Here is a 70,000-nt window from a genome sequence, read left to right as displayed (position 1 = left end):
GTGGTGAGTGTCTCTGCCCCCCGTGAAGGACAAGGATGTGGTGAGTGTCTCTGCCCCCTGTGAAGGACAAGGATGTGGTGAGTGTCTCTGCCCCCTGTGAAGGACAAGGATGTGGTGAGTGTCTCTGCCCCCTGTGAAGGACAAGGATGTGGTGAGTGTCTCTGCCCCCTGTGAAGGGCAAGGATGTGGTGAGTGTCTCTGCCCCCTGTGAAGGGCAAGGATGTGGTGAGTGTCTCTGACCCCCGTGAAGGACAAGGATGTGGTGAGTGCCTCTGCCCCCTGTGAAGGACAAGGATGTGGTGAGTGTCTCTGACCCCTGTGAAGGACAAGGATGTGGTGAGTGTTACTGCCCCCAGTGAAGGACAAGGATGTGGTGAGTGTTACTGCCCCCAGTGAAGGACAAGGATGTGGTGAGTGTTACTGCCCCCAGTGAAGGACAAGGATGTGGTGAGTGTCTCTGCGCCTTCATCAGTGATTGGTCAACATTAGGGATTCTTCCATAAAATCTTTGTTGTCATTCGACAAGAGACGATTCGTTTTCATGCACATTTTTTCATTGAGAAATACTGCGCCAAACATCTTAGTTAGGTGTAACATTTCTTGAGTTTAGTTATCTTAGATTGATTCTGAATATTTTATGGAACTGAACACTGGCTACGGTGTCTCCAAATGGACAAACAAGACGATTGCTGACTCCTTTACACCTATCAGATACACAGCCTTTCCCTCACTGGGCCTAACTGCTATGGCCATTTTAAGCTGTCAATTGAAAACGTGACTTTATAAACTCTTAGGCCTATGCCATGTGCTAAACTCTCAACTAGATGATGAAATGCCATAGAAACAGCAAGTTTACACATATTAGTATTGAGAGAAATGGCAGACTGCTGACTACATCTAGCTATCTGTTATAAAGACAGATGGGATACACTAGCCAGTCTCTTTCTAGAGACAACCTCTCCCACTCTCCACCCTCCCCCACTCTCTACCTCTCCCACTCTCCACCCTCCCCCACTCTCTCCCACTCTCCACCCTCTCCCACTCTCTCCCACTCCCACTCTCTCCCACTCCCACTCTCCACCCTCTCCCACTCTCTACCACTCCACCCTCTCCCACTCTCTACCTCTCCCACTCTCTACCACTCCACCCTCTCCCACTCTCTACCTCTCCCACTCTCTACCTCTCCCACTCTCCACCTCTCTACCCTCTCCCACTCTCTACCTCTCCCACTCTCTACCTCTCCCACTCTCCACCTCTCTACCCTCTCCCACTCAATTTCAATTTCAATTCAATTCAATTCAAGGGCTTTATTGGCATGGGGAAACATGTGTTAACATTGCCAAAGCAAGTGAGGTAGACAACATACAAAGTGAATATATAAAGTGAAAAACAACAAAAATTAACAGTAAACATTACACATACAACAGTTTCAAAACAGTAAAGACATTACAAATGTCATATTATATATATATATATATATATATATATATACACAATGTACAAATAATTAAAGGACACAAGATAAAATAAATAAGCATAAATATGGGTTGTATTTACAATGGTGTTTGTTCTTCACTGGTTGCCCTTTTCTCGTGGCAACAGGTCACAAATCTTGCTGCTGTGATGGCACACTGTGGAATTTCACCCAGTAGGTATGGGAGTTTTTCAAAATTGGATATGTTTTCGAATTCTTTGTGGATCTGTGTGATCTGGGGGAAATATGTCTCTCTAATATGGTCATACATTGGGCAGGAGGTTAGGAAGTGCAGCTCAGTTTCCACCTCATTTTGTGGGCAGTGAGCACATAGCCTGTCTTCTCTTGAGAGCCATGTCTGCCTACGGCGGCCTTTCTCAATAGCAAGGCTATGCTCACTGAGTCTGTACATAGTCAAAGCTTTCCTTAATTTTATGTCAGTCACAGTGGTCAGGTATTCTGCCGCTGTGTACTCTCTGTGTAGGGCCAAATAGCATTCTAGTTTGCTCTGTTTTTTTGTTAATTCTTTCCAATGTGTTAAGTAATTATCTTTTTGTTTTCTCATGATTTGGTTGGGTCTAATTGTGCTGTTGTCCTGGGGCTCTGTAGGGTGTGTTTGTGTTTGTGAACAGAGCCCCAGGACCAGTTTGCTTAGGGGACTCTTCTCCAGGTTCATCTCTCTGTTTGTGATGGCTTTGTTATGGAAGGTTTGTGAATCGCTTCCTGTTAGGTGGTTGTAGAATTTAATGGCTCTTTTCTGGTTTTTGATAATTAGTGGGTATCGGCCTAATTCTGCTCTGCATGCATTATTTGGTGTTTTACGTTGTACACGGAGGATATTTTTGCAGAATTCTGCGTGCAGAGTCTCAATTTGGTGTTTGTCCCATTTTGTGAAGTCTTGGTTGGTGAGCGGACCCCAGACCTCACAACCATAAAGGGCAATGGGCTCTATGACTGATTCAAGTATTTTTAGCCAAATCCTAATTGGTATGTTGAAATTTATGTTTCTTTTGATGGCATAGAATGCCCTTCTTGCCTTGTCTCTCAGATCGTTCACACCTTTGTGGAAGTTACCTGTGGCGCTGATGTTTAGGCCAAGGTATGTATAGTTTTTTGTGTGCTCTAGGGCAACAGTGTCGAGATGGAATTTGTATTTGTGGTCCTGGTGACTCGACCTTTTTGGAACACCATTATTTTGGTCTTACTGAGATTTACTGTCAGGGCCCAGGTCTGACAGAATCTGTGCATAAGATCTAGGTGCTGCTGTAGGCCCTCCTTGGTTGGTGACAGAAGCACCAGATCATCAGCAAACAGCAGACATTTGACTTCGGATTCTAGCAGGGGAGGCCGGGTGCTGCAGACTTTTCTAGTGACCGCGCCAGTTCGTTGATATATATGTTGAAGAGGGTGGGGCTTAAGCTGCATCCCTGTCTAACCCCACGACCCTGTGTGAAGAAATGTGTGTGTTTTTGCCAATTTTAACCGCACACTTGTTGTTTGTGTACATGGATTTTATAATGTCATATGTTTTACCCCCAACACCACTTTCCATCAGTTTGTATAGCAGACCCTCATGCCAAATTGAGTCGAAGGCTTTTTGAAATCAACAAAGCATGAGAAGACTTTGCCTTTGTTTTGGTTTGTTTGGTTGTCAATTAAGGTGTGCAGGGTGAATACATGGTCTGTTGTACGGTAATTTGGTAAAAAGCCAATTTGACATTTGCTCAGTACATTGTTTTCATTGAGGAAATGTACGAGTCTGCTGTTAATAATAATGCAGAGGATTTTCCCAAGGTTACTGTTGACACATATTCCACGGTAGTTATTGGGGTCAAATTTGTCTCCACTTTTGTGGATTGGGGTGATCAGTCCTTGGTTCCAAATATTGGGGAAGATGCCAGAGCTAAGTATGATGTTAAAGAGTTTTAGTATAGCCAGTTGGAATTTGTTGTCTGTATATTTGATCATTTCATTGAGGATACCATCGACACCACAGGCCTTTTTGGGTTGGAGGTTTTTATTTTGTCCTGTAACTCATTCAATGTAATTGGAGAATCCAGTGGGTTCTGGTAGTCTTTAATAGTTGATTCTAAGATCTGTAGTTGATCATGTATATGTTTTTGCTCTTTGTTCTTTGTTATAGAACCAAAAGATTGGAGAAGTGGTTTACCCATACATCTCCATTTTGGATAGATAATTCTTCGTGTTGTTGTTTGTTTAGTGTTTTCCAATTTTCCCAGAAGTGGTTAGAGTCTATGGATTCTTCAATTGCATTGAGCTGATTTCTGACATGCTGTTCCTTCTTTTCCGTAGTGTGTTTCTGTATTGTTTTAGTGATTCACCATAGTGAAGGCGTAGACTCAGGTTTTCCGGGTCTCTATGTTTTTGGTTGGACAGGTTTCTCAATTTCTTTCTTAGATTTTTGCATTCCTCATCAAACCATTTGTCATTATTGTTAATTTTCTTCGGTTTTCTATTTGAGATTTTTAGATTTGATAGGGAAGCTGAGAGGTCAAATATACTGTTAAGATTTTCTACTGCCAAGTTTACACCTTCACTATTACAGTGGAACGTTTTACCCAGGAAATTGTCTAAAAGGGATTGAATTTGTTGTTGCCTAATTGTTTTTTGGTAGGTTTCCAAACTGCATTCCTTCCACCTATAGCATTTCTTAATGTTACTCAGTTCCTTTGGCTTTGATGCCTCGTGGTTGAGTATTGCTCTGTTTAAGTAGACTGTGATTTTGCTGTGGTCTGATAGGGGTGTTAGTGGACTGACTGTGAACGCTCTGAGAGATTCTGGGTTGAGGTCAGTGATAAAGTAGTCTACAGTACTACTGCCAAGAGATGAGCTATAGGTGTATCTACCATAGGAGTCCCCTCGAAGCCTACCGTTGACTATGTACATACCCAGCGTGCGACAGAGCTGCAGGAGTTGTGACCCGTTTTTGTTGGTTATGTTGTCATAGTTGTGCCTAGGGGGCATATGTGGGAGGGGATGCTGTCACCTCCAGGCAGATGTTTGTCCCCCTGTGTGCTGAGGGTGTCAGGTTCTTGTCCGGTTCTGGCATTTAGGTCGCCACAGACTAGTACATGTCCCTGGGCCTGGAAATGATTGATTTCGCCCTCCAGGATGGAGAAGCTGTCTTCATTAAAATATGGGGATTCTAGTGGGGGATATAGGTAGCACACAGGAGGACATTTTTCTCTGTTAGGATAATTTCCTTTTGAATTTCTAGCCAAATGTAGAATGTTCCTGTTTTGATTAATTTAATGGAGTGAGTTAGGTCTGCTCTATACCAAATTAGCATACCCCCTGAGTCCCTTCCCTGTTTCACACCTGGTAGTTTGGTGGATGGGACTACCAGCTCTCTGTAACCTAGAGGGCAACCAGTGGGTCCGTCTCCTCTATACCAGGTTTCTTGCAGGATGACAATGTCTGTGTTACCGATTTCTTTGGTGAAGTCCGGGTTTCTGCTCTTTAGGCCAAAGGCAGATGACCTCAGGCCTTGGATATTCCAGGATGATATAGTGAAGGCTTTTTGTTCCATAGAATGTCCAATGTTGTTGGTCGTGTGGTTTGGCCTCAGGCCAGTAAGTGTGAGCAGAGCCTGCTGAGCATCTGGTACATGCTATTGGCTTGGGCGAGTGTGAGAGTGGGGGTTGGGACTGTTTGCCCGCTCACTACCTGGGCGTATGTGTGGCTTCCATGTTGAGGCCCTCTTTGCGGGGGTGGGGTGCATGGGGTGGGCAGGAGTGGCATAGGTCTGATCTGAGGGGGCCTAAATGGGGTGTGGGCATGGTTGACGTGGGGGGGTGTTGATTGGTTGGGGTGGGGGTGTGGATGTGTCTGGGTGTACTGTGGTCTGGATGTAATTCCTCTTGGCGTGGGTCCTCTATGTGTAGGTCCAGGGGGGGGGGTCCTGCAGGTCTGGGAGGGTGTCTCGCTGGTCTGGGTGGAGAGTCTATTGATCTGTTGCTCCTGTGTGAAGTGTTGGGGATACGTTTGAGAGCGATGTCATTTAGGGTCCTGGCAAAGGTGGGCACTGCTGCCTTGTAGAGGTGGACCTGGTCATAGAGGCTGTTCAAGTCCAGGGTGGAGTGGTGGGCCAGGAAAACATTTGGTTTTGAGGCACAGTCACGGGAAATACTTGCGTTTACCCGCTGTATTGTGGCAGGGTGGAAGTCTTTTCGTGGTAGCAGGGTGGAGATAACCACTTGTGCGTTGGGGAAAGTAGAAGAAGCCTTTTCAATCACTCCCTTCAGTGCTGTTGCCACCCTTTCCTGCTGTGCTCTCAGGTCGTTTGTGCCTGTGTGTATTATTATGTGGCTGGGTGAACCTAGTTGGTCCTCAGACAGAAGGTCGAGGGCACGCTGGGTGTTTGGACACCAGAGTTTAGACACACTATGTTTGGGAAAAAGTTTTTTTTCTTCTATATATTTCCCATTTGAGTCCATAAGTAGTACAATCTGTGTCTTGTGTTTGTCCTCAGTGGGTGTGAGGGGGTTGTCAGAAGGGCTATCAGGGTGGCTGACAGGGGGGGTGCTCGGAGGGGGTGAGAGCCGCTGGGCTTGTGGTTCTTCATTTGTCTGTTCTGCTGTGGTGTCGACTCTATGGTCAGGGTCTGGTGTGGACTGTTCTGCTGTGGTGTCGAAACTTTTGTCATGTGCTGGGGTGGGCTGTTCTGCTGGCTTCTCTGTGGGGGTGGCCACCTCTCTAGTGGGTTGTTCTCTGTCACACGTCGTCCCCCTCAACCTCTCCTCCGTCCCCCTCACCCTCTCCTCCATCCCCCTCAACCTCTCCTCCACCAGCAGTCTGATCCTCTCCTCTAATGCTCTGTTCTTCTCCTGATTCTGCTCTTTCTCCTGTTGAAGTTGTCTCACCACAGTCCAGAGTGCAGATATGTCTCTGTCCACCTCCAGCTCTCCGGGTCTGGTTAAGGGGGTGTTGTTGTGCTGGACTGTTGTCTGGGTCTGTGCTGACTGAAGTGTAATCACCTGCTGTTCCAGCTCCACCTGTCTTACCTCCAGCTGGGTGAATTTGTCCTTCATTTCAATGAGGGAGTGGTAGTCCGTGCTGGGAGGTTGACTCTCCGCTGGGGGTTGCTCGTCTGTGGTGTTACATAATGAAGAGCTCTGGTTTGACCCGCTCGGGGTGGGGGTATCTTTATCAAGGGAGAGCTTCTCCTGTTGGGCTAATTCTTTGATTAGGTGAAAGTCCAGCTGAAACTGTTTGTGGTTACTTTGTACGATCACTGTTCCGGACTTATAGATATTTATATTACATGACTCAGAGTCCTCGTTATCAAGTATTCTGAGTTTCCACCCCTCGTTAATCCCCGCTCTCGTAACAGAGGGGTAGTGTGCTAATATAGCACTGTGCCATGCCAGGGGGTGGTTTGTGTGGAAGATAAGGTTGCTGATGTTCCCATTTTTGTAATAGTCAGCAAAAAGTGTCTCTTGATTTTCCATAAGGAGCTTCATTTTGTAATCTTTTCTTGACTTCTCATTCTTTACATGCACAGGGTACTGTATTTTAATTGCCTCTGAACAGCGGGAGGGAGCTTCTAAGGCCTCTCCATTTGGTTGGGGTAGACTGTGTGACTCTCCTGCCATTGTTGGGCTAATGGGCTTTGACACCTCTCACTTGACACGTCAGTGCTAGTTGAAGCTGTATCAAGCTTGGCAGAATTTATGTTAGAATTCAGTCCTTATAAAGTAATGTTGTGTATTTTTCTTCTTGGCTTTTGGAAATAAGATACAGTTTCAGACTAAACATTACTCACTCAGTTCCAGGTTGGATGGTGTTTTCAGGTTTCTGTTGTTTTCCAGAGAATTTGCTGTATAGAGTAAAAATCCTTGGTAGTTGTGAACCTTCCAGGTGATTCCGTAATTCCGTCCAAAATCAGGTTTTAAGTTTTGATTTGAAATAGGGGTTATGTTGTAGAGGGTAAAATCCAGTATGTGTTCCAGACAAAAAATCTAAGTTTATCTGACTCTTAATCTATCTTTTTTTAAAGAAAATGCTGAAAAATGCAGGAGCTGATCTGAACCTGACCTCTCTCTCTCTCTCTCTCTCTCTCTCTCTCTCTCTCCCCCTCTCTCCCCCTCCCACTCTCTACCTCTCCCACTCTCTACCTCTCCCACTCTCCACCTCTCTACCCTCTCCCACTCTCTCCCCCTCCCACTCTCTACCTCTCCCACTCTCTACCTCTCCCCCTCCCACTCTCTACCTCTCCCTCTCTCCACCTCTCTACCCTCTCCCACTCTCTCCCCCTCCCACTCTCTACCTCTCCCACTCTCCACCTCTCTACCCTCTCCCACTCTCTACCTCTCCCACTCTCTACCTCTCCCACTCTCTACCTCTCCCCCTCCCACTCTCTACCTCTCCCACTCTCCACCATTTCCCCCTCTCCCACTCTCCACCCTCTCCCACTCTCCTCTTCTCCCACTCTCAACCCTCTCCCCCTCTCCCACTCTCAACCCTCTCCACCCCTCTGTTATAAAGACAGACTGGATATACTAGCCAGGCTGTTTCCAGAGACACCCTCTCCCCCTCTCTGTCTGGTGGGTAGGAGATGGGTTGTCTGTCTGGTGGGTAGGCAATGGGTTGTCTGTCTGTGGGTAGGAGATGGGTTGTCTGTCTGGTGGGTAGGAGATGGGTTGTCTGTCCAGTGGGTAGGAGATGGGTTGTCTGTCTGGTGGGTAGGAGATGGGTTGTCTGTCCAGTGGGTAGGAGATGGGTTGTCTGTCCGGTGGGTAGGAGATGGGTTGTCTGTCCAGTGGGTAGGAGATGGGTTGTCTGTCTGGTGGGTAGGAGATGGGTTGTCTGTCTGGTGGGTAGGAGATTGGTTGTCTGTCCAGTGGGTAGGAGATGGGTTGTCTGTCCGGTGGGTAGGAGATGGGTTGTCTGTCCAGTGGGTAGGAGATGGGTTGTCTGTCTGGTGGGTAGGAGATGGGTTGTCTGTCTGGTGGGTAGGAGATTGGTTGTCTGTCTGGTGGGTAGAAGATCGGTTGTCCGTCTATGTGGAACCCAAAAGGGTTCTACCTGGAACCAAAACAAATTATACCTGGAACCATAAAGGGTGCTAATATCAGGACAGCCCAATAACCTTTTTTCTAAAAGTGTAGTATGTTCATGCAGTGACTCCTAAATTCCCTTTTACAAGTGTAATTACGAGGGAGATCACGTGATAATGATACGATATGTGATAAATGTGTGATTTTTACTAAGATAATTACTCCTGTCAATGTCGAAGTGCTCCCGGGGCAGTTTAAAGTGTATACTTCATTGTGTCTCCGGGAAGACTTTTGACGTTGTGTAATTTCAGACGTACGAGTTGAGGGTGACCATTGAAGACGGCTATCTGATCAGCGAGAAGACGTTCGGCCAGTTTGAGCTGATCCACAAAGAGCTGAAGAAACACTTCATAGAGTCTACTCTCCCACAGTGAGTCTGAGCTACTATACTGTTGAGTTACACCGTCTACTCGCTCCTTGACACACATAGGTGTGTCCCATTTCATGTGAATTACATTCATTCAAATTGAATTCCTATTTATTTATGCTCTTTTCATTATTGGGTTAGATTCCCCAAATGGTTCCAGATGTCGTTCACTCCAGGCAGAAAAATGTCCCTGCTGAATAAGTATCTGAAGGAACTGTTCGAAGGACCATGTAAAGGCGTACGTTCTAGTCCTCCTTCTCCCCTTCTTCTCCTCTTCTTCCTCCTCTTCTTCTTCGTCTTCGTCTTCTTATTCTAGTCACGGAAAAGACTGTCATTGTTTGATCTCGACAGTTCGAATCCCATGAACTGAACCCGTGGTCTAAAGCATATTTAATTGTGCCGTCTACAGAATGAGTATGTGTGCTGTTTGTTTCTGGATGGACCCAAGACCAGGACTCCCAACTCTGTGAAATCAGACAGAGGTAATGTCCTGTTTCTTTAAGCACCACTCCTTTACGAGCGGCAGGTAGTCTAGCATTGAGCCAGTAACCAGTAACCAAAAGGTTTCTGGTTCGAGTCCCGAGCCGTCTAGTTGAAAGATCCTCCGATGTGCCCTTGAGCAAGGCACTCAACCCTAATTGCTCCTATAAGTCGCTCAAGAGAAGAGCGTATGCTAAATGAGTCAAATGTAAAATGTTACACTTCTTTATGTTTGAAATCTACCAATTGATTACCTAAAATGAGGGGGCTGTGTGTTCAATGAGGACGTTTCTGGACAATATTTCTGTCCATTTAGGCTGGGAACCTTTTTGTCTCAAGAGCACCCCTAGAGGAAAATGTTACGTATCGTATCTTATCTGTTGTGTTGCAGACGGTGGACCCCAGATTCAACTCTACATTTCCTACAATGACCACAAGCTCTCTGTCCTGGTCAAACACCTCAAGAACATTGTGAGTCGTGTTCTTTACTTCTTCTTCCTCTTCATCTCCTTCTTTATCTTCTTCTTCATCTTCTTCTTCATCTTTCTTCATCTTCTTCTTTATCTTCTTCTCCTTCTTTATCTTCTTCTCCTTCTTTATCTTCATCTTCATCTTTATTTTCTTCTTCATCTTCTTCTTCATCTCCTTCTTTATCTTCTTCATCTTCTTCTTTATCTTCCTCTTCCTCTTCTTCTTCTCCTTTATCTTCTTCTCCTTCTTTATCTTCTTCTTCATCTTCTTCTTCTTCATCTTCTTCTTTATCTTCATCTTCTTCTTTATCTTCCTCTTTATGTTCTTCTTCTTCTTTATCTTCATCTTCTTCTTCATCTTATTCTTTATCTTCATCTTCTCCCTCTTTATCTTCTTCTCCTTCTTTATCTTCTTCTTTATCTTCTTCTTTATCTTCTTCTTCTCCTTCTTTATCTTCTTCTCCTTCTTCTTTTTTTATCTTCTTCTCCTTCTTCATCTTCTTCTTCTTCTGCTTCTTTATCTTCTTCTTCTTCTTTATCTTCTTCTCATTCTTTATCTTCTTCTTCTCCTTCTTTATCTTCTTCTCCTTCTTCTTTTCCTTCTTTATCTTCTTCTCCTTCTTTTCCTTCTTCATCTTCTTCTCCTTCTTTATCTTCTTCTTCTTCTTCTCCTTCTTTATCTTCTTCTTCTTCTCCCTCTTTATCTTCTTCTCCTTCTTTATCTTCTTCTTCTTTATCTTCTCCTTCTTTATCTTCTTTTCCTTTATCTTCTTCTTCTCCTTCTTTATCTTCTTCTCCTTCTTTATCTTCTTCTTCTCCTTCTTTATCTTCTTCTCCTTCTTTATCTTCTTCTCCTTCTTTATCTTCTTCTCCTTCTTTATCTTCTTCTTCTCCTTCTTTATCTTCTTCTCCTTCTTCATCTCCTTCTTCTTCTCCTTCTTTATCTTCTTCTCCTTCTTTATCTTCTTCTCCTTCTTTATCTTCTTCTCCTTCTTTATCTTCTTCTCCTTCTTTATCTTCTTCTCCTTCTTTATCTTCTTCTTCTGCTTTTTCTTCTTCTTCTTCTCCATCTTCTTCTTCTTCTCCTTCTTTATCTCCTTCTTCATCTTCTTCTCCTTCTTTATCTTCTTCTCCTTCTCTTCTTCTTTATCTTCTTCTTCCTTCTTTATCTTCTTCTTCTTCTTTATCTTCTTCTCCTTCTTTATCTTCTTCTCCTTTTTCTTCTTTCTTCTTTTCCATCTTCTTCTTCTCCTTCTTTATCTTCTTCTCCTTCTTTATCTTCTTCTTCTTCTTTATCTTCTTCTTCTTCTCCATCTTCTTCTTCTCCTTCTTTATCTTCTTCTTCTTCTCCTTCTTTATCTTCTTCTCCTTCTTTATCTTCTTCTCCTTCTCCTTCTTCTTTATCTTCTTCTCCTTCTTTATCTTCTTCTCCTTCTTTATCTTCTTCTCCTTCTTTATCTTCTTCTCCTTCTTTATCTTCTTCTTCTTCTCCTTCTTTATCTCCTTCTTCTTCTCCTTCTTTATCTTCTTCTCCTTCTTCTTTATCTTCTTCTCCTTCTTTATCTTCTTCTCCTTCTTTATCTTCTTCTCCTCCTTCTTTATCTCCTTCTTCTTCTCCTTCTTTATCTCTTCTTTTTTCCTCCTTCTTTATCTTCTTCTCCTTCTTCTTTATCTTCTTCTCCTTCTTTATCTTCTTCTCCTTCTTTATCTTCTTCTCATTCTTTATCTTCTTCTTCTTCTCCTTCTTTATCTCCTTCTTCTTCTCCTTCTTTATCTTCTTCTCCTTCTTTATCTTCTTCTCCTTCTTCTTTATCTTCTTCTCCTTCTTTATCTTCTTCTCCTTCTTTATCTTCTTCTTCTTCTCCTTCTTTATCTTCTTCTCCTTCTTTATCTTCTTCTTCTTCTTCTCCTTCTTTATCTCCTTCTTCTCCTTCTTTATCTTCTTCTCCTTCTTTATCTTCTTCTCCTTCTCCTTCTTCTTTATCTTTTCCTCCTTCTTTATCTTCTTCTCCTTCTTTATCTTCTTCTCATTCTTTATCTTCTTCTCCTTCTTTATCTTCTTCTCCTTCTTTATCTTCTTCTCCTTCTTTATCTTCTTCTCCTTCTTTATCTTCTTCTCCTTCTTTATCTTCTTCTCCTTCTTTATCTTCTTCTCCTTCTTCTTTATCTTTTCCTCCTTCTTTATCTTCTTCTCCTTCTTTATCTTCTTCTTCTTCTTCTTCTTCACCACTAACTGTTGTACTTGTCTCTCTGCTCCAATACATCAGAAGTTGGCCAATGGTTCGTGTCCAGATGCCTATGTGGTCACCAGGCTGAAGCCAGACCCCCTCCAAAGATCCAAGAGGAAGACCAAGGTGGTCCGTAACAACCACAATCCTACCTTCAATGAACTGGTACATTATTATTTATTTTACCTTTCTTTAACTAGGCAAATCAGTTAAGAACAAATTCTTATTTTTACCATGATGGCCTACCCCGGCTAAACCCGGACGATGCTGGACCAATTGTGCACTGCCCTATGGGACTCCCGATCACGGCCGGGGTTGTGATTACAGCCCGGGATCAAACCAGGGTCTGTAGAGTCTTGGACCGCAGTGCCACACATAAAGTTAGGTTTCCTTGTTGAGAAACTCAAAATGTATGTATGCCCGTAAGAAAAGGGGAGAAGGAATATTCAACTGTCACTTTAACAGTGTGAGCAGCACGTTATCTAAAATTATGCCTCAACATGGCTTCGATTATGAAACAGTCAAACATACTTTAGTCTGATGTTTTCAATAGCTAGAATTGCAGCCTCTGTTTTGAGTTATTTACAACAATAGGCCTGCTGTGGACTGTTCTCATTAAGCAATACAAGGCTTGTAGACTGGAAAGCCATGGGGCAGAGTATATGGGCTTCATCACATCAATCATGTAGACACTGTGGGAGTGTAGACACTGGGAGTGTAGACACTGGGAGTGGAGACACTGTGGGAGTGTAGACACTGGGAGTGTAGACACTGTGGGAGTGTAGACACTGGGAGTGTAGACACTGTGGGAGTATAGACACTGGGAGTGTAGACACTGTGGAAGTGTAGACACTGGGGGAGTGTAGACACTGGGGGAGTGTAGACACTGGGGGAGTGTAGACACTGGGAGTGTAGACAGGGTAGGATTGTAGACACTGTGGGAGTGTAGACACTGTGGTAGTATAGACACTGTGTGAGTGTAGACACTGGGAGTGTAGACACTGGGAGTGTAGACACTGGGGGAGTGTAGACACTGTGAGTGTAGACACTGGGGTAGTGTAGACACTGGGGGAGTGTAGACACTGGGGGAGTGTAGACACTGTGGGAGTGTAGACACTGGGAGTGTAGACACTGTGGGAGTGTATACACTGTGGGAGTGTAGACACTGTGGGAGTGTATACACTGGGAGTGTAGACACTGGGAGTGTAGACACTGGGGGAGTGTAGACACTGGGAGTGTAGACACTGGGAGTGTAGACACTGGGTGTGTAGACACTGTGGGAGTGTAGACACTGTGGGAGTGTAGACACTGTGGGAGTGTAGACACTGTGGGAGTGTAGACACTGTGGGAGTGTAGACACTGGGAGTGTAGACACTGGGAGTGTAGACACTGTGGGAGTATAGACACTGGGAGTGTAGACACTGGGAGTGTAGACACTGTGGGAGTGTAGACACTGGGAGTGTAGACACTGTGGGAGTGTAGACAGTGTGGGAGTATAGACACTGTGGGAGTGTAGACACTGGGAGTGTAGACACTGGGAGTGTAGACAGTGTAGGATTGTAGACACTGTGGGAGTGTAGACCCTGTGGGAGTGTAGACACTGGGAGTGTAGACACTGTGAGAGTGTAGACACTGGGAGTGTAGACACTGTGGGAGTGTAGACACTGTGGGAGTGTAGACACTGGGAGTGTAGACACTGGGAGTGTAGACACTGTGGGAGTGTAGACACTGTGGGAGTGTAGATACTGGGAGTGTAGACACTGGGAGTGTAGACACTGTGGGAGTGTAGACACTGGGATTGTAGACACTGGAAGTGTAGACACTGGGAGTGTAGACACTGGGAGTGTAGACACTGGGGGAGTGTAGACACTGGGGGAGTGTAGACACTGGGAGTGTAGACAGTGTAGGATTGTAGACACTGTGGGAGTGTAGACACTGTGGGAGTATAGACACTGTGGGAGTGTAGACACTTGGAGTGTAGACACTGGGGGAGTGTAGACACTGGGGGAGTGTAGACACTGTGGGAGTGTAGACACTGGGGGAGTGTAGACACTGTGGGAGTGTGGACAGTGTAGGAGTGTAGACACTGTGGGAGTGTAGACACTGGGAGTGTAGACACTGGGTGTGTAGACACTGTGGGAGTGTAGACACTGGGAGTGTAGACACTGTGGGAGTGTAGACACTGGGAGTGTAGACACTGTGGGAGTGTAGACACTGTGGGAGTGTAGACACTGGGTGTGTAGACACTGTGGGAGTGTAGACACTGGGTGTGTAGACACTGTGGGAGTGTAGACACTGTGGGAGTGTAGACACTGGGAGTGTAGACACTGGGAGTGTAGACACTGTGGGAGTGTAGACACTGGGAGTGTAGACAATGTAGGATTGTAGACACTGTGGGAGTATAGACACTGTGGGAGTGTAGACACTGGGAGTGTAGACAGTGTAGGATTGTAGACACTGTGGGAGTGTAGACACTGTGGGAGTGTAGACACTGGGAGTGTAGACACTGTGGGAGTGTAGACACTGTGGGAGTGTAGACACTGTGGGAGTGTAGACACTGGGAGTGTAGACAGTGTAGGATTGTAGACACTGTGGGAGTGTAGACACTGGGAGTGTAGACACTGTGGGAGTGTAGACACTGGGAGTGTAGACACTGGGAGTGTAGACACTGTGGGAGTGTAGACACTGGGAGTGTAGACACTGTGGGAGTGTAGACACTGTGGGAGTGTAGATACTGGGAGTGTAGACACTGGGAGTGTAGACACTGTGGGAGTGTAGACACTGGGAGTGTAGACACTGGGAGTGTAGACACTGGGAGTGTAGACACTGGGAGTGTAGACACTGTGGGAGTGTAGACACTGTGGGAGTGTAGACACTGGAAGTGTAGACACTGGGAGTGTAGACACTGTGGGAGTGTAGACACTGGGAGTGTAGACACTGGAAGTGTAGACACTGGGAGTGTAGACACTGTGGGAGTGTAGACACTGGGAGTGTAGACACTGGGAGTGTAGACACTGGGAGTGTAGACACTGGGGGAGTGTAGACACTGTGGTGCAGATGAAAGTAAGTCGTTTGTGGTTAGTATGGCCAGACATTCCCTGTGCTACATTTCTAATCTATCTCTGACCTTTTGCTAAAAGCAAAAAGACACATTTAAAATATTTAAAAGTAAAAATGAATAACAAAGTGTTGTTCTTCTCCGTCTGTCTGTAGATAGAGTACCGAGACATGTCGTCCGTGCAAGACCGCGAGTTAGAGGTGACCGTGAAGAGCAGGAAGGTCTTTGTGGCCTCAGCCAACGTCAGACTGGAACAGAACAACATGGACACAGATGAGTGGTTCCTGCTGGACAATCGGGTGCCTAGTGCCTTTTTATTGGGGCGCATCGCAGCGTAACTTTTTACAACGTTGCACAGTGGTTCCCTACTGATGCCTAGTGCGGAAACCCGAAGATGAGCGTTTCTCATTGGACAAAATCCAAGTAGCACTGTCTCTCCCTGTTTCCCTCAGTTTGAAAAACGTTTGGAGAAAAAAAAAAAAAAAGCGTCTTTCATTGGGCAAGAACAGGTAGCACCTCATTCCGTTTCAAAATGTTTTCTCCCAGCTGAACACCATTCTGGAGAGGTGATGTGATGCCAGCCTACCACCAATAGATGGCAGTGTTGTACAGGAACCTCCATGGAGCGTGGGGGATTTTTTTTATCCTAAGAACTTGTCTGTTCTATTGGCACTGATCTGGGATCTTTTTAACAATCCTCATCTAATCCAGAACTCTACCATGAGGGAAGTAAAAACTCAACCCTAGATCAGCATCTAAGAAGATTTCTACAACGGGTTGGTCAAGACAAGCATTGTGATTGGTTGAGGAATGTTCTAAGCCATACTAAGAAACCTGTTTAGCACAGGCACATCTACGATGCAAAAATGGGCATCTTGGTTTTCTGTTTAATCTGAAAAACCTTTCAGCATCCATTTCCGTTGAGGGATGAAATAGTAGCCTACGAATACAGTTATCAAAATAATTTTTTTATTGAATTGGTAACCCGTTGTAGAAAAGCAATTGCACACTCGAGGTTGTGCAAAACAACTTGTTTTAGCATGCCTTCTCATGTGCAACTACTTTACTGCGTCCTGCTCCTTCATATAGACGAGTCAACATCCTGCTCCTTCCTATAGACGAGTCAACATCCTGCTCTTTCATATAGACGAGTCAACATCCTGCTCTTTCATATAGACGAGTCAACACCCTGCTCCTTCATATAGATGAGTCAACATCCTGCTCCTTCATATAGACGAGTCAACACCCTGCTCCTTTATATAGACGAGTCAACATCCTGCTCCTTCATATAGATGAGTCAACATCCTGCTCCTTCATATAGACGAGTCAACACCCTGCTCCTTCATATAGACGAGTCAACACCCTGCTCCTTCATATAGACGAGTCAACATCCTGCTCCTTTATATAGACGAATCAACATCCTGCTCCTTCCTATAGACGAGTCAACATCCTGCTCCTTCCTATAGACGAGTCAACATCCTGCTCCTTCCTATAGACGAGTCAACATCCTGCTCCTTTATATAGACGAGTCAACACCCTAAACAAGCTACTAGTGTTTGGATTCGAAGAATGGAATGTTACAAGGAACTATGGCTAGAATCTATTCTCTACACTGCATCTTCCTTGTATTTTTCTATCTCAATGTGAACAAAATGAAGGAAATGTATGTTTTGAAAATGTGTAATTAATTGTATCCATTATTTAACTCATAATTGACTATTTGTTATGTGTGTAGATCATTTGTTGTAAAATGTCATATTGTTTATACTGTGACTCCTATCTCATGTCTTAATGGCCTGATTGTGTTAGTACAGTGATAGATGAGAGCGTGTGGCTGGCTCCCTCCCTCCCATCTCCAGCTCAGCCCTAGTCCCATCTCCAGTCCTAGTCCCATCCCCAGCTCAGCCCTAGTCCCATCTCCAACTCAGCCCTGGTCCCATCCCCAGCTCAGCCCTAGTCCCATCCCCAGCCCTAGTCCCATCCCCAGCTCAGCCCTAGTCCCATCCCCAGCTCAGCCCTAGTCCCATCTCCAGTTCAGCCCTAGTCCCATCTCCAGCTCAGCCCTAGTCCCATCCCCAGCTCAGCCCTAGTCCCATCCCCAGCTCAGCCCTAGTCCCATCCCCAGCTCAGCCCTAGTCCCATCTCCAGCTCAGCCCTAGTCCCATCCCCAGCTCAGCCCTAGTCCCATCCCCAGCTCAGCCCTAGTCCCATCCCCAGCTCAGCCCTAGTCCCATCCCCAGTCCTAGTCCCATCCCCAGCTCAGCCCTAGTCCCATCCCCAGCTCAGCCCTAGTCCCATCCCCAGCTCAGCCCTAGTCCCATCCCCAGCTCAGCCCTAGTCCCATCCCCAGCCCTAGTCCCATCCCCAGCTCAGCCCTAGTCCCATCCCCAGCCCTAGTCCCATCCCCAGCCCTAGTCCCATCCCCAGCTCAGCCCTAGTCCCATCCCCAGCTCAGCCCTAGTCCCATCCCCAGCCCTAGTCCCATCCCCAGTCCTAGTCCCATCCCCAGCTCAGCCCTAGTCCCATCCCCAGTCCTAGTCCCATCCCCAGCTCAGCCCTAGTCCCATCCCCAGTCCTAGTCCCATCCCCAGCCCTAGTCCCATCCCCAGCTCAGTCCTAGTCCCATCCCCAGTCCTAGTCCCATCCCCAGCTCAGTCCCTATTAATGTCATTAGTCTGAGTCATACGTAGGAATGTATTGATTAGATGCAGAGATGAGATGCAGGGATCCATTGAAGAGATTTACCAGGTGGAACAAAGTCATGTAATCAATCACCATTCTCCCAGGAGGCTGCGGACCTGGGCAACCTGCTCTGCACGACATTCATAAGGGCTGAGTCCCAAATGGGACCATATTCCCTATATAATGCACTACGTTTGACCAGGGCCACATGGGCCATTAGGGACTCATAGGGGGGAAGGGATGAGAATAGACTACATTGTATACTGTTTTGGTTTCAATAATATAAACCTCTTATGAAATGTTTTTTATATCACCCACTGCACAGGGCCTTTCTCAAGGCTTTTAAACCGTGGCAGCTGCTGCTAGCCCTTTCATATGCCTTGTTTTATCTGTTATTTTTATCTTAACTCTGAGACAGTCACATTGGTCTTAAGACAATCCATCCAGTCCCGGGGTGATTCTATTGTTAGAACTGTAGCACATTGGTTCCTTGTAAAGTATTGTAAGTCCTGAAAGTGTTGAATGTTTTTGTTACATGGTTTTCCATCATTGTAAGCGGTTGATTGTCATGTCTGTAATAGAGTATTCTACTTTATTCTCCATCCAGCCTTCCCTCCCTCCCTCCCATCCAGCCTTCCCTCCCTCCCTCCCTCCCATCCAGCCTTCCCTCCCTCCCTCCCTCCCATCCAGCCTTCCTCCCTCCCTCCCTCCCATCCAGCCTTCCCTCCCTCCCTCCCACCCATCCAGCTTCCCTCCCTCCCTCCCATCCAGCCTTCCCTCCCTCCCACCCATCCAGCCTTCCTCCCTCCCTCCCATCCAGCCTTCCCTCCCTCCCACCCATCCAGCTTTCCCTCCCTCCCTCCCATCCAGCCTTCCCCCTCCCACCCATCCAGCCTTCCCTCCCTCCCTCCCTCCCATCCAGCCTTCCCTCCCTCCCACCCATCCAGCCTTCCTCCCTCCCACCCATCCAGCTTTCCCTCCCTCCCTCCCATCCAGCCTTCCCTCCCTCCCACCCATCCAGCCTTCCCTCCCTCCCACCCATCCAGCCTTCCCTCCCTCCCTCCCATCCAGCCTTCCCTCCCTCCCATCCAGCCTTCCCTCCCTCCCATCCAGCCTTCCCTCCTCCCATCCAGCTTTCCCTCCCTCCCTCCCTCCCATCCAGCCTTCCTCCCTCCCATCCAGCTTTCCCTCCCTCCTCCCTCCCATCCAGCCTTCCTCCCTCCCATCCAGCTTTCCCTCCCTCCCAGCCTTAGTCAGTCCCATCCCCAGCCTTAGTCAGTCCCTGTCCCAGCCCCAGCCTTAGTCAGTCCCTGTCCCATCCCCAGCCTTAGTCAGTCCCTGTCCCACCCCAGCCTTAGTCAGTCCCTGTCCCAGCCCCAGCCTTAGTCAGTCCCTGTCTCATCCCCAGCCTTAGTCAGTCCCTGTCCATCCCCAGCCTTAGTCAGTCCCTGTCCCATCCCCAGCCTTAGTCAGTCCTGTCCCACCCCAGCCTTAGTCAGTCCCATCCCCAGCCTTAGTCAGTCCCTGTCCCATCCCCAGCCTTAGTCAGTCCCATCCCCAGCCTTAGTCAGTCCCATCCCCAGCCTTAGTCAGTCCCATCCCCAGCCTTAGTCAGTCCCTGTCCCATCCCCAGCCTTAGTCAGTCCCTGTCCCATCCCCAGCCTTAGTCAGTCCCAGTCCCATCCCCAGCCTTAGTCAGTCCCTGTCCCATCCCCAGCCTTAGTCAGTCCCTGTCCCATCCCCAGCCTTAGTCAGTCCCTGTCCCATCCCCAGCCTTAGTCAGTCCCTGTCCCATCCCCAGCCTTAGTCAGTCCCTGTCCCATCCCCAGCCTTAGTCAGTCCCTGTCCCAGCCCCAGCCTTAGTCAGTCCCTGTCCCATCCCCAGCCTTAGTCAGTCCCTGTCCCAGCCCCAGCCTTAGTCAGTCACTGTCCCAGCCCCAGCCTTAGTCAGTCCCTGTCCCATCCCCAGCCTTAGTCAGTCCCTGTCCCATCCCCAGCCTTAGTCAGTCCCTGTCCCCAGCCTTAGTCAGTCCCATCCCCAGCCTTAGTCAGTCCCTGTCCCATCCCCAGCCTTAGTCAGTCCCATCCCCAGCCTTAGTCAGTCCCATCCCCAGCCTTTCAGTCCCAGTCCCATCCCCAGCCTTAGTCAGTCCCTGTCCCATCCCCAGCCTTAGTCAGTCCCATCCCCAGCCTTAGTCAGTCCCTGTCCCATCTCCAGCCTTAGTCAGTCCCTGTCCCATCCCCAGCCTTAGTCAGTCCCTGTCCCATCCCCAGCCTTTCAGTCCCTGTCCCACCCCCAGCCTTAGTCAGTCCCTGTCTCATCCCCAGCCTTAGTCAGTCCCTCTCCCATCCCCAGCCTTAGTCAGTCCCTGTCCCATCCCCAGCCTTAGTCAGTCCCATCCCCAGCCTTAGTCAGTCCCTGTCCCATCCCCAGCCTTAGTCAGTCCCATCCCCAGCCTTAGTCAGTCCCATCCCCAGCCTTAGTCAGTCCCATCCCCAGCCTTAGTCAGTCCCTGTCCCATCTCCAGCCTTAGTCAGTCCCTCTCCCATCCCCAGCCTTAGTCAGTCCCTGTCCCATCCCCAGCCTTAGTCAGTCCCTGTCCCATCCCCAGCCTTAGTCAGTCCCATCCCCAGCCTTAGTCAGTCCCTGTCCCATCCCCAGCCTTAGTCAGTCCCTGTCCCATCCCCAGCCTTAGTCAGTCCCTGTCCCATCCCCAGCCTTAGTCAGTCCCATCCCCAGCCTTAGTCAGTCCCATCCCCAGCCTTAGTCAGTCCCATCCCCAGCCTTAGTCAGTCCCTGTCCCATCCCCAGCCTTAGTCAGTCCCATCCCCAGCCTTAGTCAGTCCCACCCCAGCCTTAGTCAGTCCCTCTCCCATCCCCAGCCTTAGTCAGTCCCATCCCCAGCCTTAGTGTCCCATCCCCAGCCTTAGTCAGTCCCAGTCCCATCCCCAGCCTTAGTCAGTCCCATCCCCAGCCTTAGTCAGTCCCATCCCCAGCCTTAGTCAGTCCCTGTCCCATCCCCAGCCTTAGTCAGTCCCATCCCCAGCCTTAGTCAGTCCCATCCCCAGCCTTAGTCAGTCCCTGTCCCATCCCCAGCCTTAGTCAGTCCCATCTCCAGCCTTAGTCAGTCCCAGTCCCACCCCAGCCTTAGTCAGTCCCTGTCCCAGCCCCAGCCTTAGTCAGTCCCTGTCCCATCCCCAGCCTTAGTCAGTCCCTGTCCCATCCCCAGCCTTAGTCAGTCCCAGTCCCAGCCTTAGTCAGTCCCTGTCCCACCCCAGCCTTAGTCAGTCCCTGTCCCATCCCCAGCCTTAGTCAGTCCCAGTCCCAGCCTTAGTCAGTCCCTGTCCCATCCCCAGCCTTAGTCAGTCCCACCCCAGCCTTAGTCAGTCCCTGTCCCATCCCCAGCCTTAGTCAGTCCCATCCCCAGCCTTAGTCAGTCCCATCCCCAGCCTTAGTCAGTCCCTCGTCCCATCCCTTGCCAAGTACCTCAACTCCACCATGACTTCATCCACAGAGTTGAATGCAGAAACGGAACTCCTTCGAGTCACTATGCGTCAATACTTCAACAATTGAAATACCCTTACTTTGTACAGTGCCTTCAGAAAGTCCCAGTCCCATTGTCCTGCTGATCTATATCACTAGATCTATACCACTAGTTTCCGTACAATACTGTATATCAGACTTGTTCTATGACAATAAATCAGATATCTATATCATACTGTACCTACATCCACTTTTAATTACTTGCTGCTTCCTGGAACTAGCCAAGGGCCTTTATCAATGCTGAGCCTGGGTAATGGAGAAATGAAGTGCTAGGTATGCCACACATGGAGACGTCCTAGGAAGATTCTAGGGGGTTTCTAGAAGTACCAGACGAAGACAAAGAGATGCTGAATCCAGGCTGAGATGCAATGGTTAGGTCCTGGAGAAGGAGAAGCTCTAAGAAGGAGAAGTTATCAGATGGAGAGGTGCTAGGAGTACCAGATGAAAATGAAGAGAGAAGCTGGATCCAGGCTATAGCCCTCTCTAGACAGGAGAGGAACCCAGCGGTACCCTGGAGAGATGGGAATACAAGCACATGCAACTAATGGATACGATGTCTCAATACAAAGGATGCTGCCTACCTGCCTTGAAAGGAAGCATCCTTGTGGATTGGAACACAGTCCATGTCACTGTTCAGGCCTGATTATGTCAATCACTCATGACTGTGTGTTCTCTCTCTTTACCCCTCTCCCTCGCTAACCCTCTTCCTCCCTCGCTAACCCTCTTCTTCCCTCGCTAACTCTCTTCCTCCCCCTCCCTCGCTAAACCTCTTCCTCCCCATCCATCTCTTCTTCCCCTCCCTTGCTAACCCTCCCCTTCCCTCTCTAACCCTCCCCCTCCCTCGCTAACCCCCTCCCTCGCTAACCCTCTTCCTCCCAATCCATCTCTCCCCCCCCCTCCCTCGCTAACCCTCTTCCTCCCTCTCTCTCCTTATCCTCCCCCTCCCTCTCTTCCCCTCTTCCTCCCTCACTAACAATCATCCTCCCCCTCCCTCTCTCTCCTCATCCTCCCCCTCTTTCTCTTCCTCTCTCTCCTCTTCCTCCACCTCTCACCTTTCTTCATGCTGATGAAGGGGATGGTGTACTGTCCTATAAACTCAGAGGTGAGTCCTGTCTGGTCTCTTACAGTGAAGCGGATGAGGCTGAGGTCAGGGACAGAGATGGTGAAGTTCATGGCTGAGTCCCAACGAGGGCTCAGAGCTGTGGGAGGAGCCAGAACAGTTACTATTTCCACCCTCAAACTCCCCAAATCCCCTATGAAAATCCACTCAAAGCCCCTATGAATAGGTGAACTCTCTATCTCCCCTCTTGTCTCCACCTAGCAGTCCATGTCTGGGTGATGTGTTCTAAATAAGATGAATCACTGTTCGTTTACATCGAGGAAGTGCTCGGGCTTTAGAACACGCTAGGTCCAAATGAAGGGTGATACGTGGCCAGGGGATGTAAACGCCTCTATAGAATAACGACTATCAAAACAACCTAGGGTGCGATATGGCACCCTATTCCTATATAGTGCACTACTTTATACCAGGGCCCTATAGAACCCTGTTTTCTATATAGTGAACTACTTTAGACCAGAGCCCTATAGAACCATATTCCCTATATAGTGGACTACTTTAACCCGGGCCCTATAGAATATTCCCTATATAGTGCACTACTTTAGACCAGAGCTCTATGTGGGCCCTGGTCAAAGCAGGGCCCTGTGAACGAGTAAGGTGCGACTATATCTGATGCTATCAAGAAACAATTAGACTCTTGAGTTGCGTCTTTAACACTCCGTTCAGGAGTTCATTATCGCTGAGGGCAGATGAAAGCAGACAGAGGAGATTGAATGAGACATGTCCTGAGGGCAGATGAAAGCAGACAGAGGAGATTGAATGAGACATGTCCTGAGGGCAGATGGCAGATGAAAGACATGTCCTGAGGGCAGATGAAAGCAGACAGAGGAGATTGAATGAGACATGTCCTGAGGGCAGATGAAAGCAGACAGAGGAGATTGAATGAGACATGTCCTGAGGGCAGATGAAAGCAGACAGAGGAGATTGAATGAGACATGTCCTGAGGGCAGATGAGCAGACAGAGGAGATTGAATGAGACATGTCCTGAGGGCAGATGAGCAGACAGAGGAGATTGAATGAGACATGTCCTGAGGGCAGATGAAAGCAGACAGAGGAGATTGAATGAGACATGTCCTGAGGGCAGATGAAAGAGAGGGCAGATGAAAGCAGACATAGGAGATTGAATGAGACATGTCCTGAGGGCAGATGAAAGCAGACAGAGGAGATTGAATGAGACATGTCCTGAGGGCAGATGAAAGCAGACAGAGGAGATTGAATGAGACATGTCCTGAGGGCAGATGAAAGCAGACAGAGGAGATTGAATGAGACATGTCCTGAGGGCAGATGAAAGAAAACAGAGGAGATTGAATGAGACATGTCCTGAGGGCAGATGAAAGCAGACAGAGGAGATTGAATGAGACATGTCCTGAGGGCAGATGAAAGCAGACAGAGGAGATTGAATGAGACATGTCCTGAGGGCAGATGAAAGCAGACAGAGGAGATTGAATGAGACATGTCCTGAGGGCAGATGAAAGCAGACAGAGGAGATTGAATGAGACATGTCCTGAGGGCAGATGAAAGCAGACAGAGGAGATTGAATGAGACATGTCCTGAGGGCAGATGAAAGCAGACAGAGGAGATTGAATGAGACATGTCCTGAGGGCAGATGAAAGCAGACATAGGAGATTGAATGAGACATGTCCTGAGGGCAGATGAAAGCAGACAGAGGAGATTGAATGAGACATGTCCTGAGGGCAGATGAAAGCAGACAGAGGAGATTGAATGAGACATGTCCTGAGGGCAGATGAAAGCAGACAGAGGAGATTGAATGAGACATGTCCTGAGGGCAGATGAAAGCAAACAGAGGAGTGAATGAGACATGTCCTGAGGGCAGATGAAAGCAGACAGAGGAGATTGAATGAGACATGTCCTGAGGCAGATGAAAGCAGACAGAGGAGATTGAATGAGACATGTCCTGAGGGCAGATGAAAGCAGACAGAGGAGATTGAATGAGACATGTCCTGAGGGCAGATGAAAGCAGACAGAGGAGATTGAATGAGACATGTCCTGAGGGCAGATGAAAGCAGACAGAGGAGATTGAATGAGACATGTCCTGAGGGCAGATGAAAGCAGACAGAGGAGATTGAATGAGACATGTCCTGGAGGGCAGATGAAAGCAGACAGAGGAGATTGAATGAGACATGTCCTGAGGGCAGATGAAAGCAGACAGAGGAATTGAATGAGACATGTCCTGAGGGCAGATGAAAGCAGACAGAGGAGATTGAATGAGACATGTCCTGAGGGCAGATGAAAGCAGACAGAGGAGATTGAATGAGACATGTCCTGAGGGCAGATGAAAGCAGACAGAGGAGATTGAATGAGACATGTCCTGGGTTTTTTCGAAGGGATGTTTTAAAACAGACAGAAACACGTGTTATTGTTCACTCAGACTTCAAATGATGGAAATGCTTCACAAGCTGTTAATGAAATGGTCCACATTGACCTGTGAATAAGTGATATTCTTGAATATGCAAATACAACTTTTTATATAATCTCCAGTAGCAAAAATCTAAGTCACAAATGACATTACTGCACTGTAGGTATAGTGTATACGTCTAGTGTCCTCGCTTGGCTCTCTTTTCTTTCCCTCTCTAGTGAGAGCAGCCTGTCCTCTCTCCTCTCTAGTGGGTACAGCCTGTCCTCTCTCCTCTCTAGTGGGTACAGCCTGTCCTCTCTCGTCTCTAATGAGAGCAGCCTGTCTTTTCTCCTCTCTAGTGAGAGCAGCCTGTCCTCTCTCCTCTCTAGTAGACCCTGTCCTCTCCTCTCTAGTGAGTGCAGCCTGTCCTCTCTCCTCTCTAGTGGGTACAGCCTGTCCTCTCTCCTCTCTAGTGGGTACAGCCTGTCCCTCTCTCCTCTCTAGTGGGTACAGCCTGTCCTCTCTCCTCTCTAGTGGGTACAGCCTGTCCTCTCTCCTCTCTAGTGGGTACAGCCTGTCCTCTCTCCTCTCTAGTGGGTACAGCCTGTCCTCTCTCCTCTCTAGTGAGAGCAGCCTGTCCTCTCTCCTCTCTAGTGAGAGCAGCCTGTCCTCTCTCCTCTCTAGTGACCCTGTCCTCTCCTCTCTAGTGAGAGCAGCCTGTCCTCTCTCCTCTCTAGTGGGTACAGCCTGTCCTCTCTCCTCTCTAGTGGGTACAGCCTGTCCTCTCTCCTCTCTAGTGAGAGCAGCCTGTCCTCTCTCCTCTCTAGTGAGAGCAGCCTGTCCTCTCTCCTCTCTAGTAGACCCTGTCCTCTCCTCTCTAGTGAGTGCAGCCTGTCCTCTCTCCTCTCTAGTGGGTACAGCCTGTCCTCTCTCCTCTCTAGTGGGTACAGCCTGTCCTCTCTCCTCTCTAGTGAGAGCAGCCTGTCCTCTCTCCTCTCTAGTGAGAGCAGCCTGTCCTCTCTCCTCTCTAGTAGACCCTGTCCTCTCCTCTCTAGTGAGTGCAGCCTGTCCTCTCTCCTCTCTAGTGAGAGCAGCCTGTCCTCTCTCCTCTCTAGTGGGTACAGCCTGTCCTCTCTCCTCTCTAGTGAGTGCAGCCTGTCCTCTCTCCTCTCTAGTGAGAGCAGCCTGTCCTCTCTCCTCTCTAGTGAGTGCACCCTGTCCTCTCCTCTCTAGTGAGTGCAGCCTGTCCTCTCTCCTCTCTAGTGAGTGCAGCCTGTCCTCTCTCCTCTCTAGTGAGAGCAGCCTGTCCTCTCTCCTCTCTAGTGAGAGCAGCCTGTCCTCTCTCCTCTCTAGTGAGAGCAGCCTGTCCTCTCTAGTGGGTACAGCCTGTCCTCTCTCCTCTCTAGTGGGTACAGCCTGTCCTCTCTCCTCTGTAGTGGGTACAGCCTGTCTCTCTCCTCTATAGTGAGAGCAGCCTGTCCTCTCTCCTCTCTAGTGGGTACAGCCTGTCCTCTCTAGTGAGAGCAGCCTGTCCTCTCTCCTCTCTAGTGGGTACAGCCTGTCCTCTCTCCTCTCTAGTGAGAGCAGCCTGTCCTCTCTCCTCTCTAGTGAGAGCAGCCTGTCCTCTCTCCTCTAGTGAGTGCAGCCTGTCCTCTCTCCTCTCTAGTGAGAGCAGCCTGTCCTCTCCTCTCTAGTGAGAGCAGCCTGTCCCTCTCCTCTCTAGTGAGTGCAGCCTCTCCTCTCTAGTGGGTACAGCCTGTCCTCTCTCCTCTCTAGTGAGTGCAGCCTGTCCTCTCTCCTCTAGTGAGTGCACCCTGTCCTCTCCTCTCTAGTGGGTACAGCCTGTCCTCTCTCCTCTCTAGTGAGAGCAGCCTGTCCTCTCTCCTCTCTAGTGAGAGCAGCCTGTCCTCTCTCCTCTAGTGAGTGCAGCCTGTCCTCTCTCCTCTCTAGTGAGAGCAGCCTGTCCTCTCCTCTCTAGTGAGTGCAGCCTCTCCTCTCTAGTGGGTACAGCCTGTCCTCTCTCCTCTATAGTGAGAGCAGCCTGTCCTCTCTCCTCTCTAGTGGGTACAGCCTGTCCTCTCTCCTCTCTAGTGGGTACAGCCTGTCCTCTCTCCTCTCTAGTGAGAGCAGCCTGTCCTCTCTCCTCTCTAGTGGGTACAGCCTGTCCTCTCTCTCCTCTCTAGTGAGAGCAGCCTGTCCTCTCTCCTCTCTAGTGGGTACAGCCTGTCCTCTCCTCTCTAGTGAGAGCAGCCTGTCCTCTCTCCTCTCTAGTGGGTACAGCCTGTCCTCTCTCCTCTCTAGTGAGAGCAGCCTGTCCTCTCTCCTCTCTAGTGAGAGCAGCCTGTCCTCTCTCCTCTAGTGAGTGCAGCCTGTCCTCTCTCCTCTCTAGTGAGCAGCCTGTCCTCTCTCCTCTCTAGTGGGTACAGCCTGTCCTCTCTCCTCTCTAGTGAGTGCACCCTGTCTAATGAGAGCAGCCTGTCCTCTCTCCTCTCTAGTGAGAGCAGCCTGTCCTCTCTCCTCTCTAGTGGGTACAGCCTGTCCTCTCTCCTCTCTAGTGAGAGCAGCCTGTCCTCTCTCCTCTCTAGTGGGTACAGCCTGTCCTCTCTCCTCTCTAGTGAGAGCAGCCTGTCCTCCTCCTCTCTAGTGGGTACAGCCTGTCCTCTCTCCTCTCTAGTGAGAGCAGCCTGTCCTCTCTCCTCTCTAGTGGGTACAGCCTGTCCCTCTCTCCTCTAGTGAGTGCAGCCTGTCCTCTCTCCTCTAGTGAGAGCAGCCTGTCCTCTCTCCTCTCTAGTGAGTACAGCCTGTCCTCTCTCCTCTCTAGTGAGTGCACCCTCCCTCCTCCTCTCCTCTCCGTACAGCCTGTCCTCTCTCCTCTCTAGTGAGTGCAGCCTGTCCTCTCTCTCTCTAGTGAGAGCAGCCTGTCCTCTCTCCTCAGTGAGTGCAGCCTGTCCTCTCTCCTCTCTAGTGAGTGCAGCCTGTCCTCTCTCCTCTCTAGTGAGTGCAGCCTGTCCTCTCTCCTCTCTAGTGAGAGCAGCCTGTCCTCTCTCCTCTCTAGTGAGTGCAGCCTGTCCTCTCTCCTCTCTAGTGAGTGCAGCCTGTCCTCTCCTCTCTAGTGAGTGCAGCCTGTCCTCTCTCCTCTCTAGTGGACCCTGTCCTCTCTCCTCTCTAGTGGACCCTGTCCTCTCTCCTCTCTAGTGAGAGCAGCCTGTCCCCTCTCCTCTCTAGTGGACCCTGTCCTCTCCTCTCTAGTGGACCCTGTCCTCACCTCTCTAGTGAGTGCACCCTGTCCTCACCTCTCTAGTGAGCAGCCTGTCCTCTCTCCTCTCTAGTGAGTGCAGCCTGTCCTCTCTCCTCTCTAGTGAGTGCAGCCTGTCCTCTCTCCTCTCTAGTGAGTGCAGCCTGTCCTCTCTCCTCTCTAGTGAGAGCAGCCTGTCCTCTCTCCTCTCTAGTGAGTGCAGCCTGTCCTCTCTCCTCTCTAGTGAGTGCAGCCTGTCCTCTCTCCTCTCTAGTGAGTGCAGCCTGTCCTCTCTCCTCTCTAGTGAGTGCAGCCTGTCCTCTCTCCTCTCTAGTGAGTGCAGCCTGTCCTCTCTCCTCTCTAGTGAGAGCAGCCTGTCCTCTCTCCTCTCTAGTGAGTGCAGCCTGTCCTCTCTCCTCTCTAGTGAGTGCAGCCTGTCCTCTCTCCTCTCTAGTGAGTGCAGCCTGTCCTCTCTCCTCTCTAGTGAGTGCAGCCTGTCCTCTCTCCTCTCTAGTGAGTGCAGCCTGTCCTCTCTCCTCTCTAGTGAGTGCAGCCTGTCCTCTCTCCTCTCTAGTGAGTGCAGCCTGTCCTCTCTCCTCTCTAGTGAGTGCAGCCTGTCCTCTCTCCTCTCTAGTGAGTGCAGCCTGTCCTCTCTCCTCTCTAGTGAGTGCAGCCTGTCCTCTCTCCTCTCTAGTGAGTGCAGCCTGTCCTCTCTCCTCTCTAGTGAGTGCAGCCTGTCCTCTCTCCTCTCTAGTGAGTGCAGCCTGTCCTCTCTCCTCTCTAGTGAGTGCAGCCTGTCCTCTCTCCTCTCTAGTGAGTGCAGCCTGTCCTCTCTCCTCTCTAGTGGACCCTGTCCTCACCTCTCTAGTGGACCCTGTCCTCACCTCTCTAGTGGACCCTGTCCTCACCTCTCTAGTGGACCCTGTCCTCTGTCTGATATACAGAATCGTGTCTCTCTGTCCTCTGTTCTTTCTGAGGTCTCGTGTCTCTCTGTCCTCTGTGTTCTTTCTGAGGTCTCGTGTCTCTCTGTCCTCTGTGTTCTTTCTGAGGTCTCGTGTCTCTCTGTCCTCTGTGTTCTTTCTGAGGTCTCGTGTCTCTCTGTCCTCTGTGTTCTTTCTGAGGTCTCGTGTCTCTCTGTCCTCTGTGTTCTTTCTGAGGTCTCGTGTCTCTCTGTCCTCTGTGTTCTTTCTGAGGTCTCGTGTCTCTGTCCTCTGTTCTTTCTGAGGTCTCGTGTCTCTCTGTCCTCTGTGTTCTTTCTGAGGTCTCGTGTCTCTCTGTCCTCTGTGTTCTTTCTGAGGTCTAGTGTAGCCTACTGTAGTTCAAGGATGAGCCCTCTACTTCTCTCAAGGCAAACCAGACAGTGCATCCCAAATCATACCCTATAGCCTAAAGTGCACTACCTGGACCCTGGTCAAAAACAGTGGACTACATAGGGGAAAGAGTGCACTTTGGGACCCACACTGTGCCTTTTGAAGAGGCTAGCTCATCAGCACATTTCGCCCTCGGAAGCCCAAGAGCTGTCGGCCCGGGAATTGGATTCACGGGGAGAAGAATTAAAGTTTTATAAAGTGGTTTCCTAGGGCAGGAGACTGGTCTCTATGAGTATGGGTTCTGACTGTAGATTCAAACAGTACTTTGAGATCACAGCTAGTCTGCTACTCTGTACACTGTATCACTCTGAGACTTTGTAGGTTGAGCCCATTTTTTTCTTCCAGACATTGACTGTCTATTTCCAGACATCGACTGTCTATTTCCAGACATTGACTGTCTATTTCCAGACATTGACTGTCTATTTCCAGACATAGACTGTCTATTTCCAGGCATTGACTGTCTATTTCCAGACATTGACTGTCTATTTCCAGGCATTGACTGTCTATTTCCAGGCATTGACTGTCTTTCCCAGACATTGACTGTCTTTCCCAGGCATTGACTGTCTTTCCCAGACATTGACTGTCTTTCTATTTCCAGGCATTGACTGTCTTTCCCAGACATTGACTGTCTTTCCCAGGCATTGACTGTCTTTCCCCAGACATTGACTGTCTTTCCCAGACATTGACTGTCTATTTCCAGGCATTGACTGTCTATTTCCAGGCATTGACTGTCTTTCCCAGACATTGACTGTCTTTCCCAGACATTGACTGTCTTTCCCAGACATTGACTGTCTTTCTATTTCCCAGGCATTGACTGTCTTTTCCAGACATTGACTGTCTTTCCCAGACATTGACTGTCTTTCCCAGACATTGACTGTCTATTTCCAGGCATTGACTGTCTATTTCCAGACATTGACTGTCTATTTCCAGACATAGACTGTCTTTCCCAGACATTGACTGTCTTTCCCCAGACATTGACTGTCTATTTCCAGACATCAACTGTCTTTTGACTGTCTATTTCCAGGCATTGACTGTCTTTCCCAGACATTGACTGTCTATTTCCAGGCATTGACTGTCTATTTCCTGGCATTGACTGTCTATTTCCAGACATTGACTGTCTTTCCCAGACATGACTGTCTTTCCCAGACATTGACTGTCTTTCCCAGACATTGACTGTCTATTCCCAGGCATTGACTGTCTATTTCCAGACATTGACTGTCTTTCCCAGACATTGACTGTCTATTTCCAGGCATTGACTGTCTTTCCCAGACATTGACTGTCTTTCCCATTGACTATCATTTCCAGACAGACTGTCTTTCCCAGACATTGACTGTCTTTCCCAGACATTGACTGTCTTTCCCAGACATAGACTGTCTTTCCCAGACATTGACTGTCTTTCCCAGACATTGACTGTCTTTCCCAGACATTGACTGTCTTTCCCAGACATTGACTGTCTTTCCCAGACATTGACTGTCTTTCCCAGACATTGACTGTCATAGGTTCCTTCACATACTCTAGTTTTGTTTGCTTCACCGTCGTGTTTGTTCATGCCTTTGTAACTGGACTCACGCACACTCCAATCTAACCACGTCTGAGACGCGGTGCCTCTCATGTGTACCCGTCTCTATCTATGCTTCAGAACACACAGTTGCTCGGTTACCATTAAGTGGATTCAAGCCGGACAGCGGGAGATCCGCGTCACAGCGCAATGGACATTTTAAAGGTAATTTCCGATTGATCTGACTTATGTTTACCGTAAATGCGGTTTCTACGGACAAGGAAACATTGCCTTTAAAAAGGGCGACTGCCCCACTATTGAATCAGTGGGACAGTCGCTTGGAGAACTCACAGTTGTGTCTGACAGTGTCTGTGTGTCTCCTGCAGGAGTCTGAGTGGACACTGTGGATCTCCACGCGTACGAAGGGGTCCAGGGCCTTGCCGCTCCGCGGAACAGGCAGGTTGGAGCCACTGATAACCTTCACACAAGGGACAGGGACAGAGACATGAGCTGTTAGTGTTTTTGCCTCTGAACACTTTACATTAATTCTGTCTCTGTGAACCCAGAGACGGTTGAACCCAGCATGCCATGGCGTAAGACATACATACATACAGACAGACACAGGTGGTTGACACAGACAGACAGACAGACAGACAGACAGACAGACAGACAGACAGACAGACAGACAGACAGACAGACAGACAGACAGACAGGTGGTAGACAGGCAGGTGGTAAACAGACAGACAGACAGGTGGTAGACAGACTTTACATTAATTCTGTCTCTGTGAACCCAGAGACAGTTGAACCCAGCATGCCATGGCGTAAGACATACATACATACAGACAGACAGACAGACAGACAGACAGACAGACAGACGTGGTAGACAGACAGACAGACAGACAGGTGGTAGACAGACAGGCAGACAGAGAGGTGGTAGACAGACAGACAGACAGACAGACAGGTGGTAGACAGACAGACAGGCAGGTGGTAAACAGACAGACAGACAGACAGGTGGTAGACAGACAGACAGACAGACAGGCAGGCAGGTGGTAAACAGACAGACAGACAGACAGACGGGTGGTAGACAGGCAGGTGGTAAACAGACAGACAGACAGGTGGTAGACAGACAGACAGAGACAGGTGGTAGACAGACAGACAGGTGGTAGACAGACAGACAGACAGGTGGTAGACAGACAGACAGACAGGTGGTAGACAGACAGGTGGTAGACAGACAGACAGACAGACAGACAGACAGACAGACGGACGGACGGACGGACAGACAGACAGACAGACAGACAGGTGGTAGACAGACATTGGAATTTCAGTTTCCTTACTGAATTCCAAATTAAATTTTTCTCATTGCTTTTCAATGAGGATGTAAATGTTCAATCTGATGGGGCGTGTGTTCTTCTGCCTGCCTCGGGGCCTGGTGCCAGGGATTCATCAGCACTAGGAGTGGGCATGGGGGAGAGAACCGAGTGAGCGAGGGAAGGAGGGAGGGAGGAAGGAAGTAGAAGTGTAATTACACCAGTCTGGCAGGCTTATCTGTAGTCCACTCTCTCCTCTTCTCTCGTCCCTATGCCCAACCCTGATCAAAGACAAACCTGCATGCAGTTATCTGGGTATGCCTGCCTGGCACCGATGGATCCGCCTCACTCAGGAAACGGGAAGTCAATGACCCCCCCCAACTGCCTCATAGTGGTGCTATAGGTATTGTGAGGTTTGATCATCAGTCCAGTGATTACCAGGCTGGTGTTACATGTGTCGGACTGAACTGTGTGATGGACTGATCCGTGACTCATTGATTTAGGGTAAGGGGGAACTATGCATGACTATGGGGTTTCTGGGGGGTTATGGTAATTACACACAATCCCAAAACTCACTCAGATTGGGTCAGTGAGGTCCATTCTTCTGCTCAAGGAAACCGAATGTTAGGAAATATATTGGTAAAACAGTATACCAAATAGATTGGTAAAACAGTATACCAAATAGATTGGTAAAACAGTATGCCAAATAGATTGGTAAAACAGTATACCAAATAGATTGGTAAAACCGTATGCCAAATAGATTGGAAAAACATTATGGGAAATAGATTGGTAAAACCGTATGCCAAATAGATTGGTAAAACAGTATACCAAATAGATTGGTAAAACAGTATACCAAATAGATTGGTAAAACAGTATACCAAATAGATTGGTAAAACAGTATACCAAATAGATTGGTAAAACCGTATACCAAATAGATTGGTAAAACAGTATACCAAATAGATTGGTAAAACCGTATACCAAATAGATTGGTAAAACCGTATACCAAATAGATTGGTAAAACAGTATACCAAATAGATTGGTAAAACAGTATACCAAATAGATTGGTAAAACAGTATGGGAAATATATCCATAGAGTTGAAAAGGAAGCAGCGTTATTTTCTTACCTCTTCTAGTTGAATTATTCAATACAGCAGCATACCTATTTATAAGTGAACATTATTCTATTTATAAATCCGATTCCACTGGACTTGAAAGCTCTGCAGGGCTTTCTAGGAGGCTTTCCCTGGAGTGGAGTACCAGACCTGAAGCACAGGATGTTGATACATAAAGGTGTTTTTTCCCCACCTCTGATAAGAGAATACATGTATTTTTCATGCGCAGGGGGAGTCTAGTTTCGTCTACTGAAGCAATAAGGCCCGAGAGGGTATGGCATATGGCTAATATACCACGGTTAAAGGGCTGTTCTTACTCACAACGCAATGCAGAGTGCCTGGATTTACAGTCCTTAGCTGTGGTTAATTTGCCTTATACCACAAACCCCCAGAGGTGCCTTATTGCTATTATAAACTGGTTAACAACGTAATTACAAAAGTAAACAGGTCATTCTACGTCATACCCGTGGTATATTGTCTGTTATAAACTGGGTGGTTTGAGCCCCGAATGCTGATTGGCTGACAGCCAATCAATAAGTGCATTGAGCACGTCGTCTCCACAGTGACTGTACGTACAGACCCCTACCAGAAGCCATGGATTACAGGCAACATCCTCACTGAGCTAAAGGGTAGAGCTGCCTCTTTCAATGTAGCTTATAAGAAATCCTGCTATGCCCTGCGACGAAACATCAAACAGGCAAAGCATCAATACAGGACTAAGATTGAATCCTACTACACCGGCTCTGACGCTCGTTGATGTAGCAGGGCTGGCAAATCCCTGTAGCTCATTAGACTACGCCAAAGGGATTCCCGGGAGCACGTAGAATGTATGCACACATGACTGTAAGAGCTGCCCAGCATATATTATATATATATTATTATTACAGACTACAAAGGGAAGCACAGCTGCGAGCTGCCCAGTGACACGAGCCTACCAGACGAGCTAAATTACTTCTATGCTCGCTTCGAGGCAAGCAACACTGAGGCATGCATGAGAGCATCAGCTGTTCTGGAGGACTGAGTGATCACGCTCTCCGTAACAGACGTGAGTGAGTAAGACCTTTAAACAGGTCAACATTCACAAGGCTGCGGGGCCAGACGGATTACCCAGACGTGTGCTCCGGGCATGTGCTGACCAACTGGCAGGTGTCTTCACTGACATTTCCAACATGTCCCTGATTGAGTCTGTAATACCAACATGTTTCAAGCAGACCACCATAGTCACTGTGCCCAAGAACACAAAGGCAACCTGCCTAAATGACTACAGACCCGTAGCACTCACGTCCGTAGCCATGAAGTGCTTTGAAAAGCTGATAATGGCTCACATCAACACCATTATCCCAGAAACCTTAGACCCACTCCAATTTGCATACCGCCCCAACAGATCCACAGATGATGCAATCTCTATTGCACTCCACACTGCCCTTTCCCACCTGGACAAAACGGAACACCTATGTGAGAATGTTGTTCATTGACTACAGCTCAGCATTCAACACCATAGTGCCGTCAAAGCTCATCACTAAACTAAGGATCCTGGGACTAAACACCTTCTGCAACTTGATCCTGGACTTCCTGACGGTCCGCCCCCAGGTGGTACGGGTAGGTAACAACACATCTGCCACGCTGATCCTCAACATGGGGTTCCATAGGGGTGCGTGCTTAGCCCCCTCCTGTACTCCCTGTTCACCCACAACTACTTGGCCAGACACGACTCCAACACAATCATTAAGTTTGCAGACAACACATCAGTGGTAGGCCTGATCACCGACAACGACGTGACAGCCTATAGGGAGGAGGTCAAAGACCTGGTCGTTTGGTGCCAGGACAACAACCTCTCCCTCAACATAACCAAGACTAAGGAGATGATTGTGGACTACAGGAAAACGTTAGCCTCTATATAGCCTCTCTACTGTGTATAGCCTCTCTACTGTATATAGCCTCTCTACTGTGTATAGCCTCTCTACTGTATATAGCCTCTCTACTGTGTATAGCCTCTCTACTGTATATAGCCTCTCTACTGTATATAGCCTCTCTACTGTATATAGCCTCTTTACTGTATATAGCCTCTCTACTGTATATAGCCTCTCTACTGTATATAGCCTCTCTACTGTATATAGCCTCTCTACTGTATATAGCCTCTCTACTGTATATAGCCTCTCTACTGTATATAGCCTCTCTACTGTATATAGCCTCTTTACTGTATATAGCCTCTCTACTGTATATAGCCTCTCTACTGTATATAGCCTCTCTACTGTATATAGCCTCTCTACTGTATATAGCCTCTCTACTGTATATAACCTCTCAACTGTATGTAGCCTCTCTACTGTATATAGCCTCTCAACTCTACTGTATATAGCCTCTCTACTGTATATAGCCTCTCTACTGTATATAGCCTCTCTACTGTATATAGCCTCTCTACTGTATATAGCTCACTCTCTACTGTATATAGCCTCTCTACTGTATATAGTCTCTCTACTGTATATAGCCTCTACTACTCTGTATATAGCCTCTCTACTGTATATAGCCTCTCTACTGTATATAGCCTCACTACTGTATATAGCCTCTCTACTGTATATAGCCTCTCTACTGTATATAGCCTCTCTACTGTATATAGCCTCTTTACTGTATATAGCCTCTCTACTGTATATAGTTCTCTCTACTGTATATAGCATATCCTCTCTACTGTATATAGCCTCTAAACTTTGATTTACTGTATATAGCCTCTCTACTGCCTTTATATAGCCTCTCTACTGTACCCATAGCCTCTCTACTGTATATAGCCTCTCTACTGTATGACTGAAACTGGTCTTTGCCTCCCTACTGTATATAACCTCTCAACTGTTATGTAGCCAGTAGGTTAGAGGTGGAGACAGTAGGTATATAGACCTAGGTTAGGTGTATATAGCCTCTCTACGCAGTAGGTTGTATAGAGGTAGCAGTAGGTTAGAGGTCTCTACTGTATATAGTCTCTCTACTGTATATAGCCTCTTACTGTATATAGCCTCTCTACTGTATAGAGGTGGAGACGTAGGTTAGATGTAGAGCCTCTCTACTGTATGTAGCCTCACTACTGTATATAACCTCTCTACTGTATATAGCCTCTCTACTGTATGTAGCCTCACTACTGTATCTGTATATAGCCTTCCTAATGTTATTTTCACTGTCTTTTTACTGTTGTTTTATTTCTTTACTTACCTATTGTTCATCTAATACCTTTTTCGCACCATTGGTTAGAGCCTGTAAGTAAGCATATCACTGTAAGGTCTACCTAGGTGGACACCTGTAGGTATTAGAGACGCACGTGACAAATAAACTTTGATTTGATTTGTATTTCTAAGGCATTCCACTGCGCTTGGCCTTTGAGTGTATTTGGAATGGTACCGTGTCTTGTGAATAAAACCCATAAGCATCTCTAGGTTTTCGTGCACTGGAGCAGCTAGGTTTACATATACAGTACAAGTAAAAGGACAACGTTGAGCCTTGAGTCTGCTAATGTAGAGACCGGGCGGCCAGAGCCTGTTGACTAACAAACTGAAACTGGTCTTTGACTTCCCAGAGGATAATGTGAGACCAGTCTATCTATGTTGCTGTAGGAAGTGAATGCAGTAGGGAAGGTAACCGCAAAAAGTTATAGAGGTAGAGACGCAGTAGGTTAGAGGTAGAGGTGAGACGCAGAGGTAGAGGTTAGAGGTAGGTTAGAGAGACGCAGGTTAGAGGTAGGTTAGAGGTAGAGACGCAGTAGGTTAGAGGTAGAGAGGCAGTAAGTGGAGAAGCAGTAGGTTAGAGGTGGAGACGCAGTAGGTTAGAGGTAGAGACGCAGTAGGTTAGAGGTAGAGAAGCAGTGAGTTAGAGGTAGAGAGACAGTAGGTTAGAAGTAGAGAAGCAGTGAGTTAGAGTAGAGACGCAGTAGGTTACGCAGAGGTAGAGAGACGCAGTAGGTTAGAGGTAGAGAAGCAGTAGGTTAGGGGTAGAGACGCAGTAAGTTAGATGTAGAGACGCAGTAGGTTAGAAGTAGAGACGCAGTAGGTTAGAGGAAGACAGTAAGTTTGAGATAGAGAGAGCAGTAAGTAGAGAAGCAGTAAGTTAGAGGTAGAGACGCAGTAGGTTAGAGGTAGAGACGCAGTAGGTTAGAGGTAGAGACGCAGTAGGTTAGAGGTAGAGACGCAGTAGGTTAGAGGTAGAGACGCAGTAGGTTAGAGGTAGAGACGCAGTAGGTTAGAGGTAGAGACGCAGTAGGTTAGAGGTAGAGACGCAGTAGGTTAGAGGTAGAGACGCAGTAGGTTAGAGGTAGAGACGCAGTAGGTTAAGTAGAGAAGCAGTAGGTTAGAGGTGGAGACGCAGTAGGTTAGAGGTAGAGACGCAGTAGGTTAGAGGTAGAGACGCAGTAGGTTAGAGGTAGAGACGCAGTAGGTTAGAGGTAGAGACGCAGTAAGTTAGAGGTAGAGACGCAGTAGGTTAGAGGTGGAGACGCAGTAGGTTAGTAGGTTAGAGGTAGAGACGCAGTAGGTTAGAGGTTAGAGAAGCAGTAGGTTAGATGTAGAGATGCAGTAGGTTTGAGCAGTAGGTTAGAGACGCAGTAGGTTTGAGGTAGAGACGCAGTAAGTTAGAGGTAGAGACGCAGTAGATGTAGAGACGCAGTAAGTTAGAGGTAGAGAATGTAGAGACGCAGTAAGGTTAGATGTAGAGACGCAGTAGGTTAGAGGTAGAGACGCAGTAAGTTAGAGGTAGAGACGCAGTAAGTTAGAGAAGCAGTAAGTTAGAGGTAGAGATGCAGTAGGTAAGTAGAGACGCAGTAGGTTAGAGGTAGAGACGCAGTAGGTTAGAGGTAGAGACGCAGTAGGTTAGAGGTAGAGAAGCAGTAAGTTAGAGGTAGAGACGCAGTAGGTTAGAGGTAGAAGGTAGAGATAAATAGGTTAGAGACCAGGTTAGATAGGATGGAGACCCCTCCCCGCAGTAGGTTAGAGGTAGACACCCCTGGAGACCCAGTAGGTTAGAGGTAGAGACCTCCCACACAACACGCCCCAGTAGGTTAGAGGTAGAGACCAGTAGGTTAGAGGTAGAGAAGCAGTAAGTTAGACAGACCCTCCCACAAAACACCCCTCCCCAGGTTACACTCCCTCCCAGGTTTGACAACACCTCCCACACAACACCCCTCCCCAGTAAGTAGAGAACAGTAAGTTAGAGGTAGAGATGCACCCCTCCAGTAGGTTATAGGTAGAGAACAACGTTAGAGGTAGAGACCCTAAGTTAGAGGTAAAGGTAGAGATAAACAGATAGGATGGACACCCCTCTCCCCACACACCCCCCCCACACAACACCTCCCTCCCCTCCTCCCACATTCCTCCCCCCCCCTCCCCTCCTCCAACACCCCTCCCCACACTCCCACGCTTTTATCCAAGCGACTTACAGTCATGTGTGCCCATTCATTCCTGGGTGGTCCCGGGGGACAACCCACTACCCTGGCGTTACCCCCATGCTCTACCAACCTACAGGACCCTTACACAACACTCCCTCCCCACACAACACTCCCTCCCCACACACCCCCTCCCCACACAACACTCCCTCCCCTCCTCCCACATTCCTCCCCTCCCACACAACACTCCCTCCCCTCTTCCCACATTCCTCCCCACTCACACACCCACATCCTTGCATCACACAGTTCTATTACCTTCAGCAGTAGGTGTGCTGGCTTCAGGTTGTGACGGTAACTGTTTGGATTAAAGCCCCACTGATTGGTTCTGAGGAAGAGGGGTTTGAGGACGTAACCACAGCCACCGTTGTCCTGGAAACGCCCGTTGTTCAGGTCCATGGGCAGGCCCAACGACTGGAAGTTCAGAGCCACTGTAAGAAGAGTCCATATGACACAATGTCAGCATTGCCACACGGGCACAGACAAGACCAGACAGATAACATTCTCCAGCCCTCCGTCAACCTAGATTAGACTGGGATTGGACTACAAGACACAAATGTAAACATTCAATGCATTTCCTTACAGTTCAACATTACCAGGCACAGCCAGGGGTCTTTGAATATAGTTTGATTTGTTTATTGAAACGTTGTGTTTTGTCTTATGTCAAATAGAATGACAAAGGTGATTCATCTCCTTCTGCCTTCAAGCAATTAAAAATGATGTTGTCATCAATCTCAGTCTTACCAAAGAAACAAATTTGTCATGAGAGGAATAAGAAGTGAATGTCTGTGCCATAAATACATTTGATTTTTTGCAAAGTTTTTTTGTGTGACTATTCTCAAATGTAACGTCAAGTTTATTTTTCATAATGAATGAATTGAAGATCGTATTGACTCAAGCTCTCACATTTAAACACAGCAAAAGAAAGATTGATCACACCAAGCGGTCCAAAGACCATTACGTTCTAATTTACATTCCTGGAAGTTTTGGTGTGAACATGGAGCTCATTCAAAACGTTTTCTGTCCACCTACCCATCTGTGAGCCCACATTCCAGAACACCTGAGGGTTGTAGTTGGAGGACAGGGTTCTAGAGGCTGCTGGGTAAATCCTGGTGATGAACACCATGTTGTGCTGGACGAAATCTGGAGCTGAGAGATGAGAACATGTGGTTTTTTGTACATTTCTCTGGATACGATGAGACTGCTATATGAACTAAAATGACACGAGGAGACTAGGAAAGTACATGGTAACTTCATTAGCATCACATGACTAGAAGTTACGGTCATCATTTGACCTTATCAGATTCGGTGAAGAAGAAGGATAAGCATTTGTCACAAACTACTGATTAAATTGGTATTACTCGTTCAGGGACAGGGTGTCCTTGCAGCATTATACATAGACTTTGTGCTTTAAAAAATGCCACATCAAGGAGCCATTATAGCAACAAGAGGCTGATAATGGCTGTTGAGTGAAATCCATCACAACTCATCTGTCACTGCGTCATTCCCCTCCACTCTATCTCCGTAGCACAATGACTTGTTTACTGATTGTGCTTTGAATTCCAATCCAATCTCAACCGTCTCTCTTTTCATTCAAATCTCAACAGTCTCTTTTCATTCAAATCTCAACAGTCTCTTTTCATTCCAATTCTCAACCGTCTTTTTTCCCCTTTTCACTAACAGTATGAATATGAGACACTCAAACTCCTGTTTTTACTGCTGCCTGTGTTCAACACTTGATACATTGCTAGATACTTGCAAATGTGGTTCCCCCCTCTCCCCATGTGCAGTTTGAAACACTAATTTGTTAAGTCTTCCAAGGTACAAACCTGAGGTCTTGACCAGCTTGTGAGCCTTCTTCTCCCCAGTGAGGTATTCTCATAGTACTGCTGGTGTTCTCTGGCATGGCTGAAGCTGTGGAACTTCACTGACTTGGTGTAGACCACCAGGTTAGATAGAGACTCAGCAACTACTGCTGCCTTCTTCCTCTTTGAGAGAGAGAGAGAGAGAGAGAGAGAGAGAGAGAGAGAGAGAGAGAGAGAGAGAGAGAGAGAGAGATTGCAAGAGAGAGAGAACAATAAACACATTAAGGTTGTGACTAGGGTTAGGGTTAAACTGGCGAGTGGAAATTAAACTCTGGGGTTAGGATTAAGGTTAGGACAGGACAACCTCACTGACCCTGCTTTTGTGCTATTGTTTATAAGGAGATGTACAGGTAAAGTTTATCTGTGTCCTCTAATCTAATATACCAGTGTATAATACCTGATATCATACCTCATTAAGAACCCTGACTTACTTTCTTCCGTTTCAATTTGGAATGGTGCTTTGTTTTGAGATTAGGCTCCTCTTCCTCATCATCATCTTCATCCTCTTCCTCACTGTCTTCCCCCTCTGAGTCTCTCTCCCTCCTGTCCTCTGAGTCTCTCTCCCTCCTGTCCTCTGAGTCTCTCTCCCTCCTGTCCTCTGAGTCTCTCTCCCTCGTGTCCTCTGTCTCTGCCTCACTCTGAGGACTGAGCTTTTTGTTCTTAATCAGGATTTTATATTTCAGCTCCTGTCAACCCAGAGACATAATCCACATATCTGATCTGTCTCAGCGGGAAAGAGACGGTCAAGAAAAACGTTTCACAAAGAAAATGTTTTACGTTTCTGGGTCCAGTGGCAGGCGTTGATATGCGTAGCCTTATCGTGGCTTTCTTTTGCCGACTATCAATTAATGGACTTGTTTTCTACCGATTGTAAATAGTAAACACCATGTTATGGTGTGGGACATTCATTGTATGACAAGAAAAAACAAGCAGGTCTATTTCACTTCAGCAGATGGCATAACCTGGCCATCCACAATTCACCTGAAACTGGAGTCTTATATCTCCCTCACTAGCTTTACGCATCAGTTGTCAGAGCAGCGAACCGATCTACTCATCCCCATATTGTTATTTATTTATTGCTTTGCACCCCAGTATCTCTACTTGCACATTCATCTTCTGCACATCTATCACTCCAGTGTTTAATTTCTAAATTGTAATTATTTTGCCTCTATGGCCTATTTATTGCCTTATACCTCCCTAATCTTACTACATTTCAACACACTGTATATAGATAGACTTTTCTATTGGGTTATGTACATAACCCATCTATAATTTAGCCCATACAACTACCTCTTCCCTTACAGTATTTATTTATTTTGCTCCTTTTGCACCCCATTATTTTTATTTCTACTTTGCACATTCGTCCACTGCGAATCTACCATTCCAGTGTTTTACTTGCTATATTGTATTTACTTCGCCACCATGGCCTTTTTTTGCCTTTACCTCCCTTATCTCACCTCATTTGCTCATATTGTATATGGACTTATTTTTCTACTGTATTAATGACTGTATGTTTGTTTTACTCCATGTGTAACTCTGTGTTGTTGTATGTGTCGAACTGATTTGCTTTGTCTTGGCCAGGTCGCAATTGTAAATGAGAACTTGTTCTCAACTGGCCTACCTGGTTGAGAACGAGGGGAGGGGGTAGGGAGGGGGAACCAGAGAGGGAGGGCCGTGGGGCTAGGGAGGGGGAACCGGAGAGGAGGGCTGGGGGTTAGGGAGGGGGAACCAGAGAGGGGGACTGGGGGTTAGGGAGGGGGAACCGGAGAGGGAGGGCTGGGGGTTAGGGAGGGGGAACCGGAGAGGGAGGGCTGGGGGTTAGTGAGGGGGAACTAGAGAGGGAGGGCCGTGGGGCTAGGGAGGGGGAACCGGAGAGGGAGGGATAGGGGTTAGGGAGGGGGAACCAGAGAGGAGGGCCGTGGGGCTAGGGAGGGGGGAACCGGAGAGGGAGGGCCGTGGGGCTAGGGAGGGGGGAACCGGAGAGGGAGGGCTAGGGGTTAGGGAGGGGGGAACCGGAGAGGGAGGGCTGGGGGCTAGGGAGGGGGGAACCGGAGAGGGGGGGCTGGGGGTTAGGGAGGGGGGAACCGGAGAGGGAGGGCTGGGGGTCAGGCAGGGGGATCCGGAGAGGGAGGGCCATGGGGCTAGGGAGGGGGAACCGGAGAGGAGGGCTGGGGTCAGGGAGGGGGATCCGGAGAGGGAGGGCTAGGGGTTAGGAGGGGGAACCGGAGAGGGAGGGGAAACGGAGAGGGAGGGCTGGGGGTTAGGGAGGGGGAACCAGAGAGGGAGGGCCGATGGTTTACTGGGAGGGGTTTCTGGGTGGGAATGGGCCGATGGTTTCTCTGTGGGTCCTGCTTTAAGTTTAATTAATGGGTTTATCAACATAACATGTTTTTTTACCAGGTAAGTTGACTGAGAACACATTCTCATTTACAGCAATAACCTTTGTAATAGTTACAGGTAAGAGAGGATGAATGAGCCAATTAAAAGCTGAAGATGATTAAGGTGACCATGGTCAGATTAGGAAATTAGTCAGGACACCCCTACTCTTACAATAGTGCCATGGGATCTTCAGTGATCACAGAGAGTCAGGACACCCGTTTAACACTCAATCTGAAAAATGGCACCCTACACAGGGCAAAGTCCCCAATCACTGCCCTGGGGCATTGGGATATTTATTTTTAGACCAGAGAAAAGGGTGCCTCCTACTGGCCCTCCAACACCACTTCCAGCAGCATCTGGTCTCCCATCCAGGGACTGACCAGGACCAACCCTGCTTAGCATCAGAAGCAAGTCAGCAGTGGGATACAGGGTGGTACGCTGCTGGCTAATAATAACAATGCCATCATTAATATAACATTCCTTTTTTTGAAAAACGATTTTGCAACGCTAGCTATTCTCTCTTGGAATTTGAAAGGACTAAATGGCCTTACCAAACGTTCCAGCTGTCTTGATATTCTAGCAAGAAACCATATTGATACAGCAATGCCCCGAGAAACACGTTGGCTCCATCAGGTCACACAGCGAATGCGGAACCATTTGTATGTACTGGTTGCTTTTTCATCAGCCCCGAACAAAACTAAAGGTCTCATCATAATGATACATAACTCAAAATCACCAGGTAAAGGTGAAGCTCTTGAAGGCAGAATCACTTTCCTTGACCCTCTAGAGTCAATTTGTCCACTTGGCTCGCTGGAAAACTATTCTGAACAAAAATATATATGAAAATATATATACGCAACATGTAAAGTGTTGGTCCCATGTTTCATGAGTTGAAAGAGAAGATCCCAGAAATGTTCCATATGCACAAAAGCTTATTTTGAGAAGAAGAAAAATTACACATTTCTACACATCCCTGTTAGTGAGCATTTCTCCATTGCCAAGATAATCCATCCACCTGACAGGTGTGGCATATCAAGCTGATTAAACAGCATGATCATTACACAGGACCGTATAAAAGGCCACTCTAAAATGTGCAGTTTTGTCACACAACACAATGACATAGACATCTCAAGTTTCGTAAGGGTGGAGGTGCAATTGGCATGCCGACTGCAGGAATGTCCACCAACGCTGTTACCAGATAATTTTATATTACATTCTCTACCACAAGCCACCTCAAACAAACATTTTGTAGAACTTCACACAGTCACTGAAGAGGAGACAACATTCCACAGGCCACAATCAACAACCTGATCAACTCCATGCGAAGGAGATGTGTCGCTGCATGAGTCAAATGGTGGTCACACCAGACACTGATTAGTTCTTTGAACCACACCGCTACTTAAAAAAAAAAGAAGATCTGTTAGCAACAGATGCATATCTGTATTCCAAGTCATGTGACATCCATGTATTAGGGCCTAATTTATTTATTTAAATTGACGGATTTGTAACTCAGTAAAATCTTTGACATTGCTGCATGTTGAGAATATATTCCCATAAAGATCTGTGAGTTTGCTAGAGAGGAGGGTGTGGGGGGGTAGAGATGTGTTTCTAGTGGGAGGGTGTGGGGGGGGGGTAGAGATGTGTTTCTAGTGGGAGGTGTGGGGGGAGGTAGAGATGTGTTTCTAGTGGGAGGGTGTGGGGGAAGGTAGAGATGTGTTTCTAGTGGGAGGTGTGGTGGGGGTAGGTAGAGATGTGTTTCTAGTGGGAGGGTGTGGGGGAAGGTAGAGATGTGTTTCTAGTGGGAGGGTGTGGGGGGAAGGTAGAGATGTGTTTCTAGTGGGAGGGTGTGGTGGGGGGTAGGTAGAGATGTGTTTCTAGTGGGAGGGTGTGGGGGAGGTAGAGATGTGTTTCTAGTGGGAGGGTGTGGTGGGGGGTAGGTAGAGATGTGTTTCTAGTGGGGAGGGTGTGGGGGGGAAGGTAGAGATGTGTTTCTAGTGGGGAGGTGTGGGGGAGGTAGAGATGTGTTTCTAGTGGGAGGGTGTGGGGGGTAGAGATGTGTTTCTAGTGGGAGGGTGTGGGGGGGCAGGTAGAGATGTGTTTCTAGTGGGAGGGGTGTGGGGGGGGCAGGTAGAGATGTGTTTCTAGTGGGAGGGTGTGGGGGGGGCAGGTAGAGATGTGTTTCTAGTGGGAGGGTGTGGGGGGCAGGTAGAGATGTATTTCTAGTGGGACGGTGTGGGGTGGCAGGTGGAGATGTGTTTCTAGTGGGAGGGTGGGGGGCAGGTGGAGATGTGTTTCTAGTGGGAGGGTGTGGGGGGCAGGTAGAGATGTGTTTCTAGTGGGAGGGTGTGGGGGGTAGGTAGAGATGTGTTTCTAGTGGGAGGGTGTGGGGGGCAGGTAGAGATGTGTTTCTAGTGGGAGGGTGTGGGGGGGCAGGTAGAGATGTGTTTCTAGTGGTGGGAGGGTGGGGGGGGGCAGGTACAGATGTGTTTCTCGTGGGAGGTGTGGGGGGACCAGGTAGAGATGTGTTTCTAGTGGGGGGGTGCAGGTAGAGATGTGTTTCTAGTGGGAGGGTGTGGGGGGGCAGGTAGAGATGTGTTTCTAGTGGGAGGGTGTGGGGGGGCAGGTAGAGATGTGTTTCTCATGGGGGGGCAGGTAGAGATGTGTTTCTAGTGGGGGCAGGTAGAGATGTGTTTCTAGTGGGGGGCAGGTAGAGATGTGTTTCTAGTGGGGGCAGGTAGAGATGTGTTTCAACTGAGGGGCAGGTAGAGATGTGTTTCTACTGGGGGGGCAGGTAGAGATGTGTTTCTAGTGGGGGGGCAGGTAGAGATGTGTTTCTACTGGGGGGGCAGGAAAACATCTCACTTTTTTTTTTAAATAACACCTCACAACACTTCAAGACATAAATATAATTACTTATAATCTATTAAACTTTAGGAAAAACAAATAACTTTAGGAGCAACAGCAAGATAGTGGGTTTAATTCCCAGGACCACCCGTATGTAAAATATATGCACACATGACTGTAAGTCGCTTTGGATAAAAGCATCTGCTAAATAGCATATTATATATTATTATATATTATTAACTTTACTTAATACTCTGGATAAATCTTTCTGCCACGCCCATTGTTGAATATCTTTGTCAATACAGGGTTTACAATGGTGTCCCATTTTCTTACCAATAGTATTAAGTGAAATATTATGTATAAATCGTTGAGTTCATATTGCCCCACGCAGTCAGTCAACAACACACACGTAGAATGGGAACCAACAGCACCGGATGTTAAATCCCTTATATGTTTTCAAATCAAAGTCAATATCACAGAACTCTGGTTTCACTTGATGAGCAGCAATGTGTTGAGAGTTAAGAAACGGTGGTTTGGTATTTTTTCAAACGCCATCTTGGTTCCATAACCATATACAAACAACGGCAGGCGGAACTGAAAATATATTATATCCTTAAAAGCATCCAGAGCCGAAATCAATACAAATGGGGATAGTGGAATCTTCTCCACCAGTAAATAGCCTCACATACCTTTCACTTAGAATTTGATACCTTTAAAATCCATGTGGTTACTTCCGGCAATCCTTCCTCAAACATTCTCAAATCAAATCTAATTTTATTTGTCACATTACACATGGTTATCAGATGTTAATGCGAGTGTTGCGAAATGCTTGTGCTTCTAGTTCCGACAATGCAGTAATAACCAACGAGTAATCTCGCTAACAATTCCAAAACAACTACCTTATACACATAAGTGTAAAGGGATAAAGAATATGTACATAAAGATATATGAATGAGTGATGGTACAGAGCGGCATAGGCAACATGACAGTGCCTTTGAAAATAATTGTACTTTTTTCCACATTTTGTTATTTTACAGCCTTATTCAAAGATATATTAAACCGTTTTTACCCCCTCATTAATCTACACAATACCCCATAATGACATCACAATACCCCATAATGACATCACAATACCCCATCATGACAAAGCTAAAAACAGGTTTTTAGAAATGTTTACATAAGTATTCAGACCCGTTACTCAGTACTTTGTTGAAGCCCGTTTAGCAGAGATTACAGGCTCAAGTATTTTTGGGGTATGACGCTACAAGCTTGAAACACCTGTATTTGGGGAGTTTCTCGCATTCTTCTCTGCAGATCCTCTCAAGCTCTGTCAGGTTGGATGGGGAGCGTCGCTGCACAGCTATTTTCAGGTCTCTCCAGAGATGTTAGATCGGGTTCAAATCCGGGCTCTGGTTGGGCCACTCAAGGACATTCAGAGACTTGTCCTGAAGCCACTCCTGCATTGTTTTGTTGTGTGATTAGGTCGTTGTCCTGTTGTAAGTTGAACCTTCGCCCCAGTCTGAGGTCCTGAGCGCTCTGGAGCAGGTTATCATCAAGGATCTCTCTGTACTTTGCTCCGTTCATCTTTGCCTCGATCCTGACTAGTCTCCCAGTCCCTGCCACTGAAAACATCCCCACACCATGATGCTGCCACCATCATGCTTCACTGTAGGGATGGTGCCAGGCTTCCTCCAGACATGACACTTGGCATTTAGGCCAAAGAGTTCAATCTTGGTTTCATCAGACCAGAGAATCTTGTTTCTCATGGTCTGAGAGTCTTTAGGTGCCTTTTGGCAAACTCAAGTGGGCTGTCATGTGCCATTTACTGAGGAGTGGCTTCCGTGTGGACACTCTACCATAAAGGCCTGATTGGTGGAGTGCTGCAGAGATGGTTGTTCTTCTGGAAGGTTCTCCAGGTTCTCCCCATCATTTTTGGTAACCTTTCCCAGATCTGTGCCTCAACACTATCCTGTCTCGGAGCTCTACGGACAATTCCTTTGACCTCATGGCTTGGTTTTACTCTGAAATGCACTGTCAACTGTGGGACCTTATATAGACAGTGTGTGTCTTTCCAAATCATGTCCAATCAATTTCCTTTACCACAGGTGGACTCCAATCAAGTTGAAGAAACATCTCAAGGATGATCAATGGAAACACACCTGAACTCAATTTCGAGTCTCATAGTAAAGGGTCTGAATACTTATGCAAATAAGGCATTTCTGTTTTTATTTTATTTTATACATTTGCTAAAATAGTATTACTATTAGTATTATTACTATTAGTATTATAATTATTATTACTATTAGTATTAATATTATTATTACTATTAGTATTACTATTACCATTAATATTATAATTACTATTAGTAATATTAGTATTACTATTAGTATTATAATTATTATTACTATTAGTATTACTATTACTATTAGTATTATCATTATTATTACTATTAGTATTATAATTACTATTATTGCTATTAGTATTATTATTACTATTAGTATTACTATTACTATTATTATTACTATTAGTATTACTATTACCATTAGTATTATAATTACTAGTATTACTATTAGTATTAGTATTACTATTATTATTAGTATTACTATTACCGTTAGTATTATAATTACTATTATTGCTATTAGTATTATTATTACTATTAGTATTACTATTACCATTAATATTATAATTACTATTAGTAATATTAGTATTACTATTAGTATTACTATTACTATTAGTATTATAATTACTATTATTGCTATTAGTATTATTATTACTATTAGTATTACTATTACTATTATTATTACTATTAGTATTAATATTACCATTAGTATTATAATTACTATTATTACTATTAGTATTAGTATTACTATTATTATTAGTATTACTATTACCATTAGTATTATAATTACTATTATTACTATTGCTATTAGTATTATTATTACTATTAGTATTGCTATTAGTATTACTATTAGTATTGCTATTACTATTAGTATTGCTATTAGTATTATTACTCTTACTCTTTTTACTATTAGTATTACTATTATTACTATTAGTATTACTATTACCATTATTATTACTACTACTATTACTATAAGTACTATACCATAGAGCAGCTATCATGCAGGCTACATTTCACCTTTCAGTCATTCAGCAGACACTCTCATCCAGAGCTACTTACAGTTAGATGAGTTAGTCAGATGAGTTAGTTAGATGAGTTAGTCAGATGAGTTAGTCAGATGAGTTAGTTAGATGAGTTAGTCAGATGAGTTAGTCAGATGAGTTAGTTAGATGAGTTAGTCAGATGAGTTAGTCAGATGAGTTAGTTAGATGAGTTAGTCAAATGAGTTAGTCAGATGAGTTAGTCAAATGAGTTAGTTAGATGAGTTAGTCAAATGAGTTAGTCAGATGAGTTAGTTAGATGAGTTAGTTAGATGAGTTAGTCAGATGAGTTAGTTAGACTCGTTTTGACTACATTTCATGTGAGGCAGAGTGATTTAGTAACATGATCATTTGTGTGTAATAATAGTATATACAGTCGTGGCAAAAAAAAGTTTTGAGAATGACACAAATATTAATTTTCACAAAGTCTGCTGCCTCAGTTTGTATGATGGCAATTTGCATATACTCCAGAATGTTATGAAGAGTGATCAGATGAATTGCAAAGTCCCTCTTTGCCATGCAAATGAACTGAATCCCCAAAAACATTGTCACTGCATTCTAGCCCTGCCACAACAGGACCAGCTGACATCATGTCAGTGATTCTCGTTAACACATGTGGGGGGTTGACGAGAACAAGGCTAGAGATCACTCTGTCATGCTGATTGAGTTTGAATAACAGACTGGAAGCTTCAAAAGGAGGGTGGTGCTTGGAATCATTGACCTTTCTCTGTCAGCCATGGTTACCTGCAAGGAAACACGTGCCGTCATCATTGCTTTTGCACAAAAAGGGCTTCACAGGCAAGGATATTGCTGCCAGTAAGATTGCACCTAAATCAACCATTTATCGGATCATCAAGAACTTCAAGGAGAGCGGTTCAATTGTTGTGAAGAAGGCTTCAGGGCGCCCAAGAAAGTTCAGCAAGCGCCAGGACCGTCTCCTAAAGTTGATTCAGCTGCGGGCGCCACCAGTACAGAGCTTGCTCAGGAATGGCAGCAGGCAGGTGTGAGTGCATCTGCATGCACAGTGAGGCAATGACTTTTGGAGGATAGCCTGGTGTCAAGCAAAGAAGCCACTTCTCTCCAGGAAAAACATCAGGGACATACTGATATTCTGCAAAAGGTACAGGGATTGGACTGCTGAGGACTGGGGTAAAGTCATTTTCTCTGATGAATCCCCGATCCGATTGTTTGGGGCATCCGTAAAGCTTGTCCGGAGAAGACAAGGTGAGCGCTACCATGTCATGCCAACAGTAAAGCATCCTGAGACCATGTGTGGGGTTGCTTCTCAACCAGGGGAGTGGGGCTCACTAACAATTTTTGCCTAAGAACACAGCCATGAATAAAGAATGGTACCAACACATCCTCCGATAGCAACTTCTCCCAACCATCCAGGAACAGTTTGGTGATGAACAATGCCTTTTCCAGTATGATGGAGCACCTTGCCATAAGGCAAAAACGATAACTAAGTAGCTCGGGGAACAAAACATTGATATTTTGGGTCCATGACCAGGAAACTCCCCAGACCTTAATCCCATTGAGAACTTGTGGTCAATCCTCAAGAGGCGGGTGAACAAACAAAAACCCACAAATTCGGACAAACTCCAAGCATTGATTATACAAGAATGGGCTGCCATCAGTCAGGATGTGGCCCAGAAGTTAATTGACAGCATGCCAGGGCGGATTGCAGAGGACTTGAAAAAGAAGGGTCAACACTGCAAATATGGACTCTTTGCATCAACTTCATGTAATTGTCAATAAAAGCCTTTGACACTTATGAAATGTTTGTAGTTATACTTCAGTATCCATAGTAACATCTGACAATGATATCTAAAGACACTGAAGCAGCAAACTTTGTGAAAATTCATATTTGTGTCATTCTCAAATATGTTGGCCACGACTGTATGTTGTGACACCACATATGCTAGGACTGGCTTTCCGTACATGACTGTCTGTCACTAGAAGTACGGCTCATCTAAGATCACATGACGACTGAGTGACCGTGTATGAGTAGGGCTGAGAACTCAATTCAAATCAAGGTCAAGCTCTACACCCATTCAAACTTGTGCCACTTAATTATATTATTAAATATTCCTCAAAAGATGTAAAAATGTATGATTGATAGGTACATCAAATCATATTCTCACACAGTCATGTATAATAACCATCTATAACTTGTTTAAATAAATCTATATAACACACACACACATATAAACACGCACAAACACACACAAACATATACACACACAAACATATACAGACACATAAACACACACAAACACGCACACACACGTGCACACACACACACACACACATGCAAAACCTCTGTCCTCTAATCAGACAGTCATCACCAGCAAGCATCCTGTACCAGCCTCATTCCTACCCTATCAGACAGTCATCACCAGCAAGCAGCAAGCAGCCTGTGCCAGTCTCCTTCCTACCCTATCAGACAGTCATCACCAGCAAGCAGCCTGTGCCAGTCTCCCTTCCTACCCTATCAGACAGTCATCACCAGCAAGCAGCCTGTGCCAGTCTCATTCCTACCCTATCAGACAGTCATCACCAGCAGGGGTTCAAATAGAGGCAGTCTATTCCACAGATGAACGAACTGCCGGCAGGGGAATGAGGAAATCTAAATATGCATCCCAAATGGCACTCTATTCCCTATATAGTGAACTACTTTAGACCAGAGCCCTATGGTACTCTATTCCCTATATAGTGAACTACTTTAGACCAGAGCCCTATGGTACTCTATTCCCTATATAGTGAACTACTTTAGACCAGGGCCCTATAGAACCCTATTCCCTATATAGTGAACTACTTTAGACCAGAGCCCTATGGTACTCTATTCCCTATATAGTGAACTACTTTAGACCAGAGCCCTATGGTACTCTATTCCCTATATATAGTGCACTACTTTAGACCAGAGGCCTATAGAACCCTATTCCCTATATAGTGCACTACTTTAGACCAGAGCCCTATAGAACCCTATTCCCTATATATAATGCACTACTTTAGACCAGAACCCTATAGAACCCTATTCCCTATATATGTCACGCCTTGGTCTTAGTGTTTTGTGTTTTCGTTGATTGTTTGGTCAGGCCAGGTGTGACATGGGTTTGTTTTGTTGTATTTCGTATTGGGGTTTTGTAGTTATTGGGATTGCGGCTGAGTAGGGGTGTTGTATGGGCTTGGCTGCCTGAGGCGGTTCTCAATCAGAGTCAGGTGATTCTCATTGTCTCTGATTGGGAACCGTATTTAGGTAGCCTGGGTTTCGCTTTGTATTTCGTGGGTGATTGTTCCTGTCTCTGTGTAGTTTCACCAGATAGGCTGTAATTAGGTTTCACGTTCCGTTTGTTGTTGTTGTATCTATAAGTTATTTCATGTATCGCTTTTTTCATTAAAGACATGAGTAACCACCACGCTGCATTTCGGTCCGACTCTCTTTCTACAAACGAAGAACGCCGTTACAATATAGTGCACTACTTTAGACCAGGGCCCTATAGAACCCTATTCCCTATATAGTGCACTACTTTAGACCAGAGCCCTATAGAACCCTATTCCCTATATAGTGCACTACTTTAGACCAGAGCCCTATAGAACCCTATTCCCTATATAGTGCACTACTTTAGACCAGGGTTCCATTTGGGACAACTGAACTATTTAAACGCTGTTCATGCGGTAGACCTTTTCAGACGATCCCATCCATTGATTTCCCCGGATGGAGTGTGAGATTGGACAGCCCAGAGGATCTCATCTAAGGAATTAGATTCAATCAGATCAAACGTTAACCCGGCAAAAAGCAGACACCGGGAATAGCTGATGTTTTTTGGTGGTGTCGGAGGTGGAACTGAGCTGGAGCCATCATCTCCTCTGCCGGAGCTTCAACAACACAAACTGAGCATGGACATTATTGATCCAGTCCACATAACATCTCCTCTGTCGGAGCTTCAACAACACAAACTGAGCATGGACATTATTGATCCAGTCCACATAACATCTCCTCTGTCGGAGCTTCAACAACACAAACTCAGCATGGACATTATTGATCCAGTCCACATAACATCTCCTCTGTCGGAGCTTCAACAGCCCAAACTGAGCATGGACATTATTGATCCAGTCCACATAACATCTCCCTCTGCCGGAGCTTCAACAGCCCAAACTGAGCATGGACATTATTGATCCAGTCCACATAACATCTCCTCTGTCGGAGCTTCAACAACACAAACTGAGCATGGACATTATTGATCCAGTCCACATAACATCTCCTCTGTCGGAGCTTCAACAGCCCAAACTGAGCATGGACATTATTGATCCAGTCCACATAACATCTCCTCTGCCGGAGCTTCAACAGCCCAAACTCAGCATGGACATTATTGATCCAGTCCACATAACATCTCCTCTGTCGGAGCTTCAACAGCCCAAACTCAGCATGGACATTATTGATCCAGTCCACATAACATCTCCTCTGCCGGAGCTTCAACAGCCCAAACTCAGCATGGACATTATTGATCCAGTCCACATAACATCTCCTCTGCCGGAGCTTCAACAGCCCAAACTCAGCATGGACATTATTGATCCAGTCCACATAACATCTCCTCTGTCGGAGCTTCAACAACACAAACTGAGCATGGACATTATTGATCCAGTCCACATAACATCTCCTCTGTCGGAGCTTCAACAACACAAACTGAGCATGGACATTATTGATCCAGTCCACATAACAGGGTCGGTTTATGTTCTACGTTGAAGTTGTGAAGATGACGTGAGCTTATGTATATTCTATGTTTAAGTTGATTTACTAATATTTGAAAACCGGGAATCTTATAACTTTCACTAAGCTTGTAAACAAATGTCAGCTGTTCTAGCTATACTGAGGTATACTGACACTGATGCGGGTGGCAGGTAACCTAGCGATTAAAAAACGTTGAGTCAGTAACTGAAAGGTCACTGGTTTAAATCCCAGAGCCGACTATGTGAAAAATATGTAAAGGTATTTAAACTGTAAGTCGCTCTGGATAAGAGCGTCTGCTAAATGACTCTCATGTAAATGTACTGTTTACGTTGGGGCTGGGCAGTTGTCCAGGCTGGTTGGTGAGGTCCAGGCTGGTGGCCAGCAGTTTTTCCCCAGGATGGAGGTGAGGTACTGGGCCATGACATCCTGCTGAGTCGGGGTACAGTGATTCTCCAGGGACAGGATCACTGGGTACGGAGACACCTGGCACAGAATAGTCTCTCAAGGGTCTGTCATGCCAGCAAGACACAAGACACAAGATAACCATACCAGCAGTGGAGGTTCTGTGTGACTCGGGTTTGGGTTCAATTCACAAAGGAGTCTCACACACACATTCTAAAAATATAAACACGTTTCCCATTGCCAAGCAACCAGATCAAAGAGGCCCATCTCCCTTCAGTGAATAACACCCTCTATTAGTGATGGTAGACAGTGAATTAGAATACTTAAAACAACACACCAGGCAGTACAGTAGAACCCTGAGGCAACGTTCTGATTCCATTACCCTCCTAGACAACACTATGGGACTTATATCAAAGTAAGTGGAGATGTCCTAAAAAATGTACACAGTTCTTTATCTGTGGTGTGGTCCTACCTCAAAGGCATGCTGCTCCACGGTAGTGATGACGTCCCTGAACAGGATCTTGCTGGTCAGAGTGTGACCATGGTAGACTATAGGCTCTGTACTAGGACCATCCCAGCAGTCAATCTCCAGACAACGACAACTCTCCTCAGCGCACTGAGGACACACCGAGAGAGAGATGGATGGACGCGTAAGGAACACAAGATGATTAGTAGGAGGAGGACTGAGGACATCTGTAGTTTACCAGCGACATACAGAGGACAAATGATAAAGACGAAAATAGACCCAAACCTTATTTCTTTTATAGTATATCACTCACACTGTTTACAGGACATGAAAGTTAATTCTGCAGACCGGTCTAAAAAAATTATGTTTTCGATTATAATTTGATTTCCATTTTGCGTTATTCAGTACCAAAACGTTGAATGATTAATGAGTTAATAACCATCATATCAAAATGTATGGCCATATAAAAGCACAGAAACTAAAGGGAGGATTTCCTTCTGACACACCAGCTCCCATCTGCACAGACTTGTCACACTGAACGTACAGCAATAGTGGTTTGATTCGTTGTTGGTCTTTATGTTCTTTATGCTCCTGATTCAGTTCTCCCTTTCCACCCTTTGCTCACCTGGCGGCTAGACACAGAGTCCAGTCACCCCCCTCCCCAGTCACTCCTCCTCCCCAGTCCACTCCCTCCATAGTCACCTCCCTTCCCCAGTCACACCCCTCCCCAGTCACCTCCCCAGTCATCTCCCCACCAGATCTCCCCTCCTCTGTCACCTCCCTCCCCAGTCACCTCCCCTCCATAGTCACCTCCCTCCCAGTCACCTCCCCTCCCCAGTCACCTACCCTCCATAGTCACCTCCCCTCCATAGTCACCTCCCCTCCCCAGTCACCTCCCTCCATAGTCACCTCCCCTCCCCCCAGTCACCTCCCCTCCCCAGTCACCTCCCCTCCCCAGTCACCTCCCTCCATAGTCACCTCCCCTCCCCAGTCACCCCCTCCATAGTCACCTCCCCTCCATAGTCACCTCCCTCCCAGTCACCTCCTCCATAGTCACCTCCCTCCCCAGTCACCTCCCCTCCCCAGTCACCTCCCCTCCATAGTCACCTCCCCTCCCCAGTCACCTCCCTCCCCAGTCACCTCCCTCCCCAGTCATCTCCCCACCAGACGTCCCCTCCTCTGTCACCTCCCCTCCATAGTCACGTCACCTCCTCCATAGTCACCTCCCTCCCCAGTCACCTCCCCTCCCCAGTCACCTCCCCTCCCCAGTCACCTCCCCTCCATAGTCACCTCCTATTTCATTAGCTGTGTAAAACCAGAACCTCCTCACCAGACCTCCCTCCCCAGTCACCTCCCCTCCCCAGTCACCTCCCTGTTCTTAGCTGAGTGAACCAGACCTCCTCCCCAGACCTCCCTCCCCAGTCACCTCCCCTCCCCAGTCACCTCCCCTCCCCAGTCACCCCTCCCCAGTCACCCCCTCCCCAGTCACCTCCCCCAGTCACCTCCCCCAGTCACCTCCCCCCCTCCCCCAGTCACCTCACCCCTCCCCAGTCACCTCACCCCCTCCCCAGTCACCTCCCCTCCCCTGTCACCTCCCCTCCCCAGTCACCCCCTCCCCAGTCACCTCCCCTCCCCAGTCACCTCCCCTCCCCTGTCACCTCCCTCCCCAGTCACCTCCTATTTCTTTATCTGTGTAAATCAGACCTCCTCCCCAGTCACCTCCCCTCCCTAGTCACCCCCTCCCCAGTCACCTCCTCCTAAGTCACCTCCTCCCCAGTCACCTCCCGCTCATTAGCTGAGTGAACCAGGCCCCCCATCAGGCCTCACCACCAGACCTCCCCACCCAGTCACCTCCCTTTAATTAGCTGAGTGAACCAGGCCCCCATCAGGCCTCCCCACCAGACCTCCCTCCCAGTCACCACCCCTTTTATTAGCTGAGTGAACCAGGTCCCCCATCACAGCCCCCCCCATCAGGCCTCCCACCAGACCTCCCTCCTAAGTCACCCCCTTCCCCAGTCACCTCCCCATTCATTAGCTGAGTGAACCAGCCCCCCCCATCAGGCCCTCCCACCAGACCTCCTCCCCAGTCACTCAATTAGAGGGCTTTACTACAGTCTATTAGACGAGTGGGAGACACCCTTGCATCCCAAATGGCACCCTATTCCCTACATAGGGCACTACTTAAGACCAGAACCTTCAAAAGTAGTGCACTATATAGGGAATAGGGTGCCATTTGGGATGCTGGCATTGTATTAGACAGGAGTGAGAGAGTACTCTATATTATAGACAGGGGAAAGACAGTATATTACAGCAGAGAGAGAGAGAGAGAGAGTACTCCACTGGTCTCAGAGGACCAATAATGGCCTAGTTCTGCTGCCATCAGCCCCTTTCTCACTCAGTTCACCTCCTTTTGTCCTTTAGTTAGCGGATGGAGAGGCTGCATTACTGAATATGAAGGAGAGACTAAGTGAGCAGACACTGCGGTTTGAGAGGGTTTAAACTGAGGGAGCAGACACTTCGGTTTGAGAGGGTTTAAACTGAGAGAGCAGACACTGCGGTTTGAGAGGAGAGGGTTTAAACTGAGAGAGCAGACACTGCGGTTTGAGAGGAGAGGGTTTAAACTGAGAGAGCAGACACTGTGGTTTGAGAGGGTTTAAACTGAGAGAGCAGACACTGTGGTTTGAGAGGAGAGGGTTTAAACTGAGAGAGCAGACACTGTGGTTTGAGAGGGTTTAAACTGAGAGAGCAGACACTGCGGTTTGAGAGGAGAGGGTTTAAACTGAGAGAGCAGACACTACGGTTTGAGAGGAGAGGGTTTAAACTGAGAGAGCAGACACTGCGGTTTGAGAGGGTTTAAACTGAGAGTGCAGACACTGTGGTTTGAGAGGAGAGGGTTTAAACTGAGAGAGCAGACACTGTGGTTTGAGAGGGTTTAAACTGAGAGAGCAGACACTACGGTTTGAGAGGAGAGGGTTTAAACTGAGAGAGCAGACACTGCGGTTTGAGAGGGTTTAAACTGAGAGTGCAGACACTATGTATGGTTTGAGAGGGTTTAAACTGAGAGAGCAGACACTGCGGTTTAAGAGGAGAGGGTTTAAACTGAGAGAGCAGACACTATGGTTTGAGAGGGTTTAAACTGAGAGAGCAGACACTGTGGTTTGAGAGGGTTTAAACTGAGAGAGCAGACACTACGGTTTGAGAGGAGAGGGTTTAAACTGAGAGAGCAGACACTGCGGTTTGAGAGGGTTTAAACTGAGAGTGCAGACACTATGTATGGTTTGAGAGGGTTTAAACTGAGAGAGCAGACACTGCGGTTTAAGAGGAGAGGGTTTAAACTGAGAGAGCAGACACTATGGTTTGAGAGGGTTTAAACTGAGAGAGCAGACACTGCGGTTTGAGAGGAGAGGGTTTAAACTGAGAGAGCAGACACTGCGGTTTGAGAGGAGAGGGTTTAAACTGAGAGAGCAGACACTGCGGTTTGAGAGGAGAGGGTTTAAACTGAGAGAGCAGACACTATGGTTTGAGAGGAGAGGGTTTAAACTGAGAGAGCAGATGCTGTGGTTAGAGAGGGTTTAAACTGAGAGAACAGACACTGCGGTTTGAGAGGTGTTACAACTTCTAACGATGGTGAGTGGAGGAGTCAGGCGCAGAGAGCAGGTAATTCAGTTGGTGGATATTTTATTCCATAGACTGTGGAACCACGACATGTAAAACACCAGGGTGCATGAAACAACCCGTCCCAAAATACAACGGACTAAAAACTGTCCGGAAAAATACTGATTACACTCATACACCAGATAACAGGAACCAAGCCCGCACAAATACCCAGCGGGCCTAGTGCCCTTAAATAGCCTACAAACAAACACTAACTCAAAACAGGTGTCCCCATTTAACCCAATAAACAGAAACAAACTGAAAGGGAATCGATGGCAGCTAGTAGGCCGGCGACGACGACCGCTGAGCGCCGCCCGAACAGGAAGAGGCACCATCTTCAGCGAGATTCGTGACAAGAGGGTTTAAACTGAGAGAGCAGACACTGCGGTTTGAGAGGAGAGGGTTTAAACTGAGAGAGCAGACACTGCGGTTTGAGAGAAGAGGGTTTAAACTGAGAGAGCAGACACTGTGGTTTGAGAGGGTTTAAACTGAGAGAGCAGACACTATGGTTTGAGAGGGTTTAAACTGAGAGAGCAGACACTATGGTTTGAGAGGGTTTAAACTGAGAGAGCAGACACTGCGGTTTGAGAGGAGAGGGTTTAAACTGAGAGAGCAGACATTGCGGTTTGAGAGGAGAGGGTTTAAACTGAGAGAGCAGACACTATGGTTTGAGAGCAGAGGGTTTAAACTGAGAGAGCAGACACTGTGGTTTAAGAGGGTTTAAACTGAGAGAGCAGACACTATGGTTTGAGAGGGTTTAAACTGAGAGAGCAGACACTGCGGTTTGAGAGGAGAGGGTTTAAACTGAGAGAGCAGACACTGCGGTTTGAGAGGAGGGATTAAACTGAGAGAGCAGACACTATGGTTTGAGAGGAGAGGGTTTAAACTGAGAGAGCAGACACTATGGTTTGAGAGGGTTTAAACTGAGAGAGCAGACACTATGGTTTGAGAGGAGAGGGTTTAAACTGAGAGAGCAGACAATATGGTTTGAGAGGGTTTAAACTGAGAGAGCAGACACTGCGGTTTGAGAGGAGAGGGTTTAAACTGAGGGCAGACACTACGGTTTGAGAGGAGAGGGTTTAAACTGAGAGAACAGACACTACGGTTTGAGAGGAGAGGGTTTAAACTGAGAGAACAGACACTATGGTTTGAGAGGAGAGGGTTTAAACTGAGAGAGCAGACACTATGGTTTGAGAGGGTTTAAACTGAGAGAGCAGACACAATGGTTTGAGAGGGTTTAAACTGAGAGAGCAGACACAATGGTTTGAGAGGGTTTAAACTGAGAGAGCAGACACAATGGTTTGAGAGGGTTTAAACTGAGAGAGCAGACACTGCGGTTTGAGAGGAGAGGGATTAAACTGAGAGAGCAGACACTATGGTTTGAGAGGAGAGGGTTTAAACTGAGAGAGCAGACACTATGGTTTGAGAGGGTTTAAACTGAGAGAGCAGGCACAATGGTTTGAGAGGGTTTAAACTGAGAGCAGACACTGCGATTTGAGAGGAGAGGGATTAAACTGAGAGAGCAGACACTACAGTTTGAGAGGAGAGGGTTTAAACTGAGAGAACAGACACTACGGTTTGAGAGGAGAGGGTTTAAACTGAGAGAACAGACACTACGGTTTGAGAGGAGAGGGTTTAAACTGAGAAAACAGACACTACGGTTTGAGAGGAGAGGGTTTAAACTGAGAGAGCAGACACTACAGTTTGAGAGGAGAGGGTTTAAACTGAGAGAACAGACACTACGGTTTGAGAGGAGAGGGTTTAAACTGAGAGAACAGACACTACGGTTTGAGAGGAGAGGGTTTAAACTGAGAGAGCAGACACTAGAGAGGCGAGGGTTTTAGAGACAGGTTTGAGAGGAGAGGGTTTAAACTGAGAGAGCAGACACTGCGGTTTGAGAGGAGACTGGGTTTAAACTGAGAGAGCAGACACTGTGGTTAGAGAGGCGAGGGTTTAAACTGAGAGAGCAGACACTGTGGTTTGAGAGGGTTTAAACTGAGAGAGCAGACACTATGGTTTGAGAGGGTTTAAACTGAGAGAGCAGACACTGCGGTTTGAGAGGAGAGGGTTTAAACTGAGAGAGCAGACATTGCGATTTGAGAGGAGAGGGTTTAAACTGAGAGAGCAGACACTATGGTTTGAGAGGAGAGGGTTTAAACTGAGAGAGCAGACACAATGGTTTTTAGAGGGTTTAAACTGAGAGAGCAGACACAATGGTTTGAGAGGGTTTAAACTGAGAGAGCAGACACTGCGGTTTGAGAGGAGAGAATTTAAACTGAGAGAGCAGACACTGCGGTTTGAGAGGAGAGGGATTAAACTGAGAGAGCAGACACTATGGTTTGAGAGGAGAGGGTTTAAACTGAGAGAGCAGACACTATGGTTTGAGAGGGTTTAAACTGAGAGAGCAGACACTATGGTTTGAGCGGAGAGGGTTTAAACTGAGAGAGCAGACAATATGGTTTGAGAGGGTTTAAACTGAGAGAGCAGACACTGCGGTTTGAGAGGAGAGGGTTTAAACTGAGAGAACAGACACTACGGTTTGAGAGGAGAGGGTTTAAACTGAGAGAACAGACACTATGGTTTGAGAGGAGAGGGTTTAAACTGAGAGAGCAGACACTATGGTTTGAGAGGGTTTAAACTGAGAGAGCAGACACAATGGTTTGAGAGGGTTTAAACTGAGAGAGCAGACACAATGGTTTGAGAGGGTTTAAACTGAGAGAGCAGACACAATGGTTTGAGAGGGTTTAAACTGAGAGAGCAGACACTGCGGTTTGAGAGGAGAGGGATTAAACTGAGAGAGCAGACACTATGGTTTGAGAGGAGAGGGTTTAAACTGAGAGAGCAGACACTATGGTTTGAGAGGGTTTAAACTGAGAGAGCAGACACAATGGTTTGAGAGGGTTTAAACTGAGAGAGCAGACACTGCGGTTTGAGAGGAGAGGGATTAAACTGAGAGAGCAGACACTACAGTTTGAGAGGAGAGGGTTTAAACTGAGAGAACAGACACTACGGTTTGAGAGGAGAGGGTTTAAACTGAGAGAACAGACACTACGGTTTGAGAGGAGAGGGTTTAAACTGAGAGAACAGACACTACGGTTTGAGAGGAGAGGGTTTAAACTGAGAGAGCAGACACTACGGTTTGAGAGGAGAGGGTTTAAACTGAGAGAACAGACACTACGGTTTGAGAGGAGAGGGTTTAAACTGAGAGAGCAGACACTATGGTTTGAGAGGAGAGGGTTTAAACTGAGAGAGCAGACACTGTGGTTTGAGAGGAGAGGGTTTAAACTGAGAGAGCAGACACTGTGGTTTGAGAGGAGAGGGTTTAAACTGAGAGAGCAGACACTGTGGTTTGAGAGGAGAGGGTTTAAACTGAGAGAGCAGACAATGTGGTTTGAGAGGAGAGGGTTTAAACTTTAAAGAATGGCAGTGGGTATACAACCAGCAGAAGCCATTTCTTAACTAGTTGTATTACCTGACATAGGTAGAATTATTACCTGACATAGGTAGAATTATTACCTGACATAGGTAGAATTATTACCTGACATAGGTAGTGTTATTACCTGAGATAGGTAGAATTATTACCTGACATAGGTAGTGTTATTACCTGACATAGGTAGTGTTTTACCTGACATAGGTAGAATTATTACATGACATAGGCTGTTGTAATTACCCGACATAGGTAGTGTTATTACCTGACACAGGCTGTTGTAATGACCTGACATAGGTAGAATTATTACATGACATAGGCTGGTAATTACCTGACATAGGTAGTGTTTTACCTGACATAGGTAGAATTATTACATGACATAGGCTGTTGTAATTACCTGACATAGGTAGTGTTATTACCTGACATAGGCAGTTGTAATGACCTGACATAGGTAGAATGATTACCTGACATAGGTAGTGTTATTACCTTACATAGGTAGAATTATTACCTGACATAGGTAGTGTTATTACCTGACATAGGTAGAACGATTACCTGACATAGGAAGAATTATTACCTGACATAGGGTAGAATTATTACCTGACATAGGTAGTGTTATTACCTGACATAGGTAGAATTATTACATGGCATAGGTAATGTTATTACCTGACATAGGTAGAATTATTACATGGCATAGGCTGTTGTAATTACCTGACATAGGTAGTGTTATTACATGACATAGGCTGTTGTAATGACCTGACATAAGTAGTGTTACTACCTGACACAGGCTGTTGTAATGACCTGACATAGGTAGTGTTATTACCTGACATAGGCAGTTTTATTACCTGACATAGGTAGTGTTATGACCTGACATAGGTAGAATTATTACCTGACATAGGTAGTGTTATTACCTGACATAGGGTAGAATTATTACCTGACATAGGTAGTGTTATTACCTGACATAGGTAGAATTATTACATGACATAGGTATAATTATTACATGGCATAGGCTGTTGTAATTACCTGACATAGGTAGTGTTATTACCTGACATAGGCAGTTGTAATGACCTGACATAAGTAGTGTTACTACCTGACACAGGCTGTTGTAATGAGCTGACATAGGTAGTGTTATTACCTGACATAGGCAGTGTTAGTACCTGACATAGGTAGTGTTATTACCTGACATAGGCAGTTGTAATGACCTGACATAGGTAGTGTTATTACCTGACATAGGAAGTTGTAATTACCTGACATAGGCGTCCAGGGTGCTCTTGCCGACCAGCTGGTCCCCAGTGAGGTAGGTGTTGTGAGAAGACGAGATGAAGTAGTGACATAGAGGCTGGTCCATATCCTGGTACACAGACGTGTGTATCTGGTCAAACACACTACAGTCTTTAGACTCCATGTATCTGTAGAATCCCTCGAATGTCATGCTTCTGTTCTCTCTAGCTGCCAGGGATACGCAGAGGTTGGGTTAAAAAACACTCAACAAAAAAACAATCACTCAGTTGGATGTACTACTTTACTTGCATATGTACCTTGAGGACGTGAAGAGAGAAGGAAGTATTTGGATGGTAAAAATATGTCCTTCTGCCCCAGAACAAGGCAGTTAACCCCTTGTTCCCCGGTAGGCTGTCATTGTAAATAATAATTTATTCTTAACTGAGTTGCCTAGTTAAATAAAGGTTCAAAATACATTTTAAAAATGTGACAATTGAGAAAGTGTCTTGTTGTGCTAGTCCCCTGACGAGCTTGACTGTCTTCGTTTACTTTACTTCCTGTTTTCGTCATGTCAGACTGATGCCTCTGTACCTGTAGCAGAGCATTTTGTCTGATGAGCTTGACTGCCACGGTTTTATGTCCTGTCTCATCAGGTCAGAAGGATGCCTCTATGCCTGTCGCAGCGTGGCATTTCTATGGTGCTGTTTGTATAGCGGCAGGAGATGCTAAATAGACTTGTGTCCGTTCTAATCTGAAACAAGTGGTCTCATCACATGTGACTCAGCTAAGGCTAACAAAATGCCTGGTAGGGTACAGTCATACATACCTACTGTACAGTCGTGGCCAAAAGTTTTGAGAATGACACAAATATTAATTTTCACAAAGTCTGCTGCCTCAGTTTGTATGATGGCAATTTGCATATACTCCAGAATGTTATGAAGATTGATCAGATGAATTGCAATTAATTGTAAAGTCCCTCTTTGCCATGCATATGAACTGAATCCCCCAAAAAAACATTTCCACTGTATTTCAGCCCTGCCACAAAAGGACCAGCTGACATCATGTCAGTGATTCTCTCGTTTAACACAGGTGTGAGTGTTGATGAGGATAAGGCTGGAGATCACTCTGTCATGCTGATTGAGTTTGAATAACAGACTGGAAGCTTCAAAAGGAGGGTGGTGCTTGGAATCATTGTTCTTCCTCTGTCAATCATGGTTACCCTCAAGGAAACACGTGCCGTCGTCATTGCTTTGCACAAAAAGGGCTTCACAGGCAAGGATATTGCTGCCAGTAAGACTGCACCTAAATCAACCATTTATCGGATCATCAAGAACTTCAAGGAGAAAGGTTCAATTGTTGTGAAGAAGGCTTCAGGGCACCCAAGAAAGTCCAGCAAGCGCCAGGACCATCTCCTAAAGTTGATTCAGCTGCGGGATCGGGGCACCACCAGTACAGAGCTTGCTCAGGAATGGCAGCAGGCAGGTGTGAGTGCATCTGCACGCACAGTGAGGCAAAGACTTTTGGAGGATGGCCTGGTGTCAAGAAGGGCAGCAAAGAAGCCACTTCTCTCCAGGAAAAACATCAGGGACAGACTGATATTCTGCAAAAGGTACAGGGATTGGACTGCTGAGGACTGGGGTCAAGTTCAATGATGGATCCCCTTTCCGATTGTTTGGAGCATGTGGAAAAAAGCTTGTCCGGAGAAGACAAGGTGAGCGCTACCATCAGTCCTGTCATGCCAACAGTAAAACATCTTGAGACCATGTGTGGGGTTGCTTCTCAGCCAAGGGAGTGGGGCTCACTCACAATTTTGCCTAAGAACACAGCCATGAATAAAGAATGGTACCAACACATCCTCCGGTAGCAACTTCTCCCAACCATCCAGGAACAGTTTGGTGACAAACAATGCCTTTTCCAGCATGATGGAGCTGCTTGCCATAAGGCAAAAGTGATAACTAAGTGGCTCGGGGAACAAAACATTGATATTTTGGGTCCATGGCCAGGAAACTCCCCAGACCTTAATCCCATTGAGAACTTGTGGTCAATCCTCAAGAGGTGGGTGAACAAACAAAAACCCACAAATTCTGACAAACTCCAAGCATTGATTATGCAAGAGTGGGCTGCCATCAGTCAGAATGTGGCCCAGAAGTTAATTGACAGCATGCCAGGGCGGATTGCAGAGGACTTGAAAAAGAAGGGTCAACACTGCAAATATTGATATTTTGCATCAACTTCATGTAATTGTCAATAAAAGCCTTTGACACTTATGAAATGCTTGTAATTATACTTCAGTATTCCATAGTAACATCTGACAATAATATCTAAAGACACTGAAGCAGCAGACTTTGTGAAAATGTATATTTGTGTCATTCTCAAAACTTTTTGGCCACGACTGTACTGTAACAATAAAATGAAAATAAGTGAACAAGGAAACCTAATTAATTGTGCATCATGATAGGACAGAACTGTACCAAGTCCCACCTCATCACCTTTCACTCACCTGTCTCCTCAATCTCATATCTGTCAATCAAGCCCTCCGCTGTCTCCTGATTCGCTGTTGCCTCCATCTGCTCCATGTGTAGGAACCTGAGGAGAGCGGAGGCGGCCAGAGTATTCCTTCCGGAGGAGTAGCACTGGTAGATGTTCTGTATCTCTGACCTTCTGGAGGTGGAGGCCTTGTTCTTCTTCATTGTCCGCCAGCCAGCAGAGTCCTCAAGCCCCCTGACCCAGGTCTCACCCTGGCCCCTGTGGAAACAAACCTGTTTGACTTCATTGTGTTTTAATCCTCAATGGTTTTTCATTTGTGGTATTGTTGTATTCGTGTGGATGAGGTAAGTTTTTTTTTAAATTGTCAAATAAAATGCAATCATCCTTTAAGACACAGTCCCCAGGAACCCACTGGGACATAGAAGAAGGGATCATGGTATATCGTTTATAATAGTTTACAGTTTATAATAGTTTTCATTTTATAATAGTTTCCATTTTATAATAGTTTACCGTTTATAATAGTTTACAGTTTATAATAGTTTACAGTTTATAATAGTTTATAATAGTTTCCATTTTATAATAGTTTACAGTTTATAATAGTTTCCATTTTATAATAGTTTCCATTTTATAATAGTTTACAGTTTATAGTAGTTTACAGTTTATAATAGTTTACAGTTTATAATAGTTTACAGTTTATAATAGTTTATAATAGTTTACAGTTTATAATAGTTTACAGTTTATAATAGTTTATAATAGTTTCCATTTTATTATAGTTTACAGTTTATAATAGTTTACAGTTTATAATAGTTTACAGTTTATAATAGTTTATAATAGTTTACAGTTTATAATAGTTTACAGTTTATAATAGTTTATAATAGTTTACATTTTATTATAGTTTACAGTTTATAATAGTTTACAGTTTATAATAGTTTATAATAGTTTACAGTTTATAATAGTTTATAATAGTTTACAGTTTATAATAGTTTTCATTTTATAATAGTTTCCATTTTATAATAGTTTACCGTTTATAATAGTTTACAGTTTATAATAGTTTACAGTTTATAATAGTTTATAATAGTTTCCATTTTATAATAGTTTACAGTTTATAATAGTTTCCATTTTATAATAGTTTCCATTTTATAATAGTTTCCATTTTATAATAGTTTACAGTTTATAGTAGTTTACAGTTTATAATAGTTTACAGTTTATAATAGTTTACAGTTTATAATAGTTTATAATAGTTTACAGTTTATAATAGTTTACAGTTTATAATAGTTTATAATAGTTTCCATTTTATTATAGTTTACAGTTTATAATAGTTTACAGTTTATAATAGTTTACAGTTTATAATAGTTTACAGTTTATAATAGTTTATAATAGTTTACATTTTATTATAGTTTACAGTTTATAATAGTTTACAGTTTATAATAGTTTATAATAGTTTACAGTTTATAATAGTTTATAATAGTTTACAGTTTATAATAGTTTCCAGTTTATAATAGTTTCCATTTTATAATAGTTTTCATTTTATAATAGTTTACAGTTTATAATAGTTTACAGTTTATAATAGTATCCATTTTATAATAGTTTACAGTTTATAATAGTTTCCATTTTATAATAGTTTACAGTTTATAATAGTTTATAATAGTTTACAGTTTATAATAGTTTACAGTTTATAATAGTATCCATTTTATAATAGTTTACAGTTTATAATAGTTTCCATTTTATAATAGTTTACAGTTTATAATAGTTTATAATAGTTTACAGTTTATAATAGTTTCCATTTTATAATAGTTTACAGTTTATAATTTAGATGCACTATTGTAAAGTGGCTGTTCCACTGGATGTCATAAGGTGAATGCACCAATTTGTAAGTCGCTCTGGATAAGCGTCTGCTAAATGACTTAAATGTAAATGTAAATAATAGTTTACAGTTTATAATAGTTTACAGTTTATAATAGTTTACAGTTTATAATAGTTTCCATTTTATAATAGTATCCATTTTATAATAGTTTACAGTTTATAATAGTTTACAGTTTATAATAGTATCCATTTTATAATAGTTTCCATTTTATAATAGTTTACAGTTTATAATAGTTTACAGTTTATAATAGTTTCCATTTTATAATAGTTTCCATTTTATAATAGTTTCCATTTTATAATAGTTTACAGTTTATAGTAGTTTACAGTTTATAATAGTTTACAGTTTATAATAGTTTACAGTTTATAATAGTTTACAGTTTATAATAGTTTACAGTTTATAATAGTATCCATTTTATAATAGTTTACAGTTTATAATAGTTTCCATTTTATAATAGTTTACAGTTTATAGTAGTTTACAGTTTATAATAGTTTACAGTTTATAATAGTTTACAGTTTATAATAGTATCCATTTTATAATAGTTTACAGTTTATAATAGTTTCCATTTTATAATAGTTTACAGTTTATAATGTTTCCATTTTATAATAGTTTACAGTTTATAATAGTTTACAGTTTATAATAGTATCCATTTTATAATAGTATCCATTTTATAATAGTTTACAGTTTATAATAGTTTTTACAGTTTATAATAGTTTACAGTTTATAATAGTTTCCATTTTATAATAGTATCCATTTTATAATATTACAGTATATAATAGTTTACAGTTTATAATAGTTTACAGTTTATAATAGTTTACAGTTTATAATAGTTTCCATTTTATAATAGTTTTTCAGTTTATAATAGTATCCATTTTTATAATAGTATCCATTTTTATAATAGTTTACACTTTATAATAGTTTACACTTTATAATAGTTTACACTTTATAATAGTTTACACTTTATAATAGTTTACACTTTATAATACTCATACTGTAGTTGACATAATCCTAGACCCTAAGGCTTTATCAAAGTCTGATGACAACTAATGTACTGTGCCCTGTTTTATGGAAACGCTTGAAATGCTCACAGGGAATGGCATTGAGTGGAATGGCATTGAGTGGAATGGCATTGAGTGGAATGGCATTGAGTGGAATGGCATTGTTCGCAGCACTGACTGTGACAAATAGACATCTATACTGCTTCAAAGGAACATGAAAACAGACAGGTGTCTCTATCAATCGCACTGACCGCAAAGTGGCACTCTTTTTCTATGATATGGACCTGAAACCTTGAAATTCAATTCAATTCAAAGGGCTTTATTGGCATGGGAAACATGTGTTAACATTGCCAAAGCAAGTGAGGTAGACAACATACAAAGTGAATATATAAGGTGAAAAACAACAAAAATGAACAGTAAACATTACACATACAGAAGTTTCAAAACAGTAAAGACATTACAAATGTCATATTATGTATATATATATATATATATATATATATATATATATATATATATATATACAATGTACAAATAGTTAAAGGACACAAGATAAAATAAATAAGCATAAATATGGGTTGTAGTTACAATGGTGTTTGTTCTTCACTGGTTGCCCTTTTCTCGTGGCAACAGGTCACAAATCTTGCTGCTGTGATGGCACACTGTGGAATTTTACCCAGTAGATATGGGTGAAAGTTTTTCAAAATTGGATTTGTTTTCGAATTCTTTGTGGATCTGTGTGATCTGGGGGAAATATGTATCTCTAATATGGTCATACATTGGGCAGGAGGTTAGGAAGTGCAGCTCAGTTTCCACCTCATTTTGTGGGCAGTGAGCACATAGCCTGTCTTCTCTTGAGAGCCATGTCTGCCTACGGCGGCCTTTCTCAATAGCAAGGCTATGCTCACTGAGTCTGTACATAGTCAAAGCTTTCCTTAATTTTGGGTCAGTCACAGTGGTCAGGTATTCTGCCGCTGTGTACTCTCTGTGTAGGGCCAAATAGCATTCGAGTTTGCTCTGTTTTTTGTTAATTCTTTCCAATGTGTTAAGTAATTATCTTTTTGTTTTCTCATGATTTGGTTGGGTCTAATTGTGCTGTTGTCCTGGGGCTCTGTAGGGTGTGTTTGTGTTTGTGAACAGAGCCCCAGGACCAGCTTGCTTAGGGGACTCTTCTCCAGGTTCATCTCTCTGTAGGTGATGGCTTTGTTATGGAAGGTTTGTGAATCGCTTCCTGTTAGGTGGTTGTAGAATTTAATGGCTCTTTTCTAATTAGTGGGTATCGGCCTAATTCTGCTCTGCATGCATTATATTATATTATCTCTCTCTCTCTCTCTCTCTCTCTCTCTCTCTCTCTCTCTCTCTCTCTCTCTCTCTCTCTCTCTCTCTCTCTCTCTCTCTCTCTCTCATCTCTCTCTCTCTCTCTCTCTCTCTCTCTCTCTCTCTCATTCTCTCTCTCTCTCTCTCTCTCTCTCTCTCTCTCTCTCTCTCTCAACCCTTCAACATTTCAAACACATGCCTTACATACTGTTGTCTCAGCTCAGTGTGTGCTGTTCAGTGTGCCAGCATTGCCTCTGTAGTCTCCCACTGAGGATGTCATCGCCTCTGTGTGCTAAAGGTCTACAAACCCGCCAGCACTGACAATCGTGTCGTTCACTTTTCACAACTGTGTATTTCACCACAGTTCCCCTCAGATTGTTTTATGTCTCTACATGACAAGTAGT

The 70,000-nt window shown here is 45.5% G+C and overlaps 1 protein-coding gene, 2 long non-coding RNA genes and 1 pseudogene across 6 annotated transcripts in view; 2 read left to right on the top strand and 2 right to left on the bottom strand.

Moving 5' to 3' along the window:
• The window catches only part of pik3c2g (phosphatidylinositol-4-phosphate 3-kinase catalytic subunit type 2 gamma), an 81,870-nt gene extending 65,326 nt beyond the window's left edge, over positions 1-16,544 (top strand). For 3 of the 4 annotated variants that reach the window (XM_052466568.1, XM_052466570.1, XM_052466569.1), the window contains 6 exons: positions 8,805-8,923; positions 9,062-9,158; positions 9,330-9,402; positions 9,792-9,871; positions 12,138-12,263; positions 15,312-16,544. In XM_052466568.1, the coding sequence (XP_052322528.1) occupies positions 8,805-8,923; positions 9,062-9,158; positions 9,330-9,402; positions 9,792-9,871; positions 12,138-12,263; positions 15,312-15,494 (678 nt within the window). In that variant the 3' untranslated portion in view covers positions 15,495-16,544. Of the gene's footprint in view, positions 1-8,804; positions 8,924-9,061; positions 9,159-9,329; positions 9,403-9,791; positions 9,872-12,137; positions 12,264-15,311 lie in introns of those variants that run through there. The other variant, XR_008067021.1, reaches the window with a different exon arrangement.
• A 3,144-nt stretch (positions 16,545-19,688) lies between these two features.
• Positions 19,689-21,210, bottom strand: LOC127908360 (uncharacterized). Its single transcript, XR_008067019.1, has 3 exons — positions 21,113-21,210; positions 20,133-20,360; positions 19,689-20,050 (listed from the first exon to the last, which is right to left on the bottom strand). It is a non-coding gene; the product is annotated as an uncharacterized LOC127908360 (long non-coding RNA).
• On the top strand, positions 20,355-21,562 carry LOC127908361 (uncharacterized). The gene is made up of 2 exons (XR_008067020.1): positions 20,355-20,487; positions 21,162-21,562. It is a non-coding gene; the product is annotated as an uncharacterized LOC127908361 (long non-coding RNA).
• A 244-nt stretch (positions 21,563-21,806) lies between these two features.
• On the bottom strand, positions 21,807-65,636 carry LOC118396079 (1-phosphatidylinositol 4,5-bisphosphate phosphodiesterase zeta-1-like; annotated as a pseudogene).
• Between the last annotated feature and the right edge of the window lie 4,364 nt (positions 65,637-70,000).

Source organism: Oncorhynchus keta, chromosome 17 (genome assembly GCF_023373465.1).
Source record: "Oncorhynchus keta strain PuntledgeMale-10-30-2019 chromosome 17, Oket_V2, whole genome shotgun sequence".
NCBI classification, from domain to species: domain Eukaryota; kingdom Metazoa; phylum Chordata; class Actinopteri; order Salmoniformes; family Salmonidae; genus Oncorhynchus; species Oncorhynchus keta.
Note: the sequence above shows the minus strand (reverse complement) of the source record. Positions and strands in the feature narration are given on the sequence as shown.